The 72,089-nt window shown below is 42.6% G+C and overlaps 1 protein-coding gene across 3 annotated transcripts; it reads right to left on the minus strand.

Annotated features, from left to right (window-relative positions):
• Positions 1-14,926: 14,926 nt before the first annotated feature.
• LOC123999954 (gamma-aminobutyric acid receptor subunit alpha-1-like) lies at positions 14,927-55,945 on the minus strand. 3 transcript variants are annotated; one of them, XM_046306006.1, is made up of 10 exons: positions 55,779-55,945; positions 53,397-53,493; positions 50,247-50,359; positions 49,063-49,130; positions 47,125-47,345; positions 46,316-46,398; positions 45,502-45,645; positions 44,324-44,476; positions 19,587-19,789; positions 14,927-18,783 (listed from the first exon to the last, which is right to left on the minus strand). In XM_046306006.1, exons 2-10 carry the CDS (start codon positions 53,471-53,473, stop codon positions 18,457-18,459), a joined length of 1,389 nt encoding a protein of 462 aa, XP_046161962.1. In that variant the 5' UTR covers positions 53,474-53,493; positions 55,779-55,945; the 3' UTR covers positions 14,927-18,456. The 3 variants fall into 3 exon arrangements, with proteins under 3 accessions (XP_046161962.1, XP_046161961.1, XP_046161963.1); XM_046306005.1 differs by lacking the exon at positions 55,779-55,945 and adding an exon at positions 55,001-55,331; XM_046306007.1 differs by lacking the exon at positions 55,779-55,945 and adding an exon at positions 54,798-54,948.
• Between the last annotated feature and the right edge of the window lie 16,144 nt (positions 55,946-72,089).

A 72,089-nucleotide genomic window follows, 5' to 3' on the forward strand; every position in this document is an offset into this window, starting at 1 on the left:
GCCTGATGCCTTATCCCGTCTGTTTAGTTCTTCTGTGGCTTCTACTGATCTCGAGGGGATTCTTCCTTATGGGCGTGTTGTCGGGTTGACAGTCTGGGGAATTGAAAGACAGGTTAAGCAAGCACTCACGCACACTGCGTCGCCGCGCGCTTGTCCTAGTAACCTCCTTTCGTTCCTGTTTCCACTCGTCTGGCTGTTCTTCAGTGGGCTCACTCTGCCAAGTTAGCTGGTCATCCCGGTGTTCGAGGCACTCTTGCGTCTATTCGCCAGCGCTTTTGGTGGCCGACTCAGGAGCGTGACACGCGCCGTTTCGTGGCTGCGTGTTCAGACTGCGCGCAGAAGAAGTCTGGTAATTTTTTTCTGCTTCTGCTCCTGTCTTGCTGGGTCTCAGTCTGTTCCCTGCCATCGCATCTCTCCTGTTCTTGTTCCTGCCCTTGCTGTGTCTCAGTCTGTCCCTAGTTCTCTTTTTTTTTTAGAGTAGTACCCTAGTTTCCCTTTTATCGTTTGCTACGGTCCTGAGGAGAGGAGTTGGGTTCTTTCTCGGGACGTGCTGGACCGTTTGATCTATGATTTCCTCCGTTGCCGCCAGTGTTCCTCCTCGAGAGCGCCAGGAGGCGCTCGGTGAGTGGGGGGTACTGTCATGTTTTGTCTTATATCATCTTGTCATTTTGCTTTTCCTTCTGTTCGTTTCCCCCTGCTGGTCTTATTAGGTTCGTTCCCTTTTTCTATCCCTCTCTCTCCCCTCCCTCTCTCTCCTCTCTCTATCGTTCCGTTCCTGCTCCCAGCTGTTCCTATTCCCCTAATCATCATTTAGTCTTCCCACACCTGTTCCCGATCCTTTCCCTGATTAGAGTCCCTATTTATTCCTTTGTGTTCCGTTCCTGTCCCGTCGGTTCCTTGTTTTGTATTCACCATGCTGTGATTGTGTTTCGCCCTGTCCTGTCGTGTTTTTTGCCTTCATCAGATGCTGCGTGTGAGCAGGTGTCTCTGTCTACTACGGCCTGCGCCTACCCGAAGCGACCTGCAGTCTGTGGCCGCTTCTCTTGTTATTCCCCTCTACAGACTAGAGGATTTCTGTTATTCCCTGTTTGGATTTGAATAAACTCTGTTTCTGTTAAGTCGCTTTTGGGTCCTCTATCACCTGCATGACACAATTAGGTTAGTATTGTGGACTAACTAGAATGTTGTTGATCCATCCTTAGCTTTCTCCTATCACAGACATTAAACTCTGTAAATGTTTTAAAGTCATCATTGGCCTCATGGTGAAATCCCTGAGCATTTTCCTTCCTCTCCGGCAACTACTGCTGTGCGAGGCATTGGAAAACCTCCTGGTTTTGTGGTTGAACCTGCGTTTGAAATTCACTGCTCGACTAAGCGACCTTACAGATAATTGTATGTGTGGGGTACAGGGATGAGGTAGTCATTAAAAAAATCATGTTAAACATGATTGTTGCACAGAAAGTGAGTTCATGCAACATATTATGAGACTTGTTAAGGACATTTTTACTCCTCTTCAATGGCTGTGCAAAGTTGCTTGATATTGACGGAAACTGGAACACGCTGCTGTACACGTCGATCCAGAGCATCCCGTACAGGGTACTGGGACATGTTCAGCTTCCAGAAATTGTGTACAGATCCCTGAGACATTTGGCCTTGCATTATCATGCGGAAACATGAGGTGATGGCGGCGGATGGCGGCAGTATTTCTGTGCATTAAAATTGCCATCAATAAAATGCAGCTGTTCGTTGTCCGTAGCATGCTTGCCCATACCCTAACCTAACCGTCACCATGTGGCTCTCTGTTCACAACGCTGACATTGCAAACCGCTCACCCACACGATGCTGTCAGCCATCTGCCCGGTACAGTTTAAACCGGGATTAATCCATGAAGAGCACACTTCTCCAGTGAGCTAGTGGCCACTGTTTAATTATAAGCCACCAGTCCTGGCCACAACCCTGTATAGGCCACATAAGCACAGCCTCACTTTCTTTACTGATTCCTCTAAACTCTTAGAGAACTATGATGAAATCCTATTACATTTGCACTCCCTGTACTTGTTTCCCGACTCCCAACGTACCATACCAACGGCCATACTCTGGACCCGGTTATTACCAAGGGGCTTTCTATTGCCCGACCTATATTGTTGACGTTGCTTTACCTGATCACCACTGTATATTTTCTACTACCTTGTTGCCCATATCAAAGGGTAATACGAAACGCATTATTATGAAACGCTATAATAACCTCTGAAGTTGCTACAGATTTGATTTAGTGTATGAACAATACTCCATCACCTATTCTGCCATCCTCTTGTGAGGATTTAGTTGATCATTTTTTGTTAGCAAATTAAGGGCAACACTTGATGCCAAAGCTCCAGTAAAGTCGAAAAAAGGCCAAATCCAAATGGAGAGTCCCTTGGATGACGTGAGGAAACAAATCAATTACAGAGAAATTGTAGAACGGCAGAGAGGAGGTGGAGAAATTCAAAGTTGCAGGTCCATTATGATATGCTGAGAGAGCAACTTGGCATAATCACATAACATTAACTTTTTTTTTTTAGGGTATCAGTCAAGCAAGACCTGACGAGAAGTTTGACATGTGCCCAGCCTACCAAGCAAAGGCACTATGGATTTATTGTCCCTGGTTGACACAGACATGCTGAGGAAAGTGATATCACAACTTAAATCTTCTACCTGCCTTCTCGATCCTATCCCCACCACCTTCTTCAAAACAGTTTTTAATTGCACATCTAAAGAAGTGCAAGCTGTTGTTAATCACTACCTGTTCACTGGCACTTTCCCCACTTCTCTGAAAGCCGCTATCATGAAACCCCTTCTGAAGAAAAATCATTTAGATTTTTCACCTCTTAGCAATTTTCGGCCAATCTCCAACCTTCCATTCTTAAGCAAAATTCTGGAGAAATTGGTTTTCAAACAGCTAAATGATTTTTATAAGTGCCAATTGTATTTTTGAAAAATTCCAATCTGGTTTTCGGGCCCAGCACAGAGACAACCTTAGTTAAAGTGATAAATGTTCTTAGAGCCAACACAGACGCCAAACAGCTCTCTGTTCTTGGATTTAAGTGCTGCATTCAGCACTAGCGACAATGATGTCTTTCTGGCCAGACTGGAGAGTTGGGTTGGCCTCTCTGGTCCAGTTCTAAAATGGTTTAGGACCTATTTATTTGAGAGGTTTTTTTCACCCTTGGTGAACATGACTCAGAGAAAATATATATCACACGTTGCGTTCCACAATGTTTTATTTTGGGTCTGATACTGTTCAGTTTATATAGTATGTTACGCCTCGGCAGTGTTATCAGAAAGCACATTAATGATTTTCACGATACAGAACTTGACATTTCTGTGTCACCAGAGGAATTTTGCTCCATGGATAAATTATTAGACTGTGTTAGTGATTTATATACTTGGATGGCTCACAACTTCCTCCAGCTAAAACAAGACAAGACTGAGGTACTTATTGTTGAGATAATCTGGCCGCACATTTTAATTCACGAGAAATAAAGATAAAACACCAGGTAAATAACATAGTGTGTTATTTTAGATTCTGAACTCACACATTAGGAATGTGACCAGAATAGCTTTTTACCACCTGAGGAACACCGTCAAGCTGCGACCATTTCTCTCTCAGGCGGATGCAGAGAGACTCGTTCATTCTTTTATTACAAGTAAGCTTGACTACTGTAACGCTCTCCTGTCTGTTCTACCCAGGAAAGCTATTGATCAACTGCAAAACACACAGAATGCTGCAGCACAGGCACTGACCAAGACTAGACGGAGATCACACATTACACCGGTTTTAAAGTCTCTGCACTGGGCTGCCTGTGAGTTTTAGAATAATTTTAAAGATTATTCTATTGGTTTTTAAATCAATCCACAATTGTTGAACCCCAATCATGTCAGACATGCTTTTGAGTTATGTACCCAGTAAGTCTCATGCTACGTTATGTACCCAGGTCCTCTGGCACTGGCCTTTTAAGTATCCCAAAGCCTAGGACCAAGAGGCATGTGTCACGACTTCTGCCGAAGTCGTTGCCTCTCCTTGTTTGGGCGGTGCTCGGCGTTCGACGTCACCGGTCTTCTAGCCATCATTGATCCTTTTTTCATTTTCCATTGGTTTTGTCTTGTCTTCCCACACACCTGTTTTCAATCCCATTCATTACCTGTTGTGTATTTTTCCCTCTGTTTCCCCTCATGTCTTTGTCAGAGATTGTTTATTGTCAGTGTAGTGTTTGTTGTATAGGTGCGCATCGGGTCTTCGTACCCATATTTTGTTTATGTTCTTTTCCTGTTTAGTTTTATGGAGCATGTTACTAGGACATTATTAAAAGACTCCATTTTACACTCCGTTTGACTCTCCTGCGCCTGACTTCCCTGCCACCTATACACATACAGAATGGAGAGGCAGCCGTTAGTTACTATGCCCCCAGCCTCTGAAACAGCATGCCAGACAACCTGAGGGTGGCCGAAACTGTAGATATATTTCAAATAGATCTTAAAACATTCCTTTTTAGCAGTTTTTGTTATTCTTTAGTTTTACAAAATCCTCTTGTGTTTGTTGTGTAGTAAATATTTATGTTTTTATTCATTTTTGTTCCCCCTGTGAATCACATTATGTTGCATTCCATGTCTGAAATGTGCTATATAAATAAAGCTTGATATGATTTGATTTGTTGTCATCCAACAAATGTAAACGCCTGGAGTTTGCGAAAAGGCATTGGCACTTGGATTGGAACCTGTGCTTTGGTCAAGTGACATGAAAATAGAGCTCTTTGGCCACACACCCCAGACATGCCCGCCATGCTAAAAATCCAGGCTGGACAAATGCACTGGGCCAAGGACCGTTTCCTATGCTGACTGCCCTCCATGCTAAAGATCCAGGCTGGACAAATGCACTAGGCCAAGGACCGTTTCCCATGCTGACTGCCCTCCATGCTAAAGATCAGGCTGGACAAATGCACTGGGCCAAGGACCGTTTCCCATGCTGACTGCCCTCCATGCTAAAGATCCAGGCTGGACAAATGCACTGGGCCAAGGACCGTTTCCTATGCTGACTGCCCTCCATGCTAAAGATCCAAGCTGGACAAATGCACTGGGCCAAGGACCGTTTCCCATGCTGACTGCCCGCCAGTTGAGTCAGATATCCAAAGAGATCCTACTAAATTACTATTATTGCTAGTATTCTAATTCCTAATTCTACGAATGTATCGCCCTGAGGGTGGGACAACCCTCAGGTTTAAGGCATTGGTCACTCACATACAAACCCAGTGCAGTATTCAAAGCTTTAACAGTCACACCACTCTAACATGTTCAGCATTGTTCTAATAGCCTCATTTTAAAAAAAGGAAATGGTGCTATTTTACAGTTTTACACAGTATCCAAAGTGCCCCAATTACTGTGAGAATTCGTTATTTATCCGCATGATCGCTTACACTTGCAATTTAATGGGATAAAGCCCTAACATTTACTCTTCTGTCTTAGATGTATGTTCACAAGGAAAGGGGTCAAGACGTCCGAATTGTGGATTCACAGCTGGCACAAGGAAACTAAATGAATGTAATGCAATGATCCTAAAAAAAAAAAAGGATTTTCTAATTATGTTACGTAACTTCTGTTATATAATGGTCTGTAAACACACACACAACACACACTTAGAAGCTCACAAAAATAATATATTTCTGGTCCTGGACGACAGAATGGCCATTCTCATTGTTTTTTTGGATCAAGTTTATTCGCCATCTGCACAGGATACAACAGGTGTAAAACAGTACAGTGGAAATTCTTACCTCGAGAGCTCTTTCCCAACAATGCAATGAACATAACAATCGTTTATACAGTAACAGTCAAAAGTTTGGACACACCTACTCATCCCAGGGTTTTTCTTTGATTTTACTATTTACTACATTGTATAATAATCGTGAAGACATCACCACGTGCTTTTGAAAATGTATGTCCTTTCAATAAACGCATTTCATGTCATTCTGCGCCATTTGACATAACTGGAGATTTTGGCATAACCTTCTTTAATACGGCTTTCAAAACAACTGGAAACTCTGAGCTGGAAAATCTCTGACTTCCAATATCAGTGCGTTCACGATAACTGGGAAATCGGGATTAAACAAGCTCCGACTGGGAAAATGTGCTTTGAACGGTCATCCAACTCGGAATTCCAAGTGGGGAACTCTGGCCTCTTTCTACAGCGTCCACTTTCAGACCTGAAGATATCTGACGTCATGATTCCACCTCTTTTATTTCAGAGTTCCCAGTTGTGTTGAAAACACCATAATACCGCACAAATGATTGAAATGACAGGCTACTTTGACGCACACAAACAGAGAATCTGAGATCAATGAAAACGACCTTGTCTTGAATCCATCTAAAGCCTTGGCCAAGGTGTGTGGAGAGACATATTGTATGTTACAATATGAGAAGGAAATTATTGTCCTTAAAATGCTTTCCAGTTTCACTGACTCACCCAATGATGCGCAGCTCGCTAGCTGGTGATGGCCTATGTGCTCACGCCAAAAGCCTCTCACTTTTACTTTCTACAACAATATTTGGGTAGCCTACAGCTGACAGATTATAGTCTTCTCTTTTCAGCAGAAGCCATTTGCTTTCCAAACTGTGTTTTCCCACAAGGAAGGCTATTTTAAATATCATTTTAAACACGGCCAGTTATATCTGCATGCTGTTTGTTGACTGACAGATTTTTCCCGACTGTAGACTGTGCCTTGTTATCGGGCTACACTCCACAGCTAGGCTACTTTTAAAATAAGCTATTTATCCTCTGTGGCAGGAGAATTAACTAAGAGGCACCTCGAATGAACTTTGATAGTGTTTATTATCTTTTTTACATTGCAAAAAGTGACAATTATTTTCATGCCAGGAGAGGTACCAGATCCGGCCAAATAGGTTCCGGAATGAAACAGTCCAAAACGGAGAGGTGGCAGATCCTGTTCCGGCAGGATACGGCTCAATTTAAGCAATGGATGTGTCATATCGTTCCCTGAGGATGGATGCCTGTGACATCCGCCACATGCAGACAGAAAGGAGGCAGGGGCGGTGTGATGCCAAGGTCTTCCGCCTATCTCCATCTCTCAGCGTTCCTGTACACGACAGCCAAATGAGTGGTCATCATCCATGCACACCCAGCCTACTCCTAATCCTATCCACATAGTTGGTTACATAAATGGAACATCAAAACCAGAGTGATTTTCCACACAGAATCGCGGGAAAATAACAAATTTGGTATTATACAACACACACAGCCATGCACGCACACATACACATAAAAAACATCCATGATCTCACAAGCTTTTTCTTTCTCTCGCACAAAGGGTAACAAAAAGTCAACAGTAAGTAAGTGCTCTTTGAACAGGATGTGAACTCAACGGCAGGTTGCAGCACAGGGATTCCTTCCTTTTCTCTATTTACATTTTTCATCTCACCCTCTTCTCCGTTCCTCTCCCTCTCTCCAACCCCCCTCCCTCTCCGGAGAGACAAAAGTCAATTACGGAAGTTGAAACAGATGAGTTGTTTGAGTAGAGGATCAATGCGATCTGCCTGCGGTCAGGTTGACCCGAGTGACAACTTCAAAAACAAAGCACTGGGCCCAGAGTGAGAGAGGGTCTATGCATTCTAATGAGAGGCACCAAGGACATACAATCTGCTGATGACATCATTATGGCCTGGTCGGATTAATCCCCGTCCTCCCCTCTCCGCCAGGCTGTCGAGTCTTGCTGTTGGCAACTTTTTGCTTCATTATTTGATCGTGATGCGCTGCAAAGTTCACCCAAGTAATGGGAAGTCCATTTAGAGGGAACCTGTCACAGTGGCTTTCCCAGCATCTATTGTCTGACTAACATTATCTCTAATGCAACAACCACTGTAGAGCAGCTCTTAGGTTAATGCTGCTGTCTTGCACTGCCCGCGACATCCACGTCCAGCATTTCATTTTGTGTGGTATGTACTGTAGCATTATTGCCATGATAACACCCTTGGGGCATCTCACTATTTAGACCCCTAACACATTTATACTGGATTGGAAAGGCTTTCCCAACCCGCTGAGGCTACTGCTATATATAATATATTATAGGATCCTCTAATAATGTGAAAATGTTTGCTTTGTATTGAAGTAACATTATGGTGTATACTTTTTTTGTTTCTTTTCTATACATACCTTCACTTTTTTATGACTTTGGTGCAGTCTTCACTAGTATGTCGTATATCTTCACAACTCTAAGCACAAAACTGTAAACAGATCATTTTGCTATTACTTAATCCGGCATTTCTTAATTGATGATGACTTATCCGTTTGGTAAAACTATAGATTTTAAATTGGCTTGTCTACTATAGTATGATATACTGTATGTACAGTATATAAAGTACCAGTCAAAAGTTTGGACACACCTACTCATTCGTATTACTTTATTTTTTACTATTTTCTACATTGTAGAATAATAGGGAAGACATCAAAACTATGGAATCATGTCGTGGGCAAAAAAGTGTTGATGCAGCTATTTAAAATTATTGGGAAAAATCCAGTCTTTGCTTTGTCCTTAATTTCCGTGCTGATAATTTGAAATGGCATTAGATTTATTTTGTTCTGTTAAAGTCATTTAATACATGTTAAGTATATTTACTTAACATGTATACAGGGCAGGACCCAGATGCAGACACGGTAGATATTAGCAAACCCCAGAAACCGTTGTAGCTGCACGCTGGACGTGGGCTGTGGCGAATCCACCACCGCTCTCACCTTTTTTCGGATCCATCTGAACATTCCCTTCAGCGATGATGTATCCCAGAATGGAGAAATTGGAGCAGTGGAACTTGCACTTCTCAGCTTTTACAAACAACTGGTTTTCCAGGAGGCACTGAAGGACCTGTCGAACATGGAGAATGTGTTCCTGGGCTGAACGAGAGAAAACCAGGATGTCATCGATTCAACATGTCCCAGAGCACATCGTTGGCCGGCGCCTGGAAGACAGAGGGTGTGTTGGTGGTACTCATAGTGTCCACTGGCAGTGTTGAAAGCCATCTTCCACTCGTCTCCTTCACGTATCCGCACAAGGTGGTAGGCATTCTGAAGGTCCAATTTGGAAAAGGTGGTAGCCCTCTGGAGAGGTTTGAAAGCCGAAGAGAGAAGTGGTAGAGGGTGCCGATTTTTGATCGTAATGTCATTGAGGCCCCGGTAATAAATGCATGGACGCAGGGTTTTGTCCTTTTTCCCACAAAGAAGAATCCTGCTCCAGCAGGAGAGGCAGAAGAAGGAACGCTCCCAACAGCCAGAGTCCTCGATGTACTCCTCCATGGCCTTGGTCTCAGGACCAGACAGGGAATACAGCCGATCTCGAGGCGGTGTGGTGCCCTGGAGGTCAATAGCACAATAGTAAGGACAATGTAGGGGGAAGGGAGTTAGCATGAGCCTTGCTGAAAACCTCCAGGAGGTCATGGTACTCTGTGGGAATGGCAGAGAGATCCGAGGCCGTCATCACTCCCTGAGACAGACGTTCCGGGGAAGGCTGTGCCACCTTCAGGTAATGTGAATGGCAGAACGGGCTCCAACCCAGGATTGAACCCGTAGAACCAAATGGGGCTATCTTCTGTATACCACCCCTACCTTGTCACAAATGAACTTTGAACAAGGCACACCTGTTAATTGAAATGCAAGCTAGTTGAGAGAATGCCAAGAGTGTGCAAAGCTGTCATCAAGACAAAGGTTGGCTACTTTGAAGAATCTCAAATATAAACATATATTTTGATTCGTTTCACACTTTTTGGGTTTCTACATGATTCCATCTGTGTTTTTCCATAGTTTCAAAATAGCATACCTGGTGTATTTTAACACCAATAAACCAATCAGTTTAAAAATAAAAGTAGTATATGTCAATCTAGCAAACCAGGCAACTAAAACTTTCTAAACAATGTTTTGGTTCACTTCTAGCTTGTTACCTAACTAGTAAAGGTTCAATTAGCCGGCTAGCCAGTAAAAAAACAAGACCGTATGATATAGCTGACAACATCTTAACTTTAGCTCATTTATATTCGATATAAGAGGAAAATAAATTCACAACAAGATTAATATTTACAAATGAATGGCGAGCTAATTACAAAAAAATGATTTGCAGTTGTGAGTGTGGTGAGATAAAAGCTGAGCATTATATCAGAGAATTTTAGAACTTGGACACTGTATCGTTGGCCAAATATTATATCCTAATTTGACTTCAGTGCAGGTCATGTTGTTATTCACATTACCTTCTCTGGTATAAAAAAAAACACTATATAAAATAAAATCGAGGTTTATTTGACACATGCACAGAATACAGAAGGTGTACAGTGAAATTGTTACTTGCATAGTGGATTATTTTGTTTAGATATGGAGCTAGCTAGCTCCACTACAGCCCCGCTGATGTTAATGGGGGCCTGTTCGGCCCTCCTTTTCATATAGTCCACAATTAGCCTCTTTGTCTTGCTTATATTGAGGGAGGGAATGGTGTCCTGGCACCAAAATGCCAGGTCTCTGACCGCCTCCCGATAAGCTGTCTCATCATTGTCGGTGATCAGGCCTCTACCACTGTTGTTTCGTCAGCAAACTTAATGATGGTGTTGGAGTCATGCTTGGCCACAGTCGTTGGTGAACAGGGAGTACAGGAGGGGACGAAGCACGTGTGGAGGATCACGTGACAGAGATGTTGTTGCCTACCCTTAACACCTGGATGCGGCCAGTCAGGAAGTCCAGGACCCGGGTTGCAGAAGGAGATTGCGTCATCTATGGATCTGTTGGGGTGGTATGCAAATTGGAGTGGGTCTAGGGTTTCCGGTATGATGGTGTTACCCCCCTCTCCACTTATTTTGAATTCAATATAAAACCTTCTGTGTTTGTCATAGAAATATCCCAGAACCAGTTTACGTGGATGCGAATAGATTTCCAGAGTTGTGCTTCGTTTCACAGGTGCCACGTATTCATATTTTTTTTTGCCAGGAAGTGACATGCCTTTCAGCGACTGAAATAGGCAGAAAATAGGAGGGGCATTCCAGTCTCCAGTGGTGGTGGCTATGTAATGTAATCTGACACCATGTCATAAACTAAGACCACTCGCTGGCTCAGGAGGGCTGAGATTCAAATGTGAATCAACATTGATAAAACAATTAAAATACATAGACAGTCCCTCAATTGACCTTTAACAGAGAATTATTAAGCAATTATTATGCATGAAATCTGTGTTTCATTGTAATACATGATGACTGGTATTTAATAAAAAGCAGTATCACTGTATTAAATGTCAAACAGATGACTATTGGCTTACATGTTATGTGTCAATCTAATGACCTTTTAGCCTATTGCAAGTTAGTGCCTGTCATACGGTGCATTGGTAAAGTGTTCAGACCTCTTCACCTTTTCCACATTTTGTTACAGCCTTATTCTAAAATGGATTGAATTGTTTTTTCCCCACCTATCAATCTACACACAATACCCCACAATGACAAAGCAAAAACAAGTTGTTGTTTTTTTGCACATTTATTTAAAAAATAATCTGAAATATCACATTTACATGAAATATTCAGACCCTTTACACTGAACTTTGTTAAAGCACCTTTGGCAGCGATTACAGCCTTGAGTGTTCTTGGGTATGACGCTATAAGCTTGGCACACCTGTATTTTGGGAGTTTCTCCCATTCATCTCTGAAGATCCTCTCAAGCTCTGTCAGGTTGGATGGGGAGTGTCGCTGCACTGCTATTTTCAGGTCTCTCCAGAGATGTTGGATCGGGTTCAAGTTCGGGCTCTGGCTGGGCCACTCAAAGACATTCAGAGACTTGTTCAGAAACCACTCCTGCGTTGTCTTGGCTGTGTGCTTAGGGTCGTTGTCCTGTTGGAAGGTGAACCTTTGCCCCAGTCTGAGTTCTTGAGCATTCTGGAGAAGGTTTGTCCCTGCTGTGGAAAAACATCCCCACAGCATGATGCTACCACCACCAATGTTCACCGTAGGGATAGTGGTATATCTTGGTTTCATCAGACCAGAGAATCTTGTTTCTCATGGTCTGAGAGTCTTTAGGTGCCTTTTGGCAAACTCCAAGCTGTCATATGCCTTTTACTGAGGAGTGTCTTCCCTCTGGCCACTTTGCCATAAAGGCCTGATTGGTGGAGTGCTGCAGAGATGCGCCTCAAACTAATAAACTTTAACAGATGCACAATTGAGAGCATTCTGTCGGGCTGAATCACCGCCTGGTATGGCAACCGCAGGGCTCTCCAGAGGGTGGTGCGGTCTGCACAACGCATCACAGAGGGAAAACTGCCCGCCCACCAGGACACCTACAGCACCTGATGTCACAGGAAGGGCAAAAAGATCATCAAGGACAATCCAGAAGGCGAGGTCAGTACAGGTGCATCAAAGCTGGGACCGAGAGACTAAAAATAGCTTCTATCTCAGGACCATCAGACTGTTAAACAGCCATCACTAACACAGAGAGGCTGCTGCCTACTTACAGACTTGAAATCATTGGCCACTTTAATAAATGGATCACTAGTCACTTTAATAATGCAACTTTAATAATGTAATAATAATAATAATATCTCTTTATTACTCCTCCCATATGGTTATATTGTATTTTATACCATCTATTGCATCTCGCCTATGCCGCTCGGTCATTGCTGATCCATATTTATATGTATATATTCTTATTCCATCCCTTTACTTAGATTTGTGTGTATTAGGTAGTTGTTGTGGAATTGTTAGATTACTTGTTAGATATTGCTGCACTGTCAGAACTAGAAGCACAAGATTTTCGCTACACTCGCAATAACATCTTCTAACCATGTGTATGTGACCAATAACATTTGATTTGAATTTGATTTGATTTGATATGGTTGTCTTTCTGGAATGTTCTCCCATCTCCACAGAGGAACTCTGGAGCTCTTTCAGAGTCATCATCGGATTCTTGGTCACCTCCCTTCCCAAGGCCCTTCTCCCCTGATTGCTCATTTTGGCCGGGTTGCTAGCTCTAGGAAGAGTCTTGGTGGTTCCAAACTTCTTCTATTTAAGACTGATGGAGGCCACATTGTTCTTGGGGACCTCCAATGCTGCAGACATTTTTTGGCACCCTTCCCCAGATCTGTGCCTCAACAATTCCTTCGACCTCATGGCCTGCTTTTTGCTCTAACATGCACTGTCAACTGTGGGACCTTATATAGACAGGTGTGTGCCTTTCCAAATCATGTCCAAACAATTCAATTTACCAATCAAGTTGTAGAATCATCTCAAGAATGATCAATGGAAACAGCATGCACCTCAATTTCAAGTCCCATAGCAAATGGTCTGAATACTTATGTAAATAAGGTATTTCTGCTTTTTTGTAAAAGAGCAAATATTTTTTTAAGCAGGTTTTGCTTTGTCTTTATTGGGTATTGTGTGTAGATTGGTGAGGATATTGTTTAATTTCATCCATTTTAGAATAAGGCTGTAACGTTACAAAATGAGGAAAAAGAGAAACGGTCTCGATGCTTTCCGAATGCACTGTATGTGTTCCCCTTAATCCCCCTTCCCTAATTAGGCCTTAGTGTTAGTTAAATACTCTTCAACTAGTGTAGATAAAGGGGAGGAGAGAGGTTAAATAAGCATTTTTAAGCATTGAGACAATTGAGACATGCATTGTGTATGTGTTCCGTTCAGAGGGTAAATGGGCAAGACAAAATATTTGAGTGCTTTTGAATACGGTATGTATGGTAGTAGGCGTAGGATGTTTTTTTTAAATGTTTTTTTTGACCAGCCCACCCAACAAAAATATGGTCCGACCCATCTGGCATTTGCCAGAATTGCCTGATGGCCAATCCTCCCATGCTTGAGAGATGTACATAGAGGAAAGCTCCCTCGCTCTGTATGGATGTGAGGTGCCAGCCAATTAACTTTCACTCAGCACCAAACAGATTCTCGGGTAATGAAATGAGAGACAGAGAGCAGATCGCAGTAGCCCCCACCTTCAACAACAGACCATTTCTTATTGAATTGAAATTAACATTAGACTCCTATTGTCACGCCCTGACCTTAGAGATCCTTTTTATGTCTCTATTTTGGTTTGGTCAGAGCGTGAGTTGGGGTGGGCATTCTATGTTTTCTATTTCTGTGTGTTTGGCCGGGTGTGGTTCTCAATCAGAGGCAGCTGTCTATCGTTGTTTCTGAGAACCACACTTAGGTAGCCTTTTCCCACCTGTGTGGTGTGGATAGTTTTCTGTTTTGTGTTTCTGACCCTGAATAATTTTTAAAATAAAAAATAACATGAACACTTACCACGCTGCGCTTTGGTCCTCACCTTCTTCATACGACGACTGTTACACCTATCTTAGACTGTATATAATAAACTGGTATTTTTTTCCCTCCCCACTCTCTCTTTCTCCCTCTCATTCATAGTTAGTAAAATAAGCAGAAATAATGATTTGTGAGTGTACATATACATTTATAGAGTCCTGCGGCCTGGTTGTATCTGTAAGAGAGAAACAGTGAGATCTGTAAAAATGGAGAGTCAATAGGCATTAGTTACTGTGTTTCCTAACCTCAGCGCCCCTTAGAGAGTTAGAAAAAAGTCATAGAAGAGCCCTACAGCACTTTACATCAATTTAACCAGAGGATATACATTTGTTATTTATGTCAAATTATCCCTTTCACCCAAACACTGCCACTGGAGACATGATTGTGCATATTTCTACCGTTGCCTGTGCGAAATTCCACTTTACGTCCCTTTGAATCCCTGCCAAATGTAGGTTCTATGCCTGTAGTAAGCTGCAAAGGTCTTGTGTTCTACTTTCGTATTCCCCAAGCGACACTTAAATGTATGAACTGTCACTTACCAGGCATTATCTTTGGTTGGAAAAAGGAGTCAAACGCATATAAAAGGAAAAGTGACAAGGGATGATGTGTTGGCATTTTTATAATTCAATTTATTACACATTGATCAAAATGTCAACATGACTTTTTTCCACTCTTTTATTTAAAGACTTATGCAGAGAATCAGATTCTACAGAGGGCCATATCATAACAAAACCAAACATTTACAGAAGGTATACCTTTCCACCCAATCCAACAGAATTACTACCCCATCTCCATCATCGTTTGGCTTGTATCATACATTATATACCACAAACACATATCAGTGAGTGTGGATGTGTTTTACCCCTCACCCATTATATATTTTCAACATTTGTGCTTTAAAAAAATGAGGTTTTATTTCTAAATTAATAGTTTTTTTTAAAATGCCTGATAAATAAAAACACAAGAAAACAAAAAACTCCCACAAGTACCTAACATTGATCAAAGACCCAACTTTGAAAAGCAAGTACTGTCCAGAACAACAGTTCTAAATGGGGGATTACTTGGTCTCCAACATAGGGGATCGGTTTGCGATGCATTTATATACATGTTACAGCTGCTGTATGTGAAAGGAGAAGGGGTTGGAAGCTCATGTTTGCAAATGTGCCACAGATTCCACAGCCAGTGCTCTGGAACAGATACAATGCCTTCCTAAATGAGTATGAAAAAAAATAACAACACTGGTGGAGGTCCACTTTCCACTCTGAATGGCAGGAAGTGTATTTTAGCTGAGGTTTTAATTAGCAAACAATATATAGAAACTCTTCTTTGATTTTGCTATCTTGAAAACTAAAGGAAAAAGGAAAAACATTTATTTATCCACTTAGCAATTTATCATCACTGATTATTAGCAAATCCTCAAATATAATTATTCATGTGAACTTAAAATACAGTAATTTTCTGTTTTTTCCATTGACTCCATTTATTGCCATAAAAAAAGCCATCAAAGCCATCTCCCCATCAATAGATCGACCTGTACATCAAAAATAAAGAAGAGTAATTCACGATTACCCAGCAGAAATATGGTTAAAAGTCTAAGGATGCATGGTTGATTAAAGAGTTAAGCTTTTTACAAGACCTTGTTCATTTGAAAACACAGGGGTCGGGGAAAGAGGCTAATTAACGTGTTTCAAAGCTGTCCTTGGATAGCACAAAGCTGACTACATGAATGTAAAGGACGCTTCTAATGTGAAAAATGCCCAACAATAGGTTGGTACAAACAATATTTATTATCTTGGGTAGTATTTTTCTATTAAATAGTCATATATGCATTATGTATATTATTTCTCCTTTTTTCGTCATGATAGTAAACATCCATACAATAGGTTTAAATTGAAATATCTAAATATTTATATTTATACATTTCACACAGGACTTGTGTGCACTTGCATACTGAAAGCCTTCTATCTCCAGCAACAGATCCTCTCAATCGGTCATAATGCAACCGACTCTCTCCTTCTCCCTCTGGGACGCTCTAACCTTCTCATCCCTGTGCACTGATCTACAATACACACTCGTCAGTCTACACAGTCCAGAGATATCGTCACCACTGCACAATGTCCAGTACTACAATACCCATTTATTGTAAAAACACCACAACCCATGCCATACAATGCCGCCACTCTCAATTTGGATCATGGTTTTCTGAAAGCAAATTGGGTGCTGACGGCTTGAAAACAAGAAAGACATGAAGCCCGTGACCGTTATTCCAAAGAGTTTTTGGATACCGACGCTGCACATGGAACTATGATTACTGAGGTCAACATAAAGCTATGGATATCACCCCGGAGAATGCAGATTTTCTTTTAAAAGCCCTTGCTAATCGATATTGCTACATTAACATAATTTGAGGACAATTAACTTCTGAGAAAAAAATCTCTTAAGTGTATGTTTGAATGTGAAAAAATGAAATCAATAAAAAGAAAGCAACAATATTTTTTGAACATGTTTAGTTTAGTACCCGTTGGGTCTCTCGGAGGAGGGATTGATATCATGCTACAAAAATATAGGTATTCGATACTATCATAGAACTACAAGACATTTCCTGTGTGTAGGCCACAGCACTAGCCCATCACGTTGAATGCCTCTGTGTTCTCTCCCATCAACATCAAGCAGCAACAAATGCAGTCAAAAATGAACATTCCCCCGAACGGCATGTGAGACTGAAGGCAGTGTAGCTGGTACTTTCTGAGTGTTGTCTAAAACATCGTTAACAGAAGATGGGAACCACGGCGCCTTCACAGGGTCACGGAAATAGAGCAGGATGTAAAACCTAGTGCCATGAATCAAGGGAGTAGCCAATCCCTAGTTAAACCCTGAAAATGTCAAAGGCACTGCTCTTCACTCTCAATGCATTTGCCACCGCCCGCCCGTTGCAATGCTTACTGCTGGCAGCCCTCTTAGAAACTAAACAATGCTGCTGACAGTCCTCTGGGCCCTGTAGAAATGACCCTCTAGGGGCTCTTCTATGCCATAGAAACCAGAAACCATAGTAAATAATAATAATAGTGTTTTTTAATTCTAAATATAAAATGCATTCCGACATTTAGATTTGACAGTTTTACATTCTTACTCATTTAGTAACCCGCCCCAGACTTTGACACATTGTTGTTGTTCGTGTGTACATAGCTATGGGATTCAGTTGAATAGATATGAACTTATATTTCAATTATAACCACTGGCAATGTTGACCAGCCATCGGTGGAACACTGACTTGGTAAGGAACTGTCACTTAGGAGTGAACCAGTGAATACTCTTCATACAAACTTTTTTTTAAAATGTTTCATAAACAGTAAAAAAAAAAAAAAATGTTCTCTGCCACATGTTGAAAATTAATACCCTTTAGTTACACTTTTGCAAAAGCTTAAACGTAATATTGACATCTCTAACACTTGATACTATTTACAATAAAACGAAATAAATTGTATTCATAATGTTGCACATACATGATTGAATCGTTTCTATCCTCTTCCTAAACCCATGAATGAATGACGTTGTTTCCACTGAGACATGTTTTATTGCTATTGCTGAACCCCTATCTTGATTCTTTCAACAAAGGAAATGAACAAACCCCAAAACATCAACGACAGAGAATGGAAGAATATTTGACAGAGATTGCAGGTAGCATTTTGTCACTGATATCAAACAAACTAGGCCATCAGTTGATTGGTCTTTGAGAAGAAAAATTCCCAGTCCATGCAAAAAAAAACACAATTTTCTTTTACAGTGGCAATGATCTAATGCAAAACAACAACTGAACATATATCAGAAAACTAAAACAAAGAATAGATCTTTATAAATTGTTGGGCTATGTGAATTTGTAGAATAGCATTCTCTTGCGTATATCATGTATTATTTATAGCATATTTTCTTTAGTAGCATAATCTCTCCCTCCCAAAAACAATTCCCATCATAGTCATCACATTGCTCTGATCCTAAAACCTTTTCTCTTTTTTACATTTTGGAAGGTACAGTATGTGAGATTGAAGCAATGTGGCGACTGGGAACTCAACCGGCTTTGGACACCATGTTTTCTGAAAATAAATATTCGGGAAAAAAGAGAAGGGGGGATTGGGATTAGTGGGATCCCGGGGTCATCCCCTGTAACTTGGGCTTTTTATTCAAGTAAGTTGCCCAGTAGACCAGGTTAAAGGTTCCGAAGAGTAACGGGAAGGCTATTCTGGCGATCCTGTCGATCTTGCTGACGCTGTTGAAGGTCTTCTTGGCCTCTGGTGGCTTGGGCTTGGGCTCCTCCTTGGGCTCGGTGGGGGGAGGGGGGGCGCTTTTGGCAATGGTGGCCAAACCAGGGTCCCTGGCAATGTTTGGAGCGAAGGCTGTGGCAGTGGCGGCGGTGTAGGCGGTGGTGTTGTTCTTCTTCAGGAGGGACTCCTTCTTCTTCTTTTGCTGCAAGGAGGGTAAACAAACAGTGCCTTGGATTATCTCACGAGAAACCAACCAACAAAGCCCATTGACGAGCTGACAATTCAAACTGGGGACATCCTTTATCGATAAGTATTGATGTCTGATCAACAAAAAAAACATGACAAAACAGTGTGTGATAATGGCAAGACATTGTGTAAGAGTTTGTCTAATATTTTGTCTCAATTTTGTTTAGGAGCAGGTAGAGACCACACAGTAATGTACTGTACGTTTAACTGCACCAGAAGACTGCAGGAACTCTAAACTATTCATGTTTTTGTCATGTCCCAAGAATCTCATTTTGCATTGAGGTGAGTTTGTGACATAAAACTAAACCCTCGCTTGCTGTGCTCCACTGATAATGTAGAAGTAACTGCTCTGGTTTTGGGTGGAATACCCCTGATGATTATGTTTGAGCTTTGCTGTCTTAAAAGCAAGAATGCTTAATTGAAACAATAACGAAGCTCTCTTCCTGCCCCTCTTTCACTAAAAAAGCTACGGGATGCGGCTGGTGAAATGTAACCACTTTCACATTCATAGACAGCTATTGATGCAAGGACTGACCATCCACAATATCAAATGTATAAGTTTTAACGATGTCTGAGGCTATAGAGTGTTTCTTTACATTTACGTTGGAGTAAAACAAGCAGATATTTTAGGTTCTGATTGGTTGTACGGAAGTTGAACTATGCTCATGAGGCTTTTATTCATTATATTCTTCAAGAATCAATGGATAGGATTAATATATCACAACACATATAATTTATGTGAGATAACAACACTAATACCTTCTCTGGCACCACACTTTTTCCGTCCCAGGCATAGCCCCTCTTTGTGAAATAGTTCACTGTAGCAAACTCAATGAGGGCAGAGAAGACAAAAGCATAGCAGACTGCAATGAACCAGTCCATGGCTGTGGCGTAGGCCACTTTTGGGAGAGAGTTCCTAGCGCTGATACTGAGGGTGGTCATGGTCAGCACAGTTGTCACTCCTGTAGGGACAGAGAGGGAAAATGAGTTACATTCTAGACGAGAATAGATAGACCATGTTCCTGCTGGTTTGGGTTTTACATTGTACGCTAAATAGGCATATTACGTCCTACAACTACACACTCTGTCCAACCTAGTCTAGGATGTGTGGCCATTTCCAAAATGGGGATGTTCTGGTGAGAGTAAAGCACACTGGTGTTGACATATGTAACTTTACGCATCTTGAATCAGTACCAACACAATTGGCCACTGGGTAAAATTGCTTAAATGGACAAAGCATAAGCTACCATTATGTTGGCAGCCTGAGCATAACATTTGATTGGCTGGTCGAAAAGCTTGCCAACTTCTCCAATAACCTCCCTGATTCCAGCTTCATGCATTACATGAACAATGAGACTGCAGCCCCAGAACAATAGGAATTATCACGTAAATACCGGTGGAGGCACATTTATTTTGGATAAAAGCACCAAAAGACATGCGTTTCTTTTTAAGCCTGCATAATACCTGCACACAAAAAGGTTATATGACTTTAAAAACAGAAAGGCGGAGGGGAGGGTGTTAAGCCTACAGGATTATGCAAGGTTGTTGTTCTGTACTGTGGACGGGTTTTGTTAAATCAGGGGGGATCTGAGAAGAGAGTAGGGGGGATCTGAGAAGAGAAGCAGGTCAGGGGATGTCTGTCGGTGCATTGCTCATCCACGCGGACTGCTGCAGATGTTTATACCACAAAACAAAAACAGCCGAGCGGCTTACACAGAGATCTCGGCTGGGGCCAAAGAAGACAATTCAAGGGACAGAATGAGAGGCTGCTTATGAATTAGCCAATATAATATAGTATTCCTCCAACACCATAGTGTTACAATGCAATGGTACTGGGTGTACAGGTTTAGGGAACGGGCAATGCGCGCCTCGTCGTCATATGTTGATAGACTACTGTGACGTTGTCTCTCCCTGCTGTGCTCTGCTTGGAAGACTTGGTTCACTGAGACTGAAGTGGAAAGATGAGACACACATCAGAGAATCAGCCTGATGCTGTATAGACTGACACTTTGTACTACTGCTTTTGGTCTGGACTTTGGTTGTGTGATGTGGTTTCTACACGACCATAAATTGCTACTGTGGAGCAATTTTCCCTCTAAAGCCACGTAGAGACATGAGAAATTGAACTTTGCCAAGTTCGCCACATTAGATTGCACTGTATAGATCAACGTTTTTTTCTGTGATCGAATCAACATCATATCAGACCCTTTTCAATGCAACAAACCAAAACAAATGTAACTTTGCAAGATTGGGTCTGTGATTTTGCTGCAGGCAGAGCCAGAGCGCAACGGAGTAGAATGATTTTGGTGGGGGTAGCCCACAAGCGGTCTTTCAATCATCGAAGAGTGAATGCGCTTTTCAGTTCAGTTCAGATCAGATCACAGAGTCTTGTGTGTGCGCATTTGTTGATATTCTTTGCTAGTTAGCGAGTTATTAGGCCAGTTATAGATACAGTGCATTTGGAAAGTATTCAGACCCCTTTACGTTTTCAATTTCTTTTTACTTTACAGCCTTGTTCTAAAATGTATTAACTTGTGTTTTTTTCTCACACTACCCCATCATGACAAAGCAAAAACTGGATTTTAGACATTTTGGCAAAAGCATTAAAAATGGAAAACTGAAAGAAAAAAAAACATAAGTATTCAGACCTTTTATTAAGTACTATGGCAGCAATTACAACCTCAAGTGTTATTGGGTATGACGCAACAAGCTTGGCATACCTGTATTTGGGGAGTTTCTTTCATTCTTCTCTGCAGATCTTCTCAAGCTCTGTCCAGTTGGATGGGGAGGGTCGCTGCACAGCTATTTTCAGGTCTCCAGAGATGTTCGTTCGGGTTCAAGTCCAGGCTCTGGCTGGGCCACTCAAGGACATTCAGAGATTTGTCCCGAAGCAAATCCTGCGTTATCTTGGCTGTGTGCTTAGGGCCATTGTCCTGTTGGAAGGTAAAACTTTGCTTCGTTCTGAGGTCCTGAGCGCTCTGGTGCAGGTTTTCAATAAGGATCTTTCTGTACTTTGCTCCGTTCATCTTTCCCTCAATCCTGATTAGTCTCCCAGTCCCTGCTGCTGAAAAACATCCCCACAGCAGGATGTTGCCACCACTATGCTTCACCGTATTCGATGGTGCCAGGTTTCCTCCAGACGTGACCCTAGGCATTCAGGCCAAATAGTCCAATCTTGGTTTGATCAGAACAAATAATAATTTTTATTATGGTCTGAGAGTTCTTTAGGTGCATTTTGGCAAACTCCAAACGGGCTGTCACATTCTTTTTACTGAGGAGTGGCTTCCGTTAGGAAGTGAGGAGTGAGGAGTGCTGCAGAGATGGTTGTCCTTCTGGAAGGTTCTTCCATCTCCACAGAGGTACTCTGAAACTCCCTGACCAAGGCCCTTCTCCCCTGACTGCTCAGTTTGGCCGGGCGGCCAGCTCTAGAAAGAGTCTTGGTGGTTCCAAACTTCTTCCATTTAAGAATGATAGAGGCCACTGTGGTCTTGGGAACCTTCAATGCTGCAGAAATGTTTTGGTAGCCGTCCCCAGATCTGTTTCCTTTGACACAATTCTGTCTCAGAGCTGTACGGATAATTCCTTCAACCTAATAGCTTGGTTTTTGCTCTGATATGCAATGTCAACTGTGGGACCTTATATAGACAGGTGCGTGCCTTTTGAATTTACCACAGGTGGACACCAAACAAGTTGTAGAAACATCTCAAGGATGATCAATGGAAACAGGATGCACCTAAGCTCAATTTTGAGTCTCATAGCAAAGGTTCTGAATACTTTTATTTTTAATAAATGTGCAACATGTCTAAAAACCTGTATTTGATTTGTCATTATGGGTTATTGTGTGTAGATTGATGAGAAAAAAAGATGTATTATCCATTTCTGAATAAGGCTGTAACGTAACAAAATGTGGAAAAAGTTACATGGTCTGAATAGTTTCCAAATGCACTGTAAGTGTAGATCAGTAATGGGGAGTTACTGCTTTCTACAAGAGTATAAAACATGTAGGCCACATTTCAGTCAGGTAAAAAGCTTATTTCTTAATTAAAGGTGGAGTGTTGTATTTTAAGACAGGCTTGAGTATATGCAAATAAGTCAATAGAAAGAGAGGTATCCTACATTGTCACATTATGTGTATGGTAATAACAATTGTTTTTCTTTTGTAAAATGGTTTCTTGCATCATACAAAACAATGCAATGCAATTTAAAGTCACATGTTTAGCCCATGTTGTTACAGGCCAATATTTTTTTTTACTATTGTCAAGCCCTTCATAATGTAAAAAAATGTTTTAAATGTAATGTAAGCCTGCATTGAACACCACATACAGTATAGGCTACTGTCAGCTAAATCATATAAATCAAAATCTATTTCCATGTGAAAATGTTCAGGGATTTGTTTATTGTCATGCCTGCTCCCACTCTTCTTCCCTGGCGCTCGAGGTCGCCAGACTGCCCTGCATTACACACTCCTGCCACCATCCTTACGCACCTGCTCCCCTCATGAAGCGCATCAGCGTTTCATTACATTCACCTGGACTCACTCACCTGTGTTTATTTCCTCCCCTATATCTGTCTGTTCCTGAGAAGGTCCCCCGCTTCAGCATTAAAGTTTGTATGTCTTTGTATTACCCGGTTCTGACACTGTTCCTGTCCTGTTCCATGTCAGTGCTAAATTAAAAGATCAACTCTCTGTACCTGCTTCTCATCTCCAGCGTCGGTTCTTACACTTAGTTGGTTTGTTCATAGGCCTACATTATGCTCAAATAGCCACAATATTCTATTGTCTACTGTCTAAAACTGTAAGTGCACAGCCTCAGTGTTCCCTGTAAAAGCGCAACGGAAGATGCAAAACATTTTCACAATGTTCGAGTTTCCGCTCACAGAACCCAAAATTTGCTCAGTGCCCCCAAAAATAATCAGGGAACATTACTGGGGAGTCCAGATTGTTCTTATTAATTCTATTCCCTTTTCATTTATTTTGGAGAATAGAAGAAATGAAAATAAAATGTATTCTAGCTAAACTATCCATTTGAACCAACTTCCCTGGTTTTCAACGGCCTATGTGGCATTGATATGAGTCAGAAACAGAAATTATTTTGTCAAAATTGACTACAAAGAGTAAATGTGACTGACCGGCTCGATTTGGTCTTATGTAGCAAAACATGTTTTTTACATTGGATAAAAGTAGAGACTGATAGCTAGACAATTGTATATCACACATTACAGTTGAGGAACAATGGGAAAGTAATTCTGCTTTGAAAGTTGATAAACTTGTAATCTCACATTTGAGAAAATGGCACTTGAATGGCCCCTGTTTTGGTACACCTACTGGAGAGCTCCACCCATTCAGCATCGTTCACTTCCTCTTATTAAGCTTTAGCCCCACCCATTTCTTTGCAGATTCACATGTGAGGCCATGTACTAAACAAACCAAAATGTCAAGACTAAAGGCTGGTCTATACTATGGGTGTGTTCGCAAATTTAATTCGGAGTGCCTGTGTGCTCTGGGCATTCGTAAACTCAGAGCGTTGTCAAATTGTCCGTTCATAACTGAACGCTCTGGCCGAGGAGTAGGGTTGACACAAGCGTTCTGACTTAACAACAACAGTCAAGCACCCAAGAAAAATGGCTAACATTGGCTAGCTTGCTAGCTACTTCCAGACACAAATGAGAAAACAGCTCACTCTGACCGTTTTGTTTTAGAGCTGGTTAGGCTGCTTTTATGTTATCCAGAGCGTTGGTGACTGGAACTGTGATACTGGCAACAATTTAGTTCGCTTTTTTGCCTACGTTTACTGACACCGGCCATATTCAACAGGTGTTGAGCGTCTGTAACTTCATCAGTAATTCTGCACTCTGGCACCTTCAGACGAGAGTGCTCTGAAATCAGAGTAGATAGCAAGAGCGAATTTACCAGCTACATCTATGGACAGTTGTCGCAGAGACATCATGAAGATTCTATTGAAATGGTTACTTGCATCGTGCAGTCTTTTGTTTAGACATGTAGCTAGCTAAACAATGAACTATAATCCCAACTCATAAAGTTATTACCCTGCATGAATCTGCAGGTAACTAAGCAACCAGGTTCAATGTCAGCTAGCTAACATTAGTCTATAACTGGCAATGCAAATGGCTCTGAGATACTAATAATATTACTTCAATGATCATACACAAAATGTTAGCTAGCGAGCCAGCCAGCTAATGTTAGCTAGCTAGCTAACAGTACACTTAAAATGAAAACAACTTTCTGACAAAATTAGAAACGTGTAATATCTGAAAATATAGTTAGCTAGACTATCTTACCCATATACATGGATGGACGCTTCACATTCTCTGTCACGGATGCCATGGTTGCCCTTAGTTTGAAGATGTAATCTGGAGACAGGTGTTTTATATAACAGCGTTCTGTGTGTTCTCTGGTCGACTCCGTCTGCATATTTGAAATCAAACGCCAGAATTTTCTCCATCTTCTTAAAAATCATACTCTAATTCCACTGATTTCAAAAGCAACACTTATGCAGTTCTGCTACGTGATGTGTTAGAAAAGATAAGCTACACATACTGACCAGCTCACGTTATAGACAGAACCATGCTACATGGCAGATCAATCCGAACTCATCTCTCGGCACGTCCAGCCCACTCATTATCTCAGCCAATCATGGCTAGCGGGAAGGTTGTTGGCTTTTTCCGTGGCTAAACCAACTAGGCTCATAATTTAACAATTTTATTTCCAATTTATAGATGACATACAAGTTTGTTATTACGACACATGAACATTCACATGATCCAGAAGGAATTTCTGCCCCAAAACTTTTTAATATATATATAAAAGAAAAAGGATACATTCAAATGTCTCTCCTGTGAAGTAGTGACAAACGCCTAGTTTCCTGAAACGAGTCACAAATAGGATAATTTTGGTCATGAAGTCAGTTTGGTAAGTGAGTACGTCACAACTAACTGGAAGGTGTGGTATGGATTATGATCATGCCCTGTGCCCACTAACACGAGAGAAACAGCTGTTCTGATTGCACTCTATCAGCTGCGTGCGCTCTATTGAATCTAACCACTAGGCAGGGTATCCTAGTGGTTAGAGCGTTGGACTAGTAACCGAAAGGTTGCAAGTTCAAATCCCCGAGCTGACAAGGTACAAATCTGTGGTTCTGCCCCTGAACAGGCAATTAAACCCATTGTTCCTAGGCCGTCATTGAAAATAAGAATTTGTTCTTAACTGACTTGCCTAGTTAAATAAAGGTCAAATAAAAAATAAAAAACCTACCGACAGTGAGACAGACCTGCCCATTACATAGCGCCTCAGTCTTGTTTACAAGTTTGGGGTCGGTCACTTAGAAAAGCAATTTTTTTGTCCATTAAAATAACATCAAATTGATCAGAAATACAGTTTAGACATTGTTAATGTGGTAAATGACTATTGTAGCTGGAAATGGCAGATTTTTTTATGGAATATCTACATAGGCGTACAGAGGTCCATTATCAGCAACCATCACTCCAGTGTTCCAATGGCACGTTGTGTTAGCTAATCCAACTTTAGCATTTTAAAAGGCTAATTGATCATTAGACCTTTTGCAATTATGTTTCTCAAACTAGACACTCTAATGTACCTAATCTCTTGCTCAGTTGTGCACCGGGGCCTCCAACTCTTCTTTCTATTCTGGTTAGCGCCAGTTTGCGCTGTTCTGTGAAGGGAGTAGTACACAGCCTTGTACGAGATCTTCAGTTTCAATTTCTCGCATGGAATAGCCTTCATTTCTCAGAACAAATATAGACTGACGAGTTTCAGAAGAAAGAGCTTTGTTTCTGGTCATTTTGAGCCTGTAATCGAACCCACAAATGCTGATGCTCCAGATACTCAACTAGTGTAAAGAAGGCCAGTTTAATTACTTCTTTAATCTGTACAACAGTTGTCAGCTGTGCTAACATAATTGCAAAAGTGTTTTCTAATGATCAATTAGCCTTTTAAAATGATAAACTTGGATTAGCTAACACAACGTGCCATTGGAACACAGGAGTGAGGGTTGCTGACAATGGGCCTCTGTACGCCTATGTAGATATTCCATAAAAAATCTGCCGTTTCCAGCTACAATAGTCATTTACAACATTAACAATGTCTACACTGTATTTCTGATCAATTTGATGTTATTTTAATGGACACAAAATGTGCTTTTCTTCCAAAAATAAGAATATTTCTAAGTGACTCCAAACTTTTGAACGGTAGTGTAAGTCAACACATCGCCAGTGTTACGATGAAATATCCCTTGGCCCTAAGACCTTTATGGAGTGGGGTACTTGCTGACATGTTTGATAGTGTCTATTACTTGAGAATGGAGATGATCAGAACGCACTTGTATCCCAACTGCAACTTGTCAATATTTCAAAACCCATTTGCGAGCATCTTGTGTCCCCCCACGACTTGTTTTGTAAAATTATTCCCTATGAAACACTTCCAAACAGATGCGAACTCTGGTAATAGATAGTGAGAAAGTTATAAAAAAACAAATGGCACCGAAGCACACACGTCGCCACTCACCAGTGACCTGATTGTGGCCTGGCTGCTCAATGTGCCTGCTAGCTAATAACATTACTTTCTAGCATCATTGAAAAAGTTTAAACTTAGCTCGCTAGCAAGTGATTTTTTTGGCACTGATAAACAGCATGTAGCTTGTACTTTATTTACGATAGTTTACCAGCTTGCAAATCAGTCAGCATCACTGTGTAGCATGGATACAACTCCATTCGGTGCACAGTAAGTAATGCTCAACTTGGCTCACTAGTCCTATATAGTATCACACTCAAATACAGATAACTGCAGCGCCATCTATTTTCTTGGCGACATCTCGTAACATCTTCCTTTGCGCAACACATGCAGATAACTCCTCCTCGACTCATGAACAGGAGAACTGGGTTAGACTCTTGCCAGTGACAACATTACACTGTTAACCAAAACATATATTCTGTGTTCTTATTCAAGTACCTTCAATAAGCATGAACTTTAAAGTCAAGAAGCAGACTACCCGTTTTCCTCTTACAAATATAAATGCAAAAAAAATATATATAACCTTTTAGATGAAACAACATATTCTTTGGAGTATCTCACAGGTGGCCTGATATTTGCCTTGGTTCTGGTGTGTCTCAGAGATATATTTTGAGGAGGTGGGGCTGCTTCCATATCAGCAGCCTGTTGTTCACCACCAGCTTGAATGGCGGGTTGGTCCCATGGTCCCCAATCATCCTCATCCATATTTGTTTGATGGTTGTTCGGGGGGATCCTGAGTTGTTCAGTCACTGGCCAAATGTATTTTCTGTTTCCCCCATATTGTTTACCATTCACTATTACTTCATATGACCGGTCCCTGAGTTGGTCAGTGCATATGCCCAGCGTCCAAGTGCTGGCTGAGCTGTTTGGGTGGAGAAGAATCCTCACTGTTTGTCCTTGGACGATGTTGCGCATGTCACAGGCATGTGTGTCATGGTGGTGTTTTGCTGTTAGCCCTTTTTGTAGTTTTCTTGGAATTCCATTTTGTACCACTTGGGGTTTGAGAAGTTTTGTCATGGTGGGTAGGATCGTGCGTGTGCATTTGGACATGAGTAGCTGTACCGGAGAACTGTGAAGTCTCTCTATTGGAGTATTCCGCCATCGCAGCCTTTCATAGAAGTGTTTTAGCCATTTTCACAGCGGATTATGCTTTTCCATTGCTTTGGCTGTGATACAGCGATGACGTCACATGTTTAAAGTCCCACTCATCAGCAAACAATGCCATGTCTGGTGTGGTGTCCGTCAGCTCATCGAGCTCCCAGTAGTCCAAGTAATAATCGACCATGATGAGGTAGTTGATTTTGTTGACTGTGAGTAAGTCCATCCCGATCTTGGACCATGGGAGGGAGTTGGTGGAGGATGAGTGTCTCCTTTTTTGTCTCTTCTGGATGGAGTTGCAGGTTGCACATTTGCTCATAAAGATCTACACCCTCTGTCATCTTTTGTCAGAAAACAGCATCACATGCCTTTCTGAGACTGGCCAACTATGCTTCAGTGGCCAGAGTGTATTTGGTGTAGAAAGGTAGCTCGTAACATGTCAGGGATGAATATCACTCCCTTTTCTGTGGTGAGCTCCTCTTTGCACATCCACTGTCTTAGTTGAGATGTTGACATCACTGGTGTGATCCACCTGTTCCAGGTCAGTTGTGGCTAGACCCATAGCGTAGACCATGGCTGGTGTTTGCATTTGTCTGTGCTCTGTGGTTGATTGAGCTGTTCTGGAAAGGAAGTCAACTACATGTAGTTCTTTGCCTTGTTTGTATTGCACGTGGAGTTGGTATATTTGTAGCCATAGCAACATTCTCTGCAGTTGCTTGGGTGCTGTGAGTAACAATTTCTTGAAGATCGTCTCAAGCGGTTTGTGGATGCTGTGTATTGTGATGAACTCTCTGCAGTGCAGATGCTGGTCAAACTTGTCACATGCAAAAACAATGGAGAGACATTATTTCTCAATCTGTGCATATCTTTGTCCTGTCTGAGTCAATGTTCTGGAGGAAAATTCAACAGGTTGTCCTTTCTGTAGGCATCACACTGCAGTGTGACTTCATCATTCAGGTTGTAGTATTTGAGCACTGGATGTTGTGTGACTAACTGTTTGATAGTCTTCAACTGCTGCGTCATGCTGTGGTAGCATGTCCATTCAATGTCCTTGTCAGTCAGTCTTCTGAGCAGCTCGCACACATCAGATAGGTGGGGCATGAATTTTGCAAGATAGTTCACAAACCCCAACAGCCGCTGTAGTGACTTGACGTCAGACATTGTACCCATGTTCTGAATGGCTGTTATTTTCTCTGGGTCAGGGCGAAGGCCCTCTGTGGTGAGAAGATGACCCATGTACGTCACACTAGGTAGCTTTAACAATAATGTATTTTTGTTCAGCTTCAGGTTGACATCTCTTACTCTGCAGGAGAGCTCTGTCATGATCTGCAATCGCCTCTTCGTGTCGGCACATCCATAGAGTAGAATGTCATCTGCGATCACGCTCACTCCTTTTAGTCTCTCCAGTACTTCACACTGCCTGCGCTGGTATTCTTCATCTGCTGACTTGCTTCCAAATGGCATTCTCAGCCATCTATACCTGTCTACAGGTGTCCAGAAAGTTGTTAGATCGCTGCTCACTTCATCAACTTTGACTTGCCAATATCCATCTTGGCATTGAGTACTGAGAATACCTTTGTGTTGCATATCTCTGGTAAAATCTCTTCTGTTGTGGACATCTGGAAGTGAGATCTCAGTAAGGCTTTGTTGAGTGCACTGGGGTTCATACATATACATATTTTATCAGGTTTCTCAATGACAACCATGTTGCTGACCCACGGTGTTGGCTCTGTGAATTTTGTGATGATGTCTGCATTGTCCATTGAATGTATGGCCTTTGTGATCCTTTCCTTCAGTGGAATAGGTATCCGTCTTGGTTGCTGCTGCACAGGCCGGGCTGCATTGTCGACCTCAAGGTGTAGCTCTCCAGGAAGGCAGCCAAGCCCATCGAACACGTTCTTGTACTTGGAGATGATCTGCTCAGTTGTCATGATGACCTCAGTGGATGTGGTGCTTGGGGTGTCGACGTAATGTAACACATGGCTGTGGTTCATATGTAGTAGACTGAGTCTTTCACACGTGTCAGCTGACTGCAGAGGAAGCTGGGATGTCTCCATGACCTGAAATTTGATATGAAACGTTTTTCCATCATGATCTGCTTTGAGATTGCATTCTCCTGTTGGCTTTATCTGTGTGCCATCATATAGCGCTTGAGTGTAGCCTTGCTACTCTAGGTAGGAGAACTGGATTGGCGTCTTGTATGATTCACTGTAGGTCCCCATAGCTTATGACATTCACTGTTGATCCTGTGTCTAGTTGACATTTAATTGTATGGCTGAGGTCATATGTCAATGGCTCATCACTTAGTGGAGATGGTTTAAAACCTGTTTGGGATAGGGGGCGGTATTTTCACGTCCGGATGAAAAGCGTGCCCAAAGTAAACTGCCTGCTACTCAGGCCCAGAAGCTAGGATTTGGATAAAAAACACGCTAAGTTTCTAAACCTGTTATCATTATGTCTGTGAGTATAACATAACTTATTTGACAGGCAAAACCCCGAGGACAAACCATCCAGGAAATGTGTTTTTTGAGTTGACTGTGTTTTCAATGATATTCTATGGGAATCTAGATTTCTGAGGCATCTGGTTGCAGTTCCTAGGGTTTCCACTAGATGTCAACAGTCTTTAGAAATTGGTTGATGTTTTTCTTTTGAGTAATGAAGAATTATGGCTGTTCAGACTGAGTGTCGAGTCTAGTGTACTGTTGTGTTTGGGGCGCTCCACTTTCATTTAATCCGCTATTGAATACAGTTTATTCCATCTTAAATTTGATTGATTATTTATGTTTTAAAATACCTAAAGTTGGATTAGGAAAGTTGTTTGAAATGTTTGGACCAAGATTATAGGTAATTTATTAGATAATGTGTAATCATGTTGGGCGAGTTGGAACCTATGCTGTTCTGAATCAAACGAGCCAAATAAATTGACATTTTGGGGATATAACGACGGAATTAATCGAACAAAAGGACCATTTGTGATGTTTATGGGACATATTGGAGTGCCTACAGAAGAAGATCTTCAAAGGTAAGGCATGAATTATATTGTTATTTCTGAGTTTTGTGTTGCGCTTGGTGGGTTGAAATATGATTGTCATGTGTTTGTTTGATGGTGTCATGTTTTGTCATTGATTATCATGTCTTGTCCCTGTGCTTCCCCTTCTATTCGTTTCCCTCTGCTGGTCTTATTAGGTTCTTTCCCTCTTTCTATCCCTCTCTCTCCCCCTCCCTCTCTCACTCTCTCGCTCTCTCTTCTCTCTATCGTTCCGTTCCTGCTCCCAGCTGTTCCTATTCCCCTAATCAATCATTTAGTCTTCCCACACCTGTTCCCGATCCTTTTCCCTGATTAGAGTCCCTATTTCTCTCCTTGTTTTCCGTTCCTGCCCTGTCGGATCCTTGTCTATTGTTCACCGTGCTGTGTCTATGTATTGCCCTGTCGTGTCATGTTTCCCTCAGATGCTGCGTGGTGAGCAGGTGTCTGAGTCTGCTACGTTCAAGTGCCTTCCCGAGGCAACCTGCAGTTCTTGATCAAGTCTCCAGTCTGTTCTCGTCATTACGAGTAGTATTATGCCTTTTGTTTGTAAAGTAACTTTACTGGATTAAAAACTCTGTTTTCGCCAAGTCGCTTTTGGGTCCTCATTCACCTGCATAACAGAAGGATCCGACCAAGGAATGGACCCAGCGACTACAGATGCTCGTAACACTGCCGTCGAGATCCAAGGAGCCATGCTCGGCAGACACGAGCAGGAATTGTCTGCTGCTCGCCATGCCGTGGAGAACCTGGCCGCTCAGGTTTCCGACCTCTCTGGACAGTTCCAGAGTCTTCGTCTCGTGCCACCTGTTACTTCCTGGCCTGCCGAGCCTCCGGAACCTAGGGTTAATAACCCACCTTGCTACTCCGGGCAGCCCACGGAGTGCCGCTCCTTTCTCACCCAGTGTGATATTGTGTTCTCTCTCCAACCCAACACATACTCTAGCGAGAGAGCTCGGGTTGCTTACGTCATTTCACTCCTTACTGGCCGGGCTCGAGAGTGGGGCACAGCTATCTGGGAGGCAAGGGCTGATTGTTCTAACAATTACCAGAACTTTAAAGAGGAGATGATTCGGGTTTTTGACCGTTCAGTTTTTGGTAGGGAGGCTTCTAGGGCCCTGGCTTCCCTATGCCAAGGTGATCGATCCATAACGGATTACTCTATAGAGTTTCGCACTCTTGCTGCCTCTAGTGACTGGAACGAGCCGGCGCTGCTCGCTCGTTTTCTGGAGGGACTCCACGCAGTGGTCAAAGATGAGATTCTCTCTCGGGAGGTTCCTTTCAGTGTGGATTCTTTGATTGCTCTCGCCATCCTCATAGAACGACGGGTAGATCTTCGTCACCAAGCTCGTGGAAGAGAGCTCGCGTCAACGGTGTTTCCCTGCTCCGCATCGCGACCATCTCCCTCCTCTGGCTCAGAGACTGAGCCCATGCAGCTGGGTGGTATTCGCATCTCGACCAAGGAGAGGGAACGGAGGATCACCAACCGCAATGTGCCTCTATTGCGGATTTGATGGACATTTTGTCAATTCATGTCCAGTAAAAGGCCAGAGCTCATCAGTAAGCGGAGGGCTACTGGTGAGCGCTACTACTCAGGTCTCTTCATCTAGATCCTGTACTACTATGTCGGTCCATCTACGCTGGACCGGTTCGGGTGCTACATGCAGTGCCTTGATTGACTCTGGGGCTGAGGGTTGTTTCATGGACGAAGCATGGGCTCGGAAACATGACATTCCTTTCAGACAGTTAGACAAGCCTACGCCCATGTTTGCCTTAGATGATAGTCATCTTCCCAGTATCAGATTTGAGACACTACCTTTAACTCTCACAGTATCTGGTAACCACAGTGAGACTATTTCTTTTTTGATTTTTCGTTCACCTTTTACACCTGTTGTTTTGGGTCATCCCTGGCTAGTATGTCATAATCCTTCTATTAATTGGTCTAGTAATTCTATCCTATCCTGGAACGTTTCTTGTCATGTGAAGTGTTTAATGTCTGCCATCCCTCCCATTTCTTCTGTCCCCACTTCTCAGGAGGAACCTGGCGATTTGACAGGAGTGCCGGAGGAATATCATGATCTGCGCACGGTCTTCAGTCGGTCCCGAGCCAACTCCCTTCCTCCTCACCGGTCGTATGATTGTAGTATTGATCTCCTTCCGGGGACCACTCCTCCTCGGGGTAGACTATACTCTCTGTCGGCTCCCGAACGTAAGGCTCTCGAGGATTATTTATCTGTGTCTCTTGACGCCGGTACCATAGTGCCTTCTTCCTCTCCGGCCGGGGCGGGGTTCTTTTTTGTTAAGAAGAAGGACGGTACTCTGTGCCCCTGCGTGGATTATCGAGGGCTGAATGACATAACGGTTAAGAATCGTTATCCGCTTCCCCTTATGTCATCAGCCTTCGAGATTCTGCAGGGAGCCAGGTGCTTTACTAAGTTGGACGTTCGTAACGCTTACCATCTCGTGCGCATCAGAGAGGGGGACGAGTGGAAAACGGCGTTTAACACTCCGTTAGGGCATTTTGAGTACCGGGTTCTGCCGTTTGGTCTCGCCAATGCGCCAGCTGTTTTTCAGGCATTAGTTAATGATGTTCTGAGAGACATGCTGAACATCTTTGTTTTTGTCTATCTTGACGATATCCTGATTTTTTCACCGTCACTCGAGATTCATGTTCAGCACGTTCGACGTGTTCTACAGCGCCTTTTAGAGAATTGTCTCTACGTAAAGGCTGAGAAGTGCTCTTTTCATGTCTCCTCCGTTACTTTTCTCGGTTCCGTTATTTCCGCTGAAGGCATTCAGATGGATTCCGCTAAGGTCCAAGCTGTCAGTGATTGGCCCGTTCCAAGGTCACGTGTCGAGTTGCAGCGCTTTTTAGGTTTCGCTAATTTCTATCGGCGTTTCATTCGTAATTTCGGTCAAGTTGCTGCCCCTCTCACAGCTCTTACTTCTGTCAAGACGTGTTTTAAGTGGTCCGGTTCCGCCCAGGGAGCTTTTGATCTTCTAAAAGAACGTTTTATGTCCGCTCCTATCCTCGTTACTCCTGACGTCACTAGATAATTCATTGTCGAGGTTGACGCTTCAGAGGTAGGCGTGGGAGCCATTCTATCCCAGCGCTTCCAGTCTGACGATAAGGTTCATCCTTGCGCTTATTTTTCTCATCGCCTGTCGCCATCTGAGCGCAACTATGATGTGGGTAACCGTGAACTGCTCGCCATCCGCTTAGCCCTAGGCGAATGGCGACAGTGGTTGGAGGGGGCGACCGTTCCTTTTGTCGTTTGGACAGACCATAAGAACCTTGAGTACATCCGTTCTGCCAAACGACTTAATGCCCGTCAAGCTCGTTGGGCGTTGTTTTTCGCTCGTTTCGAGTTTGTGATTTCTTACCGTCCGGGTAGCAAAAACACCAAGCCTGATGCCTTATCCCGTCTGTTTAGTTCTTCTGTGGCTTCTACTGATCCCGAGGGGATTCTTCCTTATGGGCGTGTTGTCAGGTTGACAGTCTGGGGAATTGAAAGACAGGTTAAGCAAGCACTCACGCACACTGCGTCGCCGCGCGCTTGTCCTAGTAACCTCCTTTTCGTTCCTGTTTCCACCCGTCTGGCTGTTCTTCAGTGGGCTCACTCTGCCAAGTTAGCTGGTCATCCCGGTGTTCGAGGCACTCTTGCGTCTATTCGCCAGCGCTTTTGGTGGCCAACTCAGGAGCGTGACACGCGCCGTTTCGTGGCTGCTTGTTCGGACTGAGCGCAGACTAAGTCGGGTAACTCTCCTCCTGCCGGTCGTCTCAGACCGCTCCCCATTCCTTCTCGACCATGGTCTCACATCGCCCTAGACTTCATTACCGGTCTGCCTTTGTCTGCGGGGAAGACTGTGATTCTTACGGTTGTCGATAGGTTCTCTAAGGCGACACATTTCATTCCCCTCGCTAAACTTCCTTCCGCTAAGGAGACGGCACAAATCATTATCGAGAATGTGTTCAGAATTCATGGCCTCCCGTTAGACGCCGTTTCAGACAGAGGCCCGCAATTCACATCACAGTTTTGGAGGGAGTTCTGTCGTTTGATTGGTGCGTCCGTCAGTCTCTCTTCCGGGTTTCATCCCCAGTCTAACGGTCAAGCAGAGAGGGCCAATCAGACGATTGGTCGCATACTACGCAGCCTTTCTTTCAGAAACCCTGCGTCTTGGGCAGAACAGCTCCCCTGGGCAGAATACGCTCACAACTCGCTTCCTTCGTCTGCTACCGGGTTATCTCCGTTTCAGAGTAGTCTGGGTTACCAGCCTCCTCTGTTCTCATCCCAGCTTGCCGAGTCCAGCGTTCCCTCCACTCAAGCGTTTGTCCAACGTTGTGAGCGCACCTGGAGGAGGGTGAGGTCTGCACTTTGCCGTTACAGGGCACAGACTGTGAGAGCCGCCAATAAACGCAGGATTAAGAGTCCAAGGTATTGTTGCGGCCAGAGAGTGTGGCTTTCCACTCGCAACCTTCCTCTTACGACAGCTTCTCGTAAGTTGACTCCGCGGTTCATTGGTCCGTTCCGTGTCTCCCAGGTCGTCAATCCTGTCGCTGTGCGACTGCTTCTTCCGCGACATCTTCGTCGCGTCCATCCTGTCTTCCATGTCTCCTGTGTCAAGCCCTTTCTTCGCACCCCGTTCGTCTTCCCTCCCCCTCCCGTCCTTGTCGAGAGCGCACCTATTTACAAGGTACGTAAGATCATGGACATGCGTTCTCGGGGACGGGGTCACCAATACTTAGTGGATTGGGAGGGTTACGGTCCTGAGGAGAGGAGTTGGGTTCCGTCTCGGGACGTGCTGGACCGTTCACTTATTGATGATTTCCTCCGTTGCCGCCAGGATTCCTCCTCGAGTGCGCCAGGAGGCGCTCGGTGAGTGGGGGGGTACTGTCATGTTTTGTCATTGATTATCATGTCTTGTCCCTGTGCTTCCCCTTCTATTCGTTTCCCTCTGCTGGTCTTATTAGGTTCTTTCCCTCTTTCTATCCCTCTCTCTCCCCCTCCCTCTCTCACTCTCTCGCTCTCTCTTCTCTCTATCGTTCCGTTCCTGCTCCCAGCTGTTCCTATTCCCCTAATCAATCATTTAGTCTTCCCACACCTGTTCCCGATCCTTTTCCCTGATTAGAGTCCCTATTTCTCTCCTTGTTTTCCGTTCCTGCCCTGTCGGATCCTTGTCTATTGTTCACCGTGCTGTGTCTATGTATTGCCCTGTCGTGTCGTGTTTCCCTCAGATGCTGCGTGGTGAGCAGGTGTCTGAGTCTGCTACGTTCAAGTGCCTTCCCGAGGCAACCTGCAGTTCTTGATCAAGTCTCCAGTCTGTTCTCGTCATTACGAGTAGTATTATGCCTTTTGTTTGTAAAGTAACTTTACTGGATTAAAAACTCTGTTTTCGCCAAGTCGCTTTTGGGTCCTCATTCACCTGCATAACAGATGGGGTGCTGTCCTCAGATAATTGCATGGTTTGCTTTCACCGTAAAGCCTTTTTGAAATCTGACATGGTGGCTGGATTAACAAGAAATTAAGCTGTATTTTGGTGTATTGCACTTGTGATTGTATGAAAGTTAAATATTTTTAATAGTTTATTTTGAATTTCGCACTTTGCAATTTCACCGGATGTTGTCGAAACGTTCCGCCAGTGGAACAACCTAGCTGTGAAAGGTTTTAAGGTTAATTAACATTTGTTTTTGTCTCGTCTTCCACAGAATTTACCTGTGAGATGTACCACATTGCATGTTGTTTGGCCATTTGACTCATTATCTTCCTCTAATAGATTCAGTTGAGGTTTGTGCTGTTTACAAACTCTGGCAAAATGGTTTTGTTTGCCACATGCTTTACAGGGTAAGTCGTTTGCATTCTATGTTTGTTATTATCCCCTGTAAACTCTGTCTGTTTACAACCATATGTTTGCCGTTTTGATTCTGAATGTCGCTCCCGGGAGGTATAATGTACAGTCTTGGGTTCAATTTTCCTGATTTGCATTTGTGCTTGTTCACTTGAACAACGCATGTCAATGGGTTCTTTGAGCATGTGCACTCACACAGCTATATCTTTAGTGCCTATGATAAGCCTGTCACGGACTACTTCCTCTCGTAATACGCCAAACTCACGTGTCTGCCAGCTTCCTCAGATTTGCAATGCACTGCTCTGATGTTTCACATTGACTTTGTTGACAAGCATTAAATATGTAACTCTCGTAGATCACGTTCCTGGATGGCTCCAAGTGTTTCTGTAGTGCTTCTATATTTTTTTTACAGTCAGTTCTCTCTGCTTCAGGCATATGAAGATGCCTCTGTAAAGAGATTACGTTATTTTCCCATCACGGTTAGCAGAGTTGCTATGCGTACTTCTGCTTCCTTTTCATCCAGACCGGTAGCTATCTCATTGTGCTGTAACAAATGTCCAGATGTTGTATGTATCGCCCTTTATGTCCATAGGCTCACGTACTGAAATTACCAGGTAAGTCATTGTTGTCGTTATTCAAATGTTTTGATGCTGGTTAGCTAGTTTGAACGTCCCGTCCTACTATGCGTTTATCCCTGATTAGTCAAGGATGTACAGTACCTATTTGGTTCTGAATTCTGACACCATGTTTTGTATGGCGTTGATTCCATACAAAAGCAAGGTAATGTTGATTAGAATGTCTACTTCAGCCTCACTGTGTAGCACGCATACAGGTCCATTCAGTGCATAGTAAGTCATGCCTAACTTGGCTCACAGCGACTAAGACCTCTGCAAAAAAAACTTGTAAATGAATAACAAGATTTCTTGATTTATCTTAGATTAATTCGGACTATTTTAAGTAAATTATTATTTTGAGGAAGTGGCTATGTTGTTGCTACGGTAACCAATGTTTTTTCTAAACTGTGCGCCGCGCAGCTCCCTTGGACTGCTATGCATAAATGTCAGACCACAGAGAGAAGCACAAGATTGAACTTCACTCAACTTTCTAGAGCAGTGGTCACCAGCCGGAAGTAGTCGATCTCTAAGGCATTCCTAGTCGATTGCCAAACATTTCTGTTTAAAAAAAATGATAAAGCCTTTTTGTGTCCCTATTATTTTTTATTGGTCTCAAGCTGTTGGCAGTAGGTGCGCCCGATTCAGCTGCCCTGCATGCCGGGCAGGCAAACTGTTGACATTTTGAACCATTTCATGTGTCTGAAGGTACAAACTCAGCCTTCCCGATGGGCCTAGAGAGCAAATCAAGTGCACTATAGGTCTACCACTGGCAGATCGGATGCCTCAGATGACCATGTCTGCAGTAAATAGCAGGCATAAAAGAAAGCTACAGCAAAATTGATACTGTGAGATTTCAAAATGTTTAAAACCATTACTAGAGAGAGACTGTCAACGGACACAGAGAAGCGTTGCTGTATTTCTGATTGAGTTCATGTTTAAATTCATACTCAGCACTGTCAACACTTTTATAAGCCATAAAATGCACATTCTTCCTATTTCCACTACAATAAGCAGTGCAGCAGTAATGAATGTTTAGGGAAGTTTATCTATAGGCTTGTGTTGTTGATATTATTAGCGGCTTGGGTCTTTTTTAATATCGAGGAATATTTCACTTTCCCTGTTCATAGGAGTAACAACATGAATTTGTGCATGAGGCTGACATAATCTGGTGCGACTCGAGTTTCGCCATCCGCTGGAAGAGACGGTGTCCCTTTTTGGTCCGTGTCAGTGGAGGAAAGGGAGAGCGGAGGGATGTTGAGAGGTGGACCCTCAGTCTGCTGCTCTCCCTCCCCTGAGACTGACCATCAGATGCAGGCACCATCAGCCCAGTAAAATAAAAAAAGCTCATTATTTAAATGTATGCTAACTCAGCAAATGCTCACTCAGCATTTTGACTCAAAGTGATCTTGACTCAGAAAAGGTTGGTGACCACTGTTCTAAAGTTTTCCCTGTTAACACTATTAACATTTCCCTTTACTGTGGCAATTGCGATTGAATCAAGGCAATATTAGCCCCTTTCAATGCATCATACCGAAACAAAACTAACTATGCAAGAGATTTTGTTGTAGGCAGAACGCATCGGAGGAGGATTTTATTGCATTGACACGCACTACTCAGCCCGTACTCTACACAGACTAAACAACCAGAGCTGCAGTAAGCTTATATGCAAATAGACCATTTCCATTTATGGATCTGTGCCATTACTTTGAACTGGACTGTGTTTAAAGCATGAGCGGTCATAAGTAGATGCGCTTGTTTTTGAGACCAAAGCGAGACTAACATGTAGCCACGTGTGCAATTTTTTTCAAATCCTTTACTAGTTAGTGAGACATTAGCCCAGTTATAGATCATTTGTAGTCAGCAATAGGGGAGTGATTGCTTCCTACAAGAGCACAAAATGTGTACATTTCTAGACATCTTTGAAAAGTGAGTCAGGTAAAGACCTTTTATTTTTGTCTTAAAGGGGCAGTGTTATATTTACAGACAGGCTTAAATAAGCTAAGTACTGTAGCATAATTGATTCTCAGTAAGAATGGTATGGAAATAATAATGCATTTGATTTTGTAAAGTGGTTTCTTGCATCAAACAACACAACAACATTTTCAGTCACCTTCTTGTCTGAAGGACAGGTGGTAGGTTAATGTCAAGCCCTGCATATTGTTTTCAAAAGTCTCATGGAATGTAGGCCTACATTGAACACCACACATTGGCTGCTACTGTACGCTGAGTGGTAGAACAGCTATTTTCATGTTCAAATGTTATGGGATGCATTTTCTCCATTGTTTTTGTTGGTAGGCCACTCTGGTAGGCCAACATTATGATAAAATAGCCACAGTAGCCTACTTGACCACTGTTAAAACTGTAACTTAAGACGGGTACAGCCTCAGTGTTCACAGTAAATGTGTGCTGGAAGATGCACAGAATTTTCACAACGTTCAAGGTTGTGCTCAGCGGAACTGTCATTTGTTCAGAGACAACATTTTTTTTCTGAGGGAACGTTGACGGTGACACAGGCGGGACAAACCTGCCAGGGTACGATATGCCAACTTAACACCCACATCAAACCACACCGCCAAGACATCTCTCGTTTAGCTTAAGCATTTCTTTATGAGAAATCTTCAAAACGAGGCCAAATCACGAAGTACAGTCACCGACTTCACTCAGTCTTTTGAGTGAAGTCTTTTGAAAATAATTATATCTGGTGGTGTGGGGCCTTCTGACATATATTTACCACTTAATGACCTTTCCTTGTTACATTAATCAAATTTTTAAATCACAAATCAGACAGAACTCATGCAATCTTAAAGCTATGAAAGCAACTAAGTGAAGCGATTCACTTTCTCCTCCGAGCTCTGGATGTCATTGTTGGTCACCAGAATGAACAGTTCTCTGTTGTTCCCATGATGTTTTTGATGATTCACAGTCCGTCACAACTCCTACACCCTATTCACACACATTCAATGCTGAGACCCTAGTGTTACAGAGAGATCATAATAATAAAAAACTAAAATGTCCCGAAAACATGCATGTTCAAACCTCTCCACTCCATTTTAGAGGCAACAATACATTTTGCAGATAGGTATAAAGGGAAAAGGGAAGAGATACCTAGTCAACTGAAATGTGTCTTCCGCATTTAACCCAACCCCTCTGAATCCGAGGTGCGTATAGGGTCAAGCCATGTTGCCATTTCTACTATACCAAAGTACAATGACAGCGGTGGAATTTCTTTGAAAGGCCTTACTACCATCAATATTTATTTTCACAATCTTGACAATGAAGCAGTCCTCAGACACTTTCCTTTATTTTAGGGTGTCAAATCAGCTCCATCTTCTATTACTGTCATAAATTGGCGACGTCAAAGGCTCAGACTGTTCGTCGTCTGGCTAGATAGGGCGTTTACAGTAGAAACATCTAGGTAGTGTGAAACGCAGCAGTGCTGACTTCACGTGATCCACCCCACGGCTCAGTCTGCTCATCACTGGCTGTGTTTCCATGCTAGGAGATTTGCCGGGGGTGATTACAAGTTGAGGTCCCCTACATGCCATCCTTTCACAACTGCATCTCGACGTGCCTTAAGAAGGTTCACAGGGGTTGGTTGGTGGTTGGATGGAAGTATGTTTGGGCAGCTGCCTCCCTCCCTCCCTCCCTCCCTCCCTCCCTCCCTCCCTCCCTTCCTTCCTTCCTTCCTTCCTTCCTTCCTTCCTTCCCTCCCCACCACACTCTTCTCCAAAGTATCCTGAAGGATCCACTAACATACATATAGACAGCAAGCTGTGTTGCCATGGAAACATCGCACTGGCTCTAATGTTGTTTCACGTCGTATTTGTTTTTTTTTTAACCACGAGTGTTATAATCCCAAATGACGTGTGGAATGAAATCAAAGTCATGTGGTAGGCACGGTAGCATTTGCTTATAGAATAGAGAGTGACACGGTTAGGTATTTCTATTTGTTTGTAACTTCAAATAACTGCAGCGAGGGATTCATTAAAACATGATTTTTGACGCTCGTCTTAAATGACTGTATTGACAAGTTGGACTAATAGACTGCGTGTGGCGGGTGAGTTCGAAGGCCCTTAATGAACAGAGAACACCATCTGGAAAGTTCTGGTGGAGTGGCGTGGAGTGATGGCGGTATAAGTCAATTGTTGGGAACACTTCCGCTCAATTGAGCTCTGTGTGCCGAAGCAACTGACACTTGATTTTAACAAGGTTTGCCTCGCACACAGACGGCAGGTAGCGGGGAGGAACATTTTGTAGATAAAGGGTGATAGTGTGGAAAGGTACACTGCAAAAAAAAAAATGAAATTCAACATTTCAGGTAATGAATGGCAAGGTGGGGCAATGAGACTGTCACACTTTGCTGACTTAGATAGAGAGAGCACTGTAACAAGGAAATCATGGAGAAAAAAATCTGAACCAATCAATCAAGTACATCAAATGAAATCTTAAATTAAACTAATATTTAACTCCGGGCCCTCTCCATTAACTCCATTCCCTCTCCATTCCCCTATCAGAGACGCCTACTGTGTCAACCTTAAGGCTACTGGCTTATTCATGCCCTTATCAATAACTAAAAACGAATCTGCACATGTCGTACCGTGCCAGTGGCACGCGCCAACCCAGAAGACGTTCAATAGCGATGCTCACATTAAGAGAAGGGAAGAAGAAGAGCTCATCTTCCCGAGCACCGTTGATGTCTGTGAAAGCCACAGACAAATAATAAGAGGACTGCGCTCCAAAATGAAATACAATGGAACATATGAATCCATTTTTTCTTTCAGAGCCATACAATCATTATCATATTTGTATGGGTTTTTTTTATTTATTGGGATGATAGATAAATAAATAGCAAATCGTTTTTTTCCACGACAATATCCTGGCTCTGAATTGATCTGCCGTCTTTAATCACAACAATGACAAATAGATAACCCTATGCTGCGTTTTTAAATTGCCAATTTATCTAAAAGGGAGGCTTTGCATTTGCAATACGCCGTGTTTGCTCACTCACACGGAACCCCGACATCGGATATCAGCCAGGAGGCAATACACATAGCATTTTATGTTAGTTAATATGCTAGCAAATATGTTTTGATGAGACAAATACTACTTACTCATTTCACTAATTATTTCTTAATGTCTTGTACAATTTACGTTGCAAGTGTTGTGAAGACAGGCTTGTTATAAACGTCTGACAACAAACAAACATGAATTTACTTTTTGTCAACAGCCTGGCGATTAACGTCACAATAAAACAAACCAACTGCCACTCACATCATTCATTATGCATTATTTATTATCAATGACATATGCCATTGACCAAGCCTATCTCTTGAAACATGCCCATCTCCTGCCTGAAATAATGAGTACTGTATAGCGAAGTGTAGTGTGTATGAGTTCTTTGCTCCCAGAGACAGAAGTACGGTACATGACATGAGGAAGCCACACGCTCCAGATAGTGCTGTGCATCTAGGTCAACTTCATTCCCCTACTCCTCATTCTGCCACATGATGAACAGCACCAGGTAGGCTGCGTAACAGCTCCGCATGAACCCTGCAGCAAACACAGTACAGGCTAGGGCTGCTGTTGAAAAATCATCTGCATCACACTCACAAAGACACTTTATTTATGTAGCTTGGAAAGCTCCTTTAAATACTCGGCCAAGGGAGACACGGACATCGGCGATGCGCATAGAGAGGAAGAGGCAAAGCAAGGACAGCCCAGCCAACCGCCGCTCTGTTCTGCTAGAGAGCAGCATGCTGCAGACTGACGAACAAGAGCCTTCCCTTTGGACGCTGTTGCATAAGAGCTCAGACACACACACACACACACACACACACACACACACACACACACACACACACACACACACACACACACACACACACACACACACACACACACACACACACACACACACACACACACACACACACACACACACACACACACACACACACACACACACACATCCATGCTCACAGCCACACTCAGCCAACGTAGAACTTGAAATTCCACTGCAGCCAATGTTGAATCAAGAATTAATGCTCCTCTGGCTGGTGCAGTGCTCCAGCATACAGTAGGCTTAGAACTCAGACGGTAATAAGAGGATTCAACCAATCCGGTTTAATACTGACTTTAGGAAACCAACCAATGTGAGTGAGTGTCAGTGTTACTTTTCCTTCGCTTTGATACAAGCTCATTAATTGATGGGCACCAGACCTCTATCAACATTGCTACTATAGTAATTGAATTCAAACTGTTCCCTCTGGTGTGAAGGCCTGCTGTGGTTCGTTAACACTGTGTGGTGACTGTGTACATTGCATGTCAACTGGTTTACATTTGGTATGAAGTAGCAGGGACTCACCGAACACAGTCCTGGCTGGGACGGACTCTCTGTTGAGCCAGAACGACACCTGGGATAGGATTACTGTCATGATGCAGGGCAGGTACGTCTGGATGACAAAATAACCAATCTTCCTCTTCAGGTGGAAGTGTGTCGTCATGACAACATACTCTCCTGTTGTCGGGCGGGATGGAGAGAGGTTAAAACAGAGAATTATGCGTGAGAAGTTAGTGTGTCATTTCCAGTCGGAAGGCCACTTGTTCAAGCTCTTGTGCTCCTGTGAATCCTACAAATCCGACCTGATACACAATAAAGAAATAGTGAGATTGCAGTTTTGACTGTGACATGCTGGAGCTTGGCGCCTGAGACTTTCACTGCACCCTGCAATCACACCTGCAACCCTTGTACATGTGACTATTACACACTCTGGATCTGAATCTGAATCAACACCACCCCCTTTAAAAAAATGTACATGGAAAACATCAGATCCAATCTACAGTAGGTGCTTTGCTGGTCCATAATGTTCAGATGTGAAATAAGACTGTTATAACATACTAGAGAGGAAATCTGTTTTTGGGCTTTGCAGTGGATTGCCATGTTACAAGCATGGTGTTTTATTGCCATTGAGATTTATTAGTATTGTTATAGGCCTCATTTATCATCTAACTCAGTAATGTGGCATAACCCAATTCATCAATGGATTGACAGCAATGGGAATTAATTAGGTAGTAATAAATTGCCTCTTTATGTTTGACAGAGACATAAACAAAGGAATCAATATGCACTTATTAAATGGCCATGCAAAATGAATGACATTTTTTGGATAAATCAATGGTACCTCAGAATTAGGATATACAATTTAATGAGATGGGTATTGTGACTTTCAAACACAGACCAATAAAGAAACAGTAAAGGCTGTCTTAAGCATAGATTTCTATGGTCTTATGCACTACCTCTCTGCCTGCAGCTAAACTCACTGCAAAGGGGTCACCCATTTTACACTGTCACTAATTATGCCATGCAGCATCAATGAACCAAAAAAAAGAGAAATGATGTGATGCCCACAAGGGAAATTACAAATCTGGGACATGTTCTCGAAGTAAACCTACAAATGGAGAGCAGTGGGAATGTTATGCAGCTCTTTGGAGAGAAAGGAGAGGGAGGTTCAGTGTATGAATTATTTTACAAGGGAAACAAACCTGTGCTGGACTGGACAACCCCAGAGTCCACACTTTGCCCCATCAGATCATACTGGTTGAGCCGAGAGCCATCTTCAGCCACCACGACAGACTGGGCTGCCCCTCTCGTCCACACGTACACAACCTCAGCTCTGGTGTAAGCATCTGGCAGGGAGAAGAGAGAGGGGAAGAGAAACAAACAACGTCTCAATCTGACTAACCTTTAAACAGCCAAGTCAGATGTCCTCCCTCCTGGCAAACCATCTGACACGTCAAAGCAATCCACAGTACAGGGTTGCTTCAGCACTGCAGAGGATTTGTACTGCAGAGGAGCCTCATTACTGAAATATTTAGCGAGCCAGTTTAAAGTTGAGGGTTGGTCTTTTATTCATGCTGTGTTATTCTGAACAGACTGACTCGTCATTGTCGGGCTCCTCTCTCTCTCGCTCTCTCTCTCTCTCGCTCTCTCTCGCTCTTTCTCTCTATCTTTCTCTACTTTTCAAGGATGTTTTGGGGTCAGAAGACCTGGCAGCCATGAGCACTTGGCACGATGTGCTGAAGGTATGACAGGGAGTACTGCATCCGATAAACAAAGGTCTCTGCTCTGCCATGCGCCTAGCGAGGCCTAGCGGGGCCTGGGAGGTCAGATCCTGCCTGAGGACAGCTGTAACGTCACTGTCAGCTCGTATCAGGTACGAAAAGCGGGTTTCCGGTCAGAAGGGAACGAGAGAGAGAGAGAGAGAGAGAGAGAGAGAGAGAGAGAGAGAGAGAGAGAGAGAGAGAGAGAGAGAGAGAGAGAGAGAGAGAGAGAGAGAGAGGGGGAGGAAACACTCACAGCTGCCAAACTTCAATGGACAAGCATGGGCGTCCATGGGGAAGTCCTCCAGGTGCATGGGACACTCTGCCCTTACTGTCAGTCTGGAAGGAGGGAGGAAGTGAGGGAAAGATACAGAGAGAGAAAAAGAAAGCGAGAGGGAAAGCCAAAGAGAGAGAAAGAAAGAAAGAGAGAAAGGGAGAGATGAGAGTGAGAGACAGACAGAGAGAGAGAGAAAGAGAAACTGGCAGTGAGGGACAATGCTGCAAACCTGCAGCCTTTTCCTGACAACACAGTAAAAAAGGGGAACGTCAACCCACCCATGACCCGTCATCCATTCGTCACCTCTACATCGCCACGCCATGAATTAGAACTCACACTGTGTCCAGAATCTGCGTTAAAGAAGGTTTTATGGCCGGCCACCCCCCGTGACCCTCACATTAGCTCTGTTTTGTGAGCATTGAAAGTTCACGTCTGGGACCATTATTTATAATGTTTCAGCTCCAATGAAAACCCACAGTGGGCCTCCACTCTACCGCTATATTCTACATTACTCGCTCTACTCACTAAAGGCCTTATCTTAGTGCTCCCCACTGCAGTATATCTCTTTAAGGATTCATCTCTTTAAGGATTCATATTTTGCTGGATACCAACAGTATTTTCTAGGGAAGAAACCTTACAATGTACTGGTTTCACGATCACCATGGGACTGGTAGACTTTACGACTATTGTCTTCAGAGAAAATCATGTTCTGCTTCCCAGTAACGATTTCCATTTTCAGTGTTTAAAAATACCTCTTCCTGAATCGAGTGCAACGAAAAAACACGTACCTCATAGTGTAGAGCAGAGTTCCCTCCTCGGTGATTCGTAGGAGTTTGTTGGGCATCGTCATGTTGTGGGCCACAGACTTCTTGCCATTGTGAAAGAATGTGTCAGGGGTCCAGATTTTACTGGCCATTAGGTTGTTCAAACGGAGAACAGACATTGGACCTTTGAATTTTAGCCGCTCGTCCTTCCAGCTTTGACGAAAGAACACGTCAATGGTGTATTCCTGCGAGAGAGAAGGCAAGGTCAGGACCCAGGAGAAGGTAGGTTGTCGTCCTATATCTGCCAGGCATGTTATTAGACTATATCACTACTTCCTTTCTCTCACTTCCATGTAGCAGAAATGGCCTGTTATTCCTGCTGGTGACTGTCTTGTCTTGCCAAGGTAGAGGCTTCAACAAAGGCAGGTCTATCTAACTGGCGGAGTGGCTTCCATCTCTCCCTTCCAGCTAGTCCTCATGAATGTGTCGTCAATAAACACGAAGGAAGAAGCACATTGCTCTAGATTTTAGCACACCTAATACAAAACACTGGCGCCATATCTCACTTTAAACATGCACTAGTCGCCATTGGCTAAGAGCAGCTTTTAATTATTCCAGAATGCCTGACGGGAGTTAGCTAGCCAGCGAATTTACAGCGTTCCGGTTCTCTGTTCTTCCCCGGCCGTGAGTTAATTACTGTGAGCGGTAACAGAGCTGCAAGGTAATGGAAGTGGACTGGAAAGGGAAATGGTAGCTACTGTAGCTGTTCCTTTTGGCCAGCCCATTCCGTGACTTACTGTGATGTGGTGAGCAGCAGCAAAAACGTGCAGGTCCATATGTTAGAGCATGTACAGTAATAAAATCACAATATGTCAAATACACATGGTTCAAGTGCACCAATGGCAAACCTTCATCAAGATTGTGAGACGATATCAGAGGCAGAGAGAGAGAGAGAGAGAGAGAGAGAGAGAGAGAGAGAGAGAGAGAGAGAGAGAGAGAGAGAGAGAGAGAGAAAGAGACAGTGTTTCACATACTGTATGTTCCCGGGACCTGTTATTTCTGTGTACATTACGCAGAGTCAGATTAGTAATTGTTTTACGCTGATTCATCCACGGTGGTTAAAGAAGGCATCTCAACAGAGCAATTATGAACAAATCAATCTCACCACCGCTATTGCCATTCTATCGAGAATATCTCTTCAATATCCCACATGATTTTCAAATGGTAGGTACGCCCACTTTTGGTCAATGAAATTGTGTCTGGAAGCAGGTAGGAGGACAGATAGAACATTCTGAAGGGTAATTTTGCAAAGACAAGTCTGAATCATTTCACTGTCAGTTTATATCTCTGAGTGGGATTATATCAAATCACATTCTCCCGTCATGATTGCCATGGGAAAGGTAATGTCTCTAGCCATAACCATAGTATCTGTTCTCTGTGGTTGAATCCCAAATGGCACCCTATTCCTTATGAAGTGCACTTATTTTGACCAGGACCAATAGGGATCCATGAAAATGTGTCAAAAAATAGTGCACTAAGTAGGGGTTCTATTTGGGACAGGGACTGGGACTTTACAATCTAGTCCCAAGCACCTGCCAATGCACTCTACATCATGGCCAAATCTAAAGACAAAGGCTACACAAGATCCAAAGTCATTACACCCACATCAATACCAAGCCCTCTCCGCTTGGGTCATATGCCATGCACTAAAAATGGACATACAAATATAATTCCATTCAAGACTAGAAGTTGTATTTATCGCGGAAATGAATGAGCCAATTGGTCTCGTAACATTTCCTCGCTCGTGACATTTCATTTATGTCGAATACTAATGGGGCTGATGCCAAATGTATAAACATTTTTACCTTTGAAACCACATCAAAATAGGTTAAGGGGAGAACATGGACACAGAACTGGTGACATTTCAGAGAGGGGAATAACAGAGAGGAAAGACGGGCATACCATGTCATGGTCCGAGACGGGCCCAATACTCGTCACGAAAATGTCAGTCTTGACTTCAGTTACACGCTCTGTTGAACCAAGAAATTAGGAGAGTGAGTGTCGATCAGGGCTCCTCATTAGCTCTAACTAGCACGTAATCCTGGGGAGCATTGCCCTTTGATCGTATCAATCCCTAATTTTCACAGAGCCCCCTTCCAAAATGACACCTTTTACAATCCTGATTTTGAGGTCAATAACCATTTCTGCTGTTCTCCATGTCAGTGTCAGGACCATTACCTGGGGACTGATGCAATCTCTTCATGAATTTTCAAATCTCTTGGCTGAGATCAAATTTCACCTGGTCTGACGTATGTTGAGTACCTTCATCTGTACAGCATTATGTTTTGAAGTGGAAAATGGAAACATGATTTACATCAGGAATGGTGTCCATCATAATGTTTAATTTCTCTCCATTTGCCACTGAAAATGTAATATTCCCTTGCCTGTTTGCCTCCACACAATCAATTCCATAAGAATACCCTTCACGTTCCAGTAGGTCTAGATGTCTCTCCATTACTCTGTCAAGTTGAGTCGACTATAGAGCAGAATACGCAAGAACTGTCTGGCACAGTGCACATCCCATGAAAAGTGCCAAAACTACCCGAGGTCCCAATGAGAATATCTACACCATACACTATTTCTCAAAATAATTAGTTGAGTTATTCACCAAGGAGCTTTATTTTCATGTTAAAAAGATACTTGCTCTTGATATCATGCTGCTAAGGAAGGAGCGAGCAGTAAATCGCCCTCCTGTAGATTCCACTGATATGACTGCAAAGGCAGAAGAAGAAAGAAAGACATGAGGATGTGACGATAAGCGAATGAAATGCTGATTTACTTTTCATCAAGCAGGACAAAGGACTCCAGCCGTCCTTTTTGTATGTGTTCTGGAGTGCTATCATCCAATTAATGGTATTGGCAAAGGACCATTAGTAAACCTTCAGGGTGGTGCAATCTCGTGCCAACAATTCCAAAATAAGACAACAAAGGAATCCCGAGAATCAGCAGCTGTAAAGGTAATTTACCGCATGCAATAACCACGTTATTGAATACATCCAAGTAGCTCATCATCACCCTTTTATCTCCTACCAGCTCTAACTTGAGAATGTTATGAGTTGGTGAGAAACCATTGTACAGTACTGTACCTCCCAACCCTGGTCTGAGACGATTGTCATAGCCATCCAGGAGACGGTCTAGGATCCGGGTGAACACTGTGGTGTTGTCTTTCTGCTCATCCGTCTGGCCATTCTGTCCAGAGCTGACAAAAAGGAAGAGTCATTTTGGACAGTGAATACAGTAAATTGATGCAGGAGGGTTGGAGCTGAATCCCAGCTGAGCAACTTCTCTTGATCCTCTAAAATCTACTTCCTCGGAGGAAACAGAATTTTTATAAAGCCATGTGAATGTGAGAAATATGTTTATTTGATCCACAGGGCATGACATTGTACACATGCAGAACTCATAATGCATTACACCGTAATGTGGCCTATTAACAGCAAAGGACTAATAATTGAGTATGCTCTTTGAGCAACATGAAACTAAATGCTTAAGGCAAACTCAGAATACTCACAATCAGTAAACGTGCGAACGCAGTTAACATCACCACTCATTACTATTTCAACACAGTAATCAGTAGCAATACAGATTTAATCATGCTGTGTAAATTTGTATTTTATCAACAGGAGGTGTGGATGGAGAGAGAAATGGTCAGCATTGGAAGGGGTGGGAGAGATTTCTTCTCTCCCTCAAAATAATCACAGGAAAGCCTTAATCATAAATAATCGTTTGCCTCTAAGCAATCATCTTCCTTTTTTTTTCAGACCAATCGCAGACCACACTGGTTTGATTGCATGCTAAATAAACTGTCCCCAGTGTTTGGAAACAAACTCTGCTCAGAACACAGCTCCAAGGAGAAGGGAAGGTCAACAAAGATTAGTTAGCATGGACCGTTGGATGGGAAGGTGGGGAATCTGAAGTAACGAGTAGCAAGAGGAGTCAACAGAACAGCTGAGAGGATGTGCATGCAGGCAGCCACAAATGAGGGAGAGAGATAGAGAGAGTGAATGAGGAGGGGGAGGGGGAGAGGGGAGAGGCTTATCACACGGCTTTAAATGTGATTCTTCTCAATAAGGACATTCTACTCAATGCAGAAATAATATAGTTAAAATGACATCAGCACACCATTCATTACCACATAGGTGATTTGTTCATTTACATTTACATTTAAGTCATTTAGGTGATTTGCATTCACCTTATGACATCCAGTGGGACAGTCACTTAACAATAGTGCATCTAAAACTTAGGGGGGTGGGGTGAGAGGGATTACTTAACCTATGCCACTTCCTGCTAAAAATGACTTTTATGGAATCTAAATAATATTAAGAACTTTGATAAATTACGGAATATGACACACATTGGGCGTCAAAAATTCTTACTGATTGCAATTCCACGGTCAACTTTTTGGGTAAATCTTGAAGATATGGCAAATCCTTCCTTGCCTTAGCTCAAAGATGATAGACTGAGTAGACACAACATGCCGAAGGTTTTCGATTTACCACAGAGATACAGTACATTCCAACAGATACGTTCATTATATCCTCCTTACAAAAATAAAACACAACAGCAAATGCGCAAGGATGCCCCAGAGTGCTTTCAAGTGAGCAATAATTAAAATGCACTTGACATAGGGTATATTTGGAAATGGGGGGGGGGGGGGGGGTTAAGGAGGGGAACGGCAGAGGGAGGGGTGCAGATAATCAGAGAGCAATGGACTGGATGTTTATGAGCTGACTGGGGCCACTTCCTCATAAAACATTGTACACCATCCCCATCTACAGGTGATCTGAACAGCAACAGTACTACTCACTGCTGCAGCCCCTGCTTGCCTGCCTGTCCACAAACTCAGGAGCTCTCTCTCTAGACCTTCTTCAAAACACTATAGTTACCCCGTTATAAGGTCCTTCTCTCCATCCACAACACAAATGTGCGCACAACTGATTACTGCACCTGTTTAAAAACCCTCCCAAGAATTGTGTCTGACTTCTAGAGGTAAATACAGTGAATTGCTAGCTAATAATTACACTGCAGTTTATGGGGACAGTTGTAAGGTAGAGTAATCAGGGGAGGTGTTTATTGGCTAAATGGGCCATCCTTGAAGTAGGGCAGTTAAAATACATTCAACTCACGGTTGATTACTGGGGAGAATGTCACAGCTCACAGAAAATAAATCCTTAAAATGGCAATTTCATTAGACTGATGAGATATGCATGCAATGTTCGACTACATATTCCAGCTACAAACATGTTCTTGAGCATATAAACGGTGGTGTTTCCTCTAACTGCACATACGGCAGTAACCAGGACGCAAAAGACCAAAATATCTCAATAAATAACCATTTAAGTCAACTTCAGTGAATGGCTCTGACAGTTCAACCCAATAATTTAGGCTTGCAGAATAGCAAGACCCAACATTACTCATTTAAGAGTTGAGCATCTTTATGCTTATCTAGGCATATACGGCTTCATTTGCAAATAGTGAATCCTTGGCATTTGCATGATTTTGGTTCAGCGTCAAACTTCTTCAAAGTTTATCCTAGGACTGGATTAGTATTGAGGTGCTCACACAAATGTCTGGCATTTCAATGGCAGGACTAATAGTGTGACAATCACATTTCAGAACCACATATTGCTGTCATCTCTCATCCCATCACACTGTGGTACTGAGTGGTGTGGTCAGGGCACAGACCCCCATCTGTATTCCCAAGTGTGACTTTCTATATTGGACTACCCTCTAGCTAAAGTATGCCACTTGAAACACAGACATCATTTGAATGAGCGACAGAACATCTGAGACATGCACTTCTCTACGTTGGTTAAATATTCAGTGTTGTCCCATGTGGCTGCTGAGCCAATGGAAACTTTAACACAGTAATTGCTATTTTGGGCAAATCAGCCCCAGCTCATGTTCACCTCGTATTACCTCATTGCAATTACAGTGTGGAGTCGTGAAGTGATGGCCTAATTACTGCCATCCTAGTGACTTAGGCGCAAAGGACGAATATGGTCAGCTGGCGAAACTTGATCATTACATTGTTTTCTCGCAGACTGTCAGTGAGGGATGTTCTCCAACGTGACACGACGGCACATCACAAAATCAATTCTAATTCCGCTCTGTTGGGGACTTGAGAGACGAATACAATTTGTATTGTACCTAGACCATAGAACAAAACACTGATTCTCCGTCCTGGGTCAAATCTAGCTCAGCTAATGTTTTGTCGGTGTGGTCGCCCACCTTACCTTTTCCCACAAAGCACATTGGCCATCAGCAAACAGGCCCACACACATAGTATGACCGTTCCTGTCCGTCCACCCATGGTTGGAGAATGGTTGGTCACTGAAGGAGGAAGAAAACAACACGTTATAAAATACAACAGTAGGCTACCATTGACAGGAATGGCTCAAAAGACAATCAAAGAAGACACAATTGAGGAGTTGAGGGATCCTCAAACCAAGACGATCAAGGAGAATAAGAGGCAGGCAACGTTCTACTAAGACCAGCCATTCCCAATCACTACGTTGTATCTTTTGGTTTATATTAGTGCCCAACTTTTGCAAACACGCAACAAAAAAAAAACGAATTACATTAAGATATGGTGATGGGTCGAACCTCAAAGCACTATATGTTTCACAAGTTAGCCAACCTGAACCGCATCTGCTCATATGTCATGATTCAGTCCCACTATTTATTATACTTCATATAACTGCCTAAAAAGAAACACAGTGAGAGCGCGTCTGAATGAATTTGATACATTGGAGGCGAAGTATCCGTTGCTTCAAACAGGACTTACGTTCCATTACGAAGAATATATTTCGCATGATCCGACGACACACATTACGCACGCATATTGCGATAAATAATTGCGAAAATAATCAAACACGTTACCGGTTACACAGTCTTGTTTTGTCGTGTGTTATCCTGACACTAGTAGTATAGCTTACTCATAGCCTGCAATTGAAACGCGGCCGTACCGCAATATTTAACCAAATCCTCTTATATTCACCCATTTTCACCTTATCCAACATCGTCATGTCAACCCCAGTTTCAGATGATGTTAAGAGGTATGCTACGTTATTGCGTTATACAAAGACAATTGTTTGCCAGATGCCCGTTTAACTGAACCCAGAAAAAAATACAGAACAACGTTTCCAACAGCAGCAATGAATTACCCACGAAAAATACGCTGTAATCAATAGCTACACCATTATCCCACAAACGACTACAATAACCTGTCAATAAAACATACGTAGAAAAACTGCGCCTGTTACTCGCTTCAATTCCTCCAAGGTGCACTTGAATATGCTGAGAACGAAGCTGTGCAAAGGACGTGCAATGTTCTGTTAAAATTCCGTTAGTATGACAATGATTTGATAAAGCAGGGATAATGGAGTTTAGCGTAAAAATCCCATACAACCACACTTTCTAAATCATTCCGTTGAAATGCATCCGCAGTATAAATAAATTGAGTTCAGGGAGATATTTAGCATGCAACTGGCATTTCTCAAGGCTCATCTTAAACATGACCAGGAGTCTAATTCAATTCGTGCGTGGTGAGTAGCCTATTAAGCAACTGTATGATTCTATATTCGGTGCTCGGTCCAGTGCTGAAACAACCTCGACAAAAACATAAAATATCATACCACAGCAGATGCCCTTTTAAATAGTCTTAATTTTCAATAGCAAACTCCACGTCCTCCACTCCCCGATCGTTGCAACTCCTCTACCATTCTGCCTCTGTTAGGCTGAACACCACTCACTGCAGTTCTAAACGCAAGTCAAAATCCCCCGACCTCCTTCTGCACTGATAAAGACAAGCACAATGAAAAACGATTAATTCACTTACAGCGATATACCAGAGATATTCGAGGCTGTCGTGTCCTCAAACTTTTATGTACATCTTTTTTACACGGATTCAATGAGAAAAATCCTCAAAGATCTCAGATCTACTGCCGAATTTGAGCTTGAGGCTGGAGAAACGGCTGCTGACGATGCTGAGTATGCGCAGGTCTCGCGCACTATTCATTGGTGTGGGGGGGTTAAACTCTTCTCAGTCCCCAACAAATTGGTAATCTAACTACAAAATCGACTGTAAATACTGATATTGCAGCCAAATAAAGCTTTACTTTACCAGGACAATAGTGATATGTCCCTGGGTAAACCGGATGTGAAATAGGCTGTGACTTCATGCCAGGGCAATTTTATTTTAGAATGGAAGGTGGTACCACTCTCTCATCTAAAGACCAATCCGCCCATTTTTTTTATATGCAGTACAATTTAACTTCACTGCTGTCGACTTAATCTCTTTTCAGTGGCTGCAAAATTAAATCCTCTTACATTTTCAACTGGCTCACTCGTTTTTTTTGCCCCTCTTTCTCTCTGACTGATGTTTGATGTTTTCCTATATAAACTGCGTTTTATATTTATTGAATGGATAGGCTATATCAACTGGCACGACATTCCTCTATGACCAAAACGAATATCTCCAATCGATTATTACATGTTTATCACATAGCCTATCAATGAAGACACTCAAGGCATATAATAAATAACACATTCATACATGAATAGGTTACATTCTTCCCAAAATTGAATAGGTTACATTCCTCCCATCGTTCCCTCACCCGATAGATTTGATGAGACGAGCCACACCGAAATCACCTTGAATCACTCACTCGCTGTACCCTGAAAGTCCAGGATTCGCATCGAGACAACAGGACCGCCTGTGTTTACAGCCAAATATTATGCTGCTATTGCCTGCACTCCACGACTGAACACAGACAGTGCTGGAAAAGCAGAGCTGTGCTGTGCATCTGCAAAAACCGCCTGATGAAATCAAGCGTATATTTTTGTAGTCATCTGTGTATTTCAAATTAAACTACAAACCAGAAGACATTTTAATCATGATGGGACATGTAATAACTCACAATTGATGTAGTCGGTTTGTTGCCCTTATCAACGCATAATACACACTGATATCATGTGTTTGCTTTATTACGTTTACAACAGACTACGATGACATCTAGACTACTCGTCCTTCATGCACAAATCATAACTCCTCAATGTAATACTAACACTGAATTGTATTTACCAGACTACGGTATCTCTGACCCATGCTGTGCATCTGCAAAAACCGCCTGATTAAACCAAGGGTATTATTCGTCTTGTCTGAAATGGAACAGGGTTTATGTGTTGAGTTATGCATACTTAATATAGTGTATGAATGAGTTATGGAAGACGTCATAGACTATATGCATCGGTATTCAGTAAGGTTTCTGTCGCCCCTCGATCCTCATTCTCACTCTCTCCCTGTCCGTCTGTCTTGTGCTCTACACAGACAGTAAGGTTGCCTAGCCCACGTGCATAGTTCTACCCGTTACTCAAAAGGAAACGCCGAATAATTAATGTCATTGTAATGTATGTAATATATTCCCAGACATGCTTCTTCACTGTCCAATGACATGAAAACGGACACTGCGAGTTGGTTCGCTTGTGTGGTCACGCGCGTGCACGTTCATGCATGTGTGTTCGCACGTGTCCAGTTATCAAAATTACACACGAACACATTTAATGCAATTCTCATTGCAATTCTCTACTCATTTCGCCATGGACTGGAGATAAATGTTTGCATTTTTAAAGCACATTTCCTGCAATTCTACACATTTACCAATACTGGAGGTCGGGGTCCCTGGGCACATAACCTAAAAAATGTTAGCTGATGTGGCTAAAAAAAGTGACTGACAAGTGAAAAACTGTGATCCACAACCAAATTACGAAATTGGTATTATACTATACCTCCACCCCCCCCCCCAAAAGGACAATATCTGAGAGTTGCCCTACTTTCCTTCAGTGCAAGTGAGGGAGAGTGTCTGTGGTGTCGTGTAGTGTGGAGATGTAGGGCTAAACATCAAAGAGATGGACGATAGTCATTTGTGTAACTGCCTTGTTTGATGTGCAGGTTATAAGGATATAATCACTGCTTCTAAAGTAATGTTTTGAATCAAAAAGTACATTAGACTTTCTGGCATTTTATGGGTCACCATTTACATTGACTTTTATTTTCTGTTTTCATATTCCATGTCGACGAGCCTACAGTTGCCCAGTGAAATGTGTCATCTTTCTTTGCTGTTTTTTGTTGTTTTTGTTTTTGAATGACTACCTAATTTCTGTACCCCACACATACAATGATCTGTAAGGTCCCTCAGTCGAGCAGTGGATTTCAAACATAGATTCAACCACAAAGACCATGGAGGTTTTCCAATGCTTCGCAAAAAAAGGGCACCTATTGGTAGATGTGTAAAAACATTTTGGGGGAAGAAATTGAATGTTCTTTTCAGCATGGTGACGTTATTAATTGCACTTTGGATGGTGTATCAATACACCCTGTCACTACACTTCCTAACTCAGTTGCTGGAGAGGAAGAAAACCGCTTAGGGATTTCACCATAAGGTCAATGGTGACTTTAAAACAGTTGCAGAGTTTAATTAATGTCGGTGATAGTAGAAAACTGAGGATGGAGCAACAGCATTGTGGTTACTCCACAAAACTAAATGCATTGATAGAGTGAAAAGAAGGAAGCTTGTACATAATTAAAAAATACAAAGTGCTATGTTTGGGGAAAATCCAATACAACACATTACTGAGTACCACTCTCCATAGTTTCAAGCATAGTGGTTGCTGCATCATGTTATGGATATGCTTATTATTGTTAAGGACTGGAGTTTTTTAGGATGAAAAAGAAACGGAATGGAGCTAAGAACAGGCAAAATCCTAGAGGAAAACCTGGTTCAGTCTACTTCCCCCAGACACAGGGAGATGAATTCACCTTTCAGCAGGACAATAACCCAAAACACAAGGTCAAATCTACATTGGAGTTGCTTACCGAGCCTATAAGACAGTGAATGTTCCTAAACTACAATTGTGACTTAAATCTACTAGAAAATATATGGCAAGACGTGTAAATGGTTGTCTAGCAATGATCAACAAACATTTTGGCAGAGCTTTAATAATTTTGAAAAAAATTATGGGCAAATATTGTACAATCCAGGTGTGCAAAGCTCTCACAGACTTACCCAGAAAGACACACAGCTGTAATTGCTGCCAAAAACATGTATTAATGAATACTTAAGTAAGTTAGATATTTCTGTTTTTCATTTAACAAATTTGCTAACCCTTCCTCTAACCCTAACTTTAACCCTTTTAGCTAACCCTTCCCCTAACCCTAACTTTAACCCTTTTAGCTAACCCTTCCCCTAACCCTAACTTTAACCCTTTTAGCTAAGCCTTCCCCTAACCATAACCTTAACCCTTTTAGCTAACCCTTCCCCTAACCCTAACCTTAATCCTTTTTGCTAACCCTTCCCTTAACCATAACATGAACCATTTTAGATAATTCCTAAACTTAACCCTAATTTCTGAAAACATGTTTTCAATTTGTCATTATGAAGAGTTATGTGTAGACTGGTAGCACAACAAAATGTGGAATAAGTCAAGGGGTATGAATACTTCCTGACTGGACTGTGCATTCCCCACAATGATTGTATACAGCATAGTAACAAAACATCACCTTCACTATCAATCAATATCCATACATATGTGTGTGTGTGTGTGTGTGTGTGTGTGTGTGTGTGTGTGTGTGTGTGTGTGTGTGTGTGTGTGTGTGTGTGTGTGTGTGTGTGTGTGTGTGTGTGTGTGTGTGTGTGTGTGTGTGTGTGTGTGTGTATGAGTGAGTGAGTGCATGATGCACCTGTCTTTGTGTGTGTGTGTGTGTGTGTGTGTGTGTGTCTGCGGCACGGCGATTGGTACCAAAATCTCACATTTGGACACATCATACCAAAGGACAGATTTCCACTGGTCTAATGTCCATTGTTCATGTTTCTTGGCCCTAACAAGTCTCTTCATCCTATTGGTGTCCTTTAGTGTTGGTTTCTTGGCAGCAGTTCTACCATGAAGGCCTGATTCATGCAGTCTCCTCTGAACAGTTGATGTTGAGATGTGTCTGTTATTTGAACTCTGTGAAGCATTTATTTGGGCTGCAATTTCTGAGGCTGGTGACTCTAATGAACTTACCCTGTACAACAGAGGTAACTCTGGGTCTTACTTTCCTGTGGCGGTCCTCATGAGAGATAGTTTCATCATTGCGCTTGAAGGTCTTTGCGACTACATTTGGAGAAACTTTCGAAATTCTGGAAATGTTTTCCACATTGACTGACCTTCATGTTTTAAATGAATGATGGACTGTCATTTCATTTTGCTTATTTCAGCTGTTCTTGACAAAATATGGACTTGGTCTTTTACTAAATAGGGCCATATTTGGTATATCCCCCTACCTTGTCACGACACAACTGATTGGCTCAAACGCATTAAGAAGGAAAGAAATTCACTATTTAACTTTTAACAAGGCACACCTGTTAAATTAAATGTATTCCAGGTGACTACCTCATGAAGCTGGTTGAGAGAATGCCAAGAGTGTGCAAAGCTGTCATCAAGGCAAAAGGTGATTACTTTGAAGAATCTCCAATATAAAATATATGTTGATTTGTTTAACACTTTTTTTGCATACCACATCTGTAATTTCATAGAATAAAACTATTAGTATACTATGTAGAAAATAGTAAAAATAAAGAAAAACCCTGGAATGAGTATGTGTCCAAATGTTTTACTGGTGCTGTAATACAAATTGTAATTTGTAACATATCATAGGAAATGGGTGATGAACATTCACAAATTAATACATACCATACAAAATGTACTAACGTGTCATACTAAATTGAGCTTCTCGGATTTACATACAGAATAATACCAAATGCTCGGAGTCCAGGTTGGCTGTGAAGGAAGGGGTTCCCACAGCACAATTACTCTGGGCTTTAGCCAAAAGCTAACATTGCCTGTGACTACACAGTGAGGCAGAAGGAAGTGTCAGTTGGGATATTTTTTTTAATTTGAAATCATTCGAAGTCATTAGGGTCATAATGTTCCATCTCGGTGACTCAATGCCAAGTTTGCAGGCCGGGTTGCAGTGCAAAACAATGGTGCAAGCTACTCCAAACACACTGCTGGCCTGAGCTATCGATCAATAATGCGTTACATATGCATTCATATGTTTCGTTAATCTGATTTATGTTTTGTCTTCTCTCTGCTGAATATACTGTATAAGGCTGCAGTGGATAATATATCACCATCCTCAAGATGCTATATTGGAACTTGTATATTTGTAACTGAGTAATATGTTCAACATCAAATTGTGAAGGCTTCGAAATGGCATGAAATTAAAACCGCAACCGACCTGCGACGGAAGAGGGCTGATTGTACAGACTAACAGTAAACAGTATGTTGTGTGCCTAGGGAGTGCAGGCAGACGGCACAATGCACCCAGTCTGCAATTTACATAACACTGATTATAACCAAGAGATTTACCAAAGCGCAACAGTTTGGCTCAGGCATTAAAACCTCCACTGGCCATCTGTTCCTCCTCTTGTTTGTTTTCTTTCAAATACTTTCTCTACAGAATAACTTTTATTTGAACAACAACGTTCGTTTCAAAACTCCAGATAATTAAAAGTAGCAGTTACCTTGCCTTCAGAAAGTATTCACACCCCTTGACTTTTTGCATTTTTTTTGTGCTACAAAATGGGATTAAAATGTATTTAATTGTCATTTCTTTTGTCAACGATTTACTCAAAATACTCTGTATGTCAAAATGTAAGAAAAAAATATATATATTAAGAATAAAACACTTTTATTTCTTTATTAGATAATTATTCAACCCCTGAATCAATACACATTAGAATCACCTTTGGCAGCGATTACAGCAGTGAAATATTTCTGGGTAAGTCTTTAAGTGCTCGCCCTCTCTGACGCTCGAGGGCGCCAGGCTGCCTTTCATTACGTAAACCTGTCACCATTATTGTGCGCATAAGCACTCATTGGACTGACCTGGACTCCTTCATGTTTTGATTGCCTTCCCTACATCTGTCTGTTTACTCTGTTTCCGTTTCCCCTGTCCAGATGCTGTCTGTATTCTGTTCCTGTCGGTGGTTATTAAATGTTCACTCCCTATACCTGTTTCTCGTCTCCAGCGTTGATCCTTACAGAATACTGACACCCCTATACGAAGCATCAGGGAGGTCCTTGTTTTTTGTTTTGTTGGGGATTTCGGGGCCGGGTGCCACCGCCGATGGAAACGGTGGTGCCTCAGCTGGTTCGAGAGGTTTCCTTTCCCCGGTTGGGTCAGCAGGCTCCCACCCCACATTATGCATCAACCTCCCATGCCTCAGCCAGATCGCCAGACTCCCACACCTCAGCTGGATTGCCAGACTCCCACACCTCAGCCGGATTGCCAGACTCCCACACCTTAGCCGGATTGCCAGACTCCCACGCCTCTGCCAGCTCGTTGGGATTCTATGCCCCAGCTGGCTTGTCCAGTGCCCATGCCTCGGGCCGGCCTTATAAAGGGGGGTTACTGTCACACCTTCTGCCTTCTCCCGCTCTCCCTCTATGGCGCACGGGGGCGCGAGGCTGCCTTTCATTACACACACCTGTCACCATCATTACATGCACTAGTGCTCATTGGACTCACCTGGACTCCACGTTTTGATTGACTTCCCTATATCTGTCTGTGTCCTCTGTTTCATCCCCATGTCAGCATTGTTGTCATTTCCGTTTCCCCTGTCCAGATGCTGTCCGTATTCTGTTCCTATCCATGGTTATTAAATGTCACTCCCTTTACCTGCTTCTCGTCTCCAGCATCAATCCTTACACTAAGAGCTTTACACACCTGGATTGTACAATATTTGCACATTATTATTTTTAAATTCTTCAAGCTCTGTCAAGTATGTTGTTGATCATTGCTAGATAGCAATTTTCTAGTCTTGCAATAGATGTTCAATTTAAATCAAAACTGTAACTCGTCCACTTAGGAACATTCACTGTCTTCTAGGTCAGCAACTCCAGTGTAGATTTGGCCTTGTGTTTTAGGCTATTGTCATGCTGAAAGGTGAATTTGTGTTTGTTCGATTGCAGACTGAACCAGGCTTTCCTCAAGGATTTTGCCTGCGCTTAACTCTATCCCGTTTCTTTATATCATAAATAAACTCCTGAGTCTTTGACAAAGACAAGCATACCCATAACATGATGCAGCCACCACCATGGTTGAAAATATGAAGAGTGGTACTCTGTGATCTGTTACGTTGTATTTTCCCAAATCATAAAACTTTGTATTCAGGACATACTGTAAAGTTAATTTATTCGCCACAATTTTTTCAGTTTTAAAATAGTTCCTTATTGCAAACAGGATGCATGTTTTGTACAAGCTTTTTTATTTTCACTCAATTAGGTTAGTTTTATTTTACCAGGCAAATCACTCAAGAACAAATACTTATTTACAATGATGGCCTACCCAAAGGACCAATTTTACACCGCCCAATAACAGTCGGATTTGATACAGCCTGGATTTGAACTAGGGGCTGTAGTGATGCCTCTTGCACTGAAATGCAGTGCCTTAGACCACTGTGCCACTCAGGAGCCCACTTGTGAATATTGTGGAGTAACTACAATGTTGTGTATCCATCCTGTTTTCTCCTGTCACAGCCATTCAACTCTGTAACTGTTATAAAGTCACCATTGATCTCATGGTGAAATCCCTGAGCAGTTTCCTTCCTCTCCAGCAACGGAGTAAGGTAGAGTGTATTGAATTGACTGGGTGTATTGATACACCATCCAAATTCAATGTCAGCTTTTTTTTCTATCTATCAATGGGTTCCCTTTTCACAAGGCATTGGAAAACCTTCCTGGTCTTTGTGGTTGAATCTGTGTTCGAAATTCACTGCGACTGAGGGACCTTAAAGATGATTATACTGTATGTGAGGGGTACAGAGATGAGGTAGTCATTCAAAATTAATGTTAAACACAAATTGAGTCCCACAAAGTGAGTCCACACAAAGTGTGTCCATGTAACGTATTATGTGACTTGTTAAAACCTCTCAAGGATCTGCCCCTTTTTTCAATTTTCACCCAAAATAATATACTGCCTGTAGCTCAGGACCGGAAGCAATAATATGCATATTCTTGGTACCATTTGAAAGGAACCACTTTGAACTTTGTGGAAATGTGAAAATAATGTAGGATAATATAACATATTGGATCTGGTAAAAGAAAAAACAGCCATGAAAAAGACTGCAAGAGAAAGGCCATAATGCAAGAGAAAAGCCATAATGTATTATGCAAGAGAAAGGTCATAATGTATTATTGCAGTCCAGGTATAATTTAGATTTTTGGCCACTAGAAGGCAGCAGTATATGTGCAAAGATTTAGACTGATCCAATGAACCATTGTATTTCTGTTCAAACTTTTGTATCAAGACTGCCCAAATATGCCTAATTGGTTTATTCATAACTTTTTAAGTTCATAACTGTGCACTCCCCTCAAACAATAGCATGGTATCATTTCACTGTAAAACTACTGTAAATTGGACAGTGAAGTTAGATTACCAAGAATTTAAACTTTCTGCCAATATCAGATATGTATATAATATGTCCTGGGAAATGTTCTTGTTACTTATGACCTCATGCTAATCGTATTAGCCTCCGTTAGAGATCCTTAAGAGGTTATTAACATATTATCTTTTTAGCAATAAGAAAGGGGTTGAATTCTTATTAACTCAAGCCATTTCAGCTTTACATTTTAAATTCTACAAGTTTCGTAAAAAACATAACTCCAGTTTGACATTATGGGGTATTGATTGTAGACCGGTGCCAAAACATCTCAATTTAATACATTTTAAACTCAGGCTGTAACACAACAAAATGTGGAGAAAGTCAAGGGGTGTGAATGCCTTCTGAAGGTACTGTATATATTTATATTTCGGACTGACATTGCTCGTTCTGATATTTCTTAATTCCTTTCTTTTTATTTTGGGGATTTGTGTGTCTTTTTTATATTGTTTTTGTTGTTGTTGTTGTTGTTGGTCAAATCTAAAATAAAAAATGAAGGACAACCCAGGGAGAGTGAGTCTATCCCTCCTAGAGTTTCCATAATGTGCCTGTTTTGAACTCACTGTAATTCAAAGTGTATGTGCTTCGCATTCTGCATATATGGTTAGTTTGATAGTCCTGTAAATATTTACTGCGTAGTTGTTGACCTTTCTCTCTGTGACGAAGGCCGATCATTTATTGCCATGGATACTGTAGATATTTCGGTTACTTAGACATCCCACGAGCCCAATAAACTCCAAAGACACTTTGCTTGTAAGCATTAGCTTCCTCCCTCTCTCTCTCTCTCTCTCTCTCTCTCTCTCTCTCTCTCTCTCTCTCTCTCTCTCTCTCTCTCTCTCATATATTCAATAGGAAGTATTTACAGGTTAGAATATGGATATTAAAGGCTCATAAATTCCACTTCCCCTCCTCAGGCTGAAGAAATACAGAAATGATCGGGCTGTACCATTAACTATGACGTCTTTATGGAGTGACAGTAACCGTCGAACCAATCCCAAAAATAAAGAGGAAGGAGGGTGTAGGAGAAGGTGGAAGAGAGCGAAAGAGGTACACCTCTGATTGTTAGCACTGTAATTAAACACTGAAAAGGTGACATTATCAACAGATCAACACTGTCAGACAAGACTGTCTCTATTTCTGGAAGAAGTGCAGGAGTGTGTGTGTGTGTGCTGAACACACGGTAACACACAGTCACTATGCCCCCGCTCACATGTCCCAGTCTCTCATTAGATCCAATCATATGACTGTTGAGCCGAGAGCTCCCGTTCTGGCTGATCTGCCACCAATACTTATCCGTCTCATATCTCATCAATCCCATGGGCCTGACACACACCCACACAGGGACTACTTCATCACTACTTCACACCCACACAGGGACTACTCCATGACAACTTCACACCCACACAGGGACTACTTAATTCGGGCACAGAAAGGTTTTTCACGCTCAACAGTTTCCTGTGTGTCACAAGACATCCATGAACGGCAGGCCAGTGGTCAAAAATGGCTCATTATAAGAGGACAGGAATTGTGCAGAGCAACAGACAGGCTTCATTTGGTCAACTGACAGTCCAGTACAACATTAGTGCCCAAAGACCCATAAAAGAATGCACAACTCGTCCTACCTTGACACAAATGGGGTATGGCAACTGACGACCTTACAGAATTCCACTTTTTTTTCTGCAAAAAAAACAAGAAACCGCTGTTTCAGCAGGCTAAGGAACGAAAACACTGGGCGTGGGAGAATTGGAAAAACATGGCCTGGTCTGATGAATCTCATTTTTAAAATGTTTTACGCTGATATGAGGACAAGGGTAGGGAGAAAAACATGAGCACCATACATGCATCCATCATTCCGTGCGTCAACATTGCAAGATTGTGGCGGTGGTGTGATGGTGTGGGGTGTGGTTTCATGGCACACATTGGGCCCCTTGATAAACGTGAAGCAACGTTTGAATGCCACAGGATATCTGAACATCATTGCCAATCAGGTGCATCCCTTCATGGCAGCATCTGCAAATTGATTTTCTCAGCAGGATAATGCCCCATGCCATAATGCTAGGATTGTCCAGAAATGCTTCCACGAACATGACAGCTTCCTGCAGTGGCCTGACCAGTCACCAGATCTCAAACCAAATAAGCATCTATGGGATGAGATGGAACAAGCTATTCAGGGTGGAGATACACTACCAGCCAACTGTGGGAAGCATTGGAATCCAAATGGACAGCATCCTTATACCCTGATGAATTTATTAAGATGCTCTGAGGGCAAAAGGGGGTGCCACTCAATATTAGGAAGGTGTTCGTAATGTTTTGTACCCACAGTGAATTCCCGTCAGTGAATATGATTGCTTTCCTGAGATGAAATACTGTGTGGTTTCAAAACAAGTTTGAGTTTCTCTTTACTCTTTCATTTTTAGCTCTGTCCTTATGAAACTATTTTGCAAATGGCTCTCTCCAAATAGACCCTCCAACTGACACCTATATCACACACACGCGCACACCTGCACACCCGCGCACACATGCACACGCACACACACAGTCATTTATTTTGTGCAATCAAGAGGGTACCTCTAGTGACCACAGGGTGTCTGAAGGGCTTGGGTTGCGGTGTGTGGAGGGAGGGAGCTGTCCATGGTTCTGACATCTATCAACACTCTCAGGCCAGACTGCTACTCCTCTCTTCCTCTCCCTCCTCCTCTAGGTGAGATGGGCCAGGGCAGGTGGAGGTGCTGAAGCATCCCTCTCCATTGCCTTTCTCCCTGGGGGAACCTCATTGGCAGTCCTCCCAGGGTCTGAGTAAGCCAACAGACATACTCCCTGAGATCTGTGTCGGCAATAGAAGCAGCAAGACGATTTAGAGTCTAAGTCCTCTGCCACGCTTTAAGACAAAAGAACAGGCTGTTCTAATGTTGAGGATAATGGCACCACAACAGGTGGCTGTGGTTTGGGTCTTGTTGTGTTTCGAGCAGGTGCCAGACTGTTTTAACTTGAGTGAACTGGTGCATTTAAACGTTTCTTTAAATCTTCTTATGATACATAAACATCTGGATGTACTGAAACATGACTCTCTCGTTCTATCTCTCACGACTGCAGAGAGTTTACAATAGTAGGGTGTCGGTCAGCACTTCTTGTTGTTTTCATAAAGTAGAGCTTCCATAAAAAGTTCTCAGGAACAGCATGAGAGGGCCCAATCTATTTTAAACACTGTCATTTTCAGCCGCACAAATAGATTCAAACAGGTACAAATGAACTAACACAACGAGAGAGCCGAGGTGGGAGACTTTCAGCTCAGAAATTTCAGCTCATAAAACGTCTGGCACATTTTGGAGAGTGGTAATTTCAGAAATAGTGTGCACTAAAAATACCACTTGCCAGCCAATCAGACACGGACCCTTCAAATTGGATGGGTGTCTGGTCAGGTCCACACCGTGCTTGCATCAATCATCATCACCCAACTGACTGTGGGGTGACCGGCGGGCGCTACCGCCTGGCCATGAGCCACAGGGCCTCTCTGCATTCCCTGAGCCCTGCTACATGGTTCCCTCACCAAGCCCCCACTCATTTACACAATCCCCCTCCACAGCTTGTTTAACATGATGAATGAATGGCAGCGAGCCAACATGGTGGAGAGAGAGAGAGGGACCTGTGTAATGGAGGGTGAGAGTTAGAGCAGATGTTAGGACATGCAGGAGAGGAATTGAGCTTAGTCTCCTGCCTCTCTCACAGCAGGAGAGGGATTGACCTTGGTCTCCTGCCTCTCTCACCGCAGGCGAGGGATTGAGCTTGGTGTCCTGCCTCTCTCACCGCAGGAGTGGAATTGAGCTTGGACTCCTGCCTCTCACCACAGGAGAGTGATAGAGCTTGGTTTCCTACCTCTCTCACTGCAGGAGAGGGATTGAACTTGGACTCCTGCCTCTCACCACAGGAGAGTGATAGAGCTTGGTTTCCTACCTCTCTCAATGCAGGAGAGGGATTGAGCTTGGTCTCCTACCTCTCTCACTGCAGGAGAGGGATTGAACTTGGTCTCTTGCCTCTCTCACTGCAGGAGAGGGATTGAGCTTGGTCTCTTGCCTCTCTCACTGCAGGAGAGGGATTGAGCTTGGTCTCCTGTCTCTCTCACTGCAGGAGAGGGATTGAGCTTGATCTCCGCCTCTCTCACTGCAGGAGAGGGACTGAGCTTGGTCTCCTGTCTCTCTCACTGCAGGAGAGGGACTGAGCTTGATCTCCGCCTCTCTCACCGCAGGAGAGGGATTGAGCTTGGTCTCCCCTCTCACCCTCTAATTATTTTCATAGTGCCCCCCCCTCTCCTCTTTTTTTTGGCCTGTATTTACTAAATCCTCCCTCTTATTTATCTATCCTACTGTCCCTTTCTTACCCTCTGTCGTCTCTTTTCTCTCTCTCTCCCCCCTCTACCTCTGTCTTTCCTCTGTGCCTCCCTCATCCCCTGTTTCCCTCTTCGGCCCAGATTGTCTGCCTCATACACAGTGACATGCCCTCTAGTGTGCACTGTGCAATGCCTTCACTCAGGGTAGGAGCAGAGCACTGGGGAGTTCAGGACTGACAGCATGATAAGGTTGTATGCGCTAGCAGCTTAGAATCATACTGTATGCAACTATGTCACACACAGATGAGTAGACAAAACCTTATCTTAATGTGCTGTTTTAATCAGAGCATTGATCTTCTGTATGTACCTTCTCTAATTTACAGAACTTTCACATACACAGTTCATCCTTTTTTTTCAGAATATCATGCATGAAGTACTTGTCCACCCACTGGTATAATGTGTGTGTAACACGATGATATATTGTGCTCTGAATCTCCAGAACGATTGATTCAGCTAACCTCCATGCCATAATGTATCAGTATTCGATGTGTTAAGTGTGAGCTTACAGAAATAATAACTGCGTTTCTATTTGTAGTTAAAAGGGCAGCATTTTCTGCTGTTTACTGGGATCCATCAGTGGGTGGTACAAAAAGCAATTCTGTGCATATGGCCCTGATCAAATGTAACAAGTTCATAGGTCCTCTGTGCTACCAGTCATAGACAACCTTAGTGACAATTGCAGACAGATGTTTTCTACCATCTACTGTACAAACAGACAACACCGACAAAAGGGTCCGGAGGCCCTGAAGGGGACCAGGCAGTAAATGATTTCAACCAACAAAACGTATCTTGACTATGAGCAATAAATGTCCGTTTTTGGAGCATCATTTGCTTCAACGATCATACTTGAGTAAGCATCTGGCCCTTCCAATTAGATTTCCTTCCAATTAGAGATGTGTTTCCGTCAAATTGATAACAGGCTGCCCGTGATGACTTAGTGCACATGAAAATGACTCTTTGCAGTTAAAAAAATAAAAATACAAGTTAAATGGGTTTCTTTCCCATTTTCAACAAAAATTGTTGCGTTATTTAGCAAATGTGCTCACTCTGGTCTTGGCACGTGTGCTCTAGCCAACAGCTTGCAGATACAGTGAGGGTGCCCTCACCACGCTGCACCTTGGTCCTCTTCATTCAACGGCCGTGACCGGAGCACCACATTAGAATGACTGTGTAGACAAATATATCTACTATAAATCACATCCAGAGAAGCTATTTATTTTACTTTTTTAACACAGAAAAAAAAACACATCCATGTTCTCCTTTTGGTCGGTATTTTCATTATTAAACATGCAATGAACGACACAGAGGGAAAAGTACGCTGTACATTCAGCACCATGGACAGTTCTCACAAGAGTTCTGTCCATGGTGCTGAATGCACAGCGTACTTAATGGGTGTTACGAATCCCTTTTGGCCCGACAGTCTAGGGGGGATGGTAATGAGACCCGTAACATAACTCATGCAAATTATTATTGTGACAAAGTAAAAGTGTGCACGAAATAACCACGACAACAGAAATCTACCGTCAAACTCTAGGTTTATTTATAAACACACGGTAATGGGGGGAGCAGGAAAAGGGGCTGAGCTGGACCCAAGGAAAGAAACAATAAATATACAAAAACACACCCCTAAGCTAGACTAGCCTACTTTAACAACAACTAACTAATTTGATTTAATTTGATTTGATTTGAACTAACTAACTAACCAAAAATACAGTGGGTGGTCCGCCCAGTTCTAACTAGTGTATTTAACAAAGTTCACCTAGGGGTAGTGTATGCCCATGGGCGACTTGTCTTGGTTTCCCCCTTTTTCCACCAGCAATAAAACACAAACACCATAAACAAAACCAATACTCACAGGTGATGACAAAGTGCTATGAGGTGCTTAAACAAAAGAGAGGTTAAGACATAAAGCGAGAGTGAAACACAGAGACCTACAGACATATCATTTACAGAGAGATTGAGCTGAGCTTTAGCTCGAGATTGAGCTGAGCTGAGCTGAGCTCTAGAACAAACGATGGGGTTTTAAACCATGGGGAAGGAACTGTGATAGGTCAGGAAATAGGAGGAGGTGTGTCTTCTGATTGATGATTGATTGTTGACTGATTGGGGAGTGATGGTTTTCACCTGTGAGGGGAGGAGAGAAAAGAAACACACACACAGGATACACACACACACAGGATAACTGTATCCGTAACAATGGGTATGCACAAAAACACAAGAAAGAGAGAGCTCAACATTACATTTAACTACTCAATCAGTGTGAGGAGTGAAGTCTCTGATGGGCATTGACTAGAGCAGGACGTCAGGCATAGTGTCTGACGTTGCTATGGGCAGGATTGCTGAGAGGTGAGAATCAGTAAGAGTTGATCTGCGCCTTGACTTGCTATATTTCATCACTGAAAATGTCTGTTCACATACATATGTTGACCCAAACAGTACAAACCTCTTCTGAGCATTGAAAAATGGTGTTCATCGAGAGATGTATAGAACCTTTTCAAGTGACATTGTTCTGAACAGTTCTCTAATCACTGCATCAGACTGAAGATCGATAAGCTCAAGTTGCAGGTCAGTGGGAGCGTTATCCACATTGAAGGTGAATGGAGAGGAAACCAACAGCATGTCATTTTCCAACACTTTGAAATCCTCAAAAGAACGAGAAAACTCACCGTTCAAAGCACGCAGCAGCGATGATGTATACTTCTCCCGCGTCGGAAGGTGGACGAGATTGTTGGCTTCTACTTGGAGTGTCAGGAGGAGTCATTTTCCCTTGTAGGCTTTGACAAGGCTGTACATCTGATGTGCAAAAAGACCCTTCCCTTGTAGTTTGGAATTCAGGTCATTCATGAGGGCCATGATGTCCAAGGTGAAGGCAAAATCAGCCAACCATTCTTTATCTTGCAGTTGAGGGAAATCCACATATTTCCCACACCCTTTATTAGAGCATCTTCCCCAAACTCAGCAATCTCCTGTTTGTGTGGTAGAGGAGATCTGCGTGACCCGACTCTGTCTGTTGCTTACAGATTTTGCTCTTATGACGTTTACCACTTTAGTGACTGTATCCACAACAAATCAAATCGAATCACATTTTTTTGCTCACATTCACATGGTTAGCAGATGTTAATTTGAGTGTAGCGAAATACTTGTGCTTTTCGTTCCGACCGTGCAGTAATATCTAACAAGCAATCCAACAATTTCACAACAACTACCTAGTACACACAAGTGTAAAGGAATGAATAAGAATATGTACATATAAATACATGGATGAGCGATGCCCAAATGGCATATGCTAGATGCGGTAGTTGGTATAGAGTACAGTATATACATTTGAGAGGAGCAATGTAAGGTACGTAAACATTATATAAAGTGAAATGAAAATGGCATTGTTTAAAGTGACTAGTGATACATTTATTACATCCAAAGTTTTATTATTGAAGTGGCTAGAGATTTGAGTCAATGTTAGTGATGGATGTTTAACAGTCTGATGGCGTTGAGATAGAAGCTGTTTGTCAGTCTCTCGGTCCCAGCTTTGATACACCTGTACTGACCTCGCCTTCTGGATGATAGCGGGGTGAACAGGCAGTGGCTCGGGTGGTTGTTGTCCGTGATTATCTTTTTGGCCTTCCTGTGACATTGGGTGCTGTAGGTGTCCTGGAGGGCAGGTAGTTTGCCCCCGGTGATGCGTTGTGCAGACCTCAGTACCCTATGGAGAGCCTTACGGTTGTGGGCAGAACAGTTGCTGCGCCAGGCGGTGATATCAAATCAAATCAAATCCAATTTATTTATATAGCCCTTCGTACATCAGCTGATATCTCAAAGTGCTGTAAAGAAACCCAGCCTAAAACCCCAAACAGCAAGCAATGCAGGTGTAGAAGCACGGTGGCTAGGAAAAACTCCCTATAAAGGCCAAAACCTAGGAAGAAACCTAGAGAGGAAGCAGGCTATGTGGGGTGGCCAGTCCTCTTCTGGCTGTGCCAGGTGGAGATTATAACAGAACATGGCCAAGATGTTCAAATGTTCATAAATGACCAGCATGGTCGAATAATAATAAGGCAAAACAGTTT

This window comes from Oncorhynchus gorbuscha, linkage group LG16, assembly GCF_021184085.1.
Source record: "Oncorhynchus gorbuscha isolate QuinsamMale2020 ecotype Even-year linkage group LG16, OgorEven_v1.0, whole genome shotgun sequence".
Taxonomy (NCBI): domain Eukaryota; kingdom Metazoa; phylum Chordata; class Actinopteri; order Salmoniformes; family Salmonidae; genus Oncorhynchus; species Oncorhynchus gorbuscha.

What these genes read in the sequence shown, in the direction of transcription:
- LOC123999954 (XM_046306006.1), bottom strand. Translation starts at nt 53,473, where the DNA reads ATGGGTGGACGGACAGGAACGGTCATACTATGTGTGTGGGCCTGTTTG. An exon ending in ACTCTGCTCTACACTATGAG is followed by an intron (nt 46,399 to 47,124) that starts GTACGTGTTTTT and finishes CCCTCCTTCCAG; the next exon opens with ACTGACAGTAAGGGCAGAGT. An exon ending in GGTTGTCCAGTCCAGCACAG is followed by an intron (nt 44,477 to 45,501) that starts GTTTGTTTCCCT and finishes GCCCGACAACAG; the next exon opens with GAGAGTATGTTGTCATGACG.